Source organism: Acomys minous (assembly GCF_964271855.1).
Source record: "Acomys minous genome assembly, chromosome: 8".
Taxonomy (NCBI): Eukaryota; Metazoa; Chordata; class Mammalia; order Rodentia; family Muridae; genus Acomys; species Acomys minous.
This window is the reverse complement of record NC_140489.1, coordinates 40,165,855-40,237,943: the sequence shown is the minus strand read 5'-3', so window position 1 is coordinate 40,237,943 and position 72,089 is coordinate 40,165,855. Positions and strand designations below refer to the sequence as shown.

The window sequence follows — 72,089 nt, the reverse complement described above, 5'->3', positions numbered from 1 at the left end:
TACAAAGACTCCTGGTTGATTTCTCAGAGGTTGTAGTGTCATTGGTAACATTTTGGTGTATCATGTACTCTTTCCCACCATGTTAATTTCTACCAACCCGTGAAATCCAGGGCTTTTAAGCTAAAAATACAACACTTCCATTTTACTCTTTGGTGGCACAGGGGAGGTAATGTGTCATTCAGCACTAGAGTTTGAGGTCAGAGCTCTGCAACCCTCAGAAGGCCCATGTTGCCAGGCTAAGGGCGAGCAGGATTCATCGTCCAGCAGGGTCTGGGGTGGCTGAAATCCAGGGCCTTTTGTTTCAGGCAGAGCAAGAAGGTTGAAAGAGCATTGCAATCATCAAAAGCCAGCAGACATGGGACCAGCCCTCCATGGAAGCTTCTAGAAAACTAGAGTCAGGTGGAGGGAGGGTTTCTAGGGTTCCGAAATCTGTGGAAAAAGGACAGACAAGGTAATAATCACTTACTAGAGGGTCCCAGATTTCTGCCCTGAAGCAAATTCTGGATCAGAGCTCAGGCACGGGAAAAGCAAGTGGAATTCTTGGGGGAGGAGACAGGCCAGGAGAGACCAGGTGGTTGGAATTTCTCCTAGCAGAATGTAAGGGAGGCAGGGATTACACAAAAGCATCTCAAGGGCTTGACAGGAATATTCTGCTGAGCACTAGGCAATATGTGCAGGAGATCATAGGAAAGGTTCCACGAGACTGCATTAAAAACCAGTTCTAGATAGCCAGGTGGTGATGGCACATGCTTTTAGCCCCAGCACTTGGGAGGCAGAGGCAGGCAGATCTTTGTGAGTTTAAGGTCAGTCTGGTCTACAAAGTGAGTCCATGTTTGCTAAATGCCAAAGTCTAAATAGTCATAGATACCTTTCAATTATTTTTTTCCATTTAAAATATGTATTCAAGCCAGACAGCGGTGGTGCATGCACTTAGTCCCAGCACTTGGGAGGCAGAGGCAGGAGGATTTATGAGTTTGAGGCCAGCCTGGTCTACAGCGTAAGCCAGGGTTACATAGAGAAACCCTGTCTTGGAAAAAACAAAAATAAAAAAACAAAACAAAACAGAAAAGCCAAACCCAAAACAAAACAAAACAACTATTCATTGAAAAAACTAGTAGAAGGGCTGTGTGTGGTGTCACATTCTTGTAATTCCACTGCCAGGGAGGTAGAGACAGAAGGAACAAAAATTCAAGGCTAGCCTTGGTTTCATATAAAATTTGAAGGCCACCGTCTGGACTTTATAAGACTCTGTCTAAAAACAAGGATGAAAGAAAGAAAGACGTGGCTAGTCAAAGCTGTGTGTGGTGGCCCATACCTGTAATCCCAGCACACAGGAGGTGGGGCAGAGGCAGGCAGATCTCTGTGAGGCAGCTTGGTCTACAAAGTGAGTCCAGGACAGCCAAGGGTATACAGAGAAACCCTATCTAAAATAAATAAATAAATAAATAAATAAAGTGGCTAGTAGAGCTAATAACTAAACAGCTATATACACTTTGTTTCCTGAGACAATCATCATATTTTCAACACAATAGTCTAATCATGACTAAATCATGAGATTTTTAAAATGATATACAAATAAGTAGTAAGATTTAATAACATTATCAATGTTTAATGCTTCACTAAGGGTATTCTTATGTGCACTTGAGCTGATATTCCTGAAAATGCATGGTAGCAAAAACACATATGGGTGGTGAGGTTGATGGAGGAGCTGGGTGATTACCCTTGGCCCATCATGCATGAGACCTGAGGCCCGGTTTCTAAGCACACAAACCAAACCAAACCAAACCAAACCAAACCCTTGTTCAGAACAATCCTTTTCGCGCTTTATTTATTTTTTGAGGGTGGGGTGGGTTTACATAGCCTTGTTTGTTCCAGAACTCTCTATGTAGACCAGGCTGGCCTTGAACTCACAGAGATCCATCTGCCTTTGCCTCCTGAGTGCTGGGATCAAAGGTGTGTGCCACCATGCTTGGCAACTTGTTTTGTCAGTAAATTTGCTTTGCATTGGTTTTGTACTGCCATTTTGCAAATTCAATATCAAGAAAAGGAATAGTAATTCCTATTATTATTACAAAATATTTTGACCTCTTCAACTTCAGCAGAGGTTCATGGGCTTTCCCCAGAGAGCAAATGTTCCTCTTCTTCTGTCTGTCTGTCTGTCTGTCCGTCTGTCTGTCTGTCTGTCTGTTGTCTTCCTCTCTGCTTCTGTGATGTGAGCTGCTATGTCTTCCTGTACCTTCCTTGGATGGACTGAAGCCTTGGAAACTGTGAGCTCAGATAAACAATTGTCCCGCATAGCTGGGCTCAGTGGCATACACCTGTAATGTTAGCACTTGGGAGGCAGAGGAAGGCAGATCTCTGTGAGTTCGAGGCCAGCCTAGTTTACTAAGTGAGTCCAGGACAGCCAAGGCTGCACAGAGAAACCCTGTCTCGAACAACAACAACAAGAGCAACAGCAAAAACAAACAACAAAAAACCCACAAAACAAACAATGACCCCATTTACACTCTTTCTGTCAGGTGTTTTGTCTCAGCAAAGAAAGGTGTGCTTAATACTCTGCGGCCCTGCGGTCTCCTGGCAGCAGCATAGGGAGAAGCTACCATGCCAACACTTGAGGGAATGAGAGGAGGGAGGAGGTACAAATGACTAGAACTTAAGAACTGGAGGAAGGGACCCAAGGAGCTGGCAACCCTGAGACGCAGCTCTGGGGAGGGGTGGGTGCCAGCTGGCCGTCGCTGCTGCGCTTGCAGTGTGATGAGACTGGTATTCTAAGTGTCGGGGAAACTGCAAGATGAGTTCCACTGTTGCTGGGGGAATGAGCCATGGCTGCCAGGGCGAAGAAGAAGCCTGGCTGGGGTGAGCCGCAACCAGAGATACAAACAGGAAGGAATCAGTCCTTCCTCCCCATCTCCAGCCTTGCAGCTTTCCTGTCCTGTGTCACCTTTGCAGAGCCCAGCAGAGATAGCAAGGGAGCAGAGGCATGCACGGCCTGTGGAGCCTTTGCTTGAGCCTCCCAAAAACCATGGAACCAAGTGTCAATCACAGGAACATGTGCACTTATGTGCTCTTGTTTGCATCAATATAAAGAGCCTCTTCCCTCTTATTTAAAGGAGCGCATTGACATGCTTCCAGCCAATCAAAACCATACAAAAGGATGTTTCCTGAGATGATCTCTCATCCCGAAACCATCCAGCCTGCCTTCCAACCCTTATAGGTAAGCCACTCTGTTATTTTCTCACTTATCCTTCCTGTATTTTCCAGAATTAGACAGATACATGTGTTATTCTCTTTTATGACATGTACAGAAGTATGCTGTGCTAGTCAGCTTTCTTTTCCTGTAACAAATACGTCAGGCAAATAAATTTATAAAGAGAAAAGGTTTGTCATGGCCCACAGTGTTGCAAGGGTCAGTCTGTGGCTGGTTGGCCCTGCTGCTTCCGGTTTTAGGTGAGCAGCACATTATGGTGGGAAGACTGCTTACAAAGCGAAGTGTTCGCCTTATACTAGTCAGTAAGCTAAAAGACAAAGAGACCAACATCCTGTAAGACATGAGCATGTGTTCCCAGCTCCAAAGCTATGCAAGACTTCTTAGGAAGCCTCACCGCTCGAAAGTTCTGCTATTTGCACAATACCCAGCAGGAATGTTCTAGACCCAAACAATAGCTCATATCTATAATCATCTTAATTTTGAATTTAAAAATCCTTCTAGTTAATTAATTGTGCATGCATGTGCCATGGTGCATTTGTGGAGGTCAGAAGACGTTTGCTGGAGTCACTTCTTCCGCCATGTGGATCCCAGGAATTCGTGATGTGGTAGGAAGCTCAGAGGCTCCTCTCTATCTCCCTCTCCTTGCTTAGGCCATTTCCACATTTAACTAGAATCCGATCTCTTTGATAGAGAATCCCTTGGAAAATAACTCAATTCTATTCTAGGAATCAAAGGCCGGGATGTCCCAGCTTTAAAAAAAAAAAAAAATGACGTGTTTGTGCCAAAGCTCCTCCAGATAACCCTTTATCTTAGTTAGCTTCTGGTGGTGGCACACACCTTTACTCCCAGCACTTAGGAGGCGGAGGCAGGAGGATATCCGGGAGTTTTGAGGCCACCCTCGTCTACAGAGTGAGTGCTAGGGCAGCCAGAGCTATACAGAGAAACCTTGTCTTGAAAAACCAAACTAAACCAAAACTGTTTGCTTCAAGCTGCTTCCTCTGTTACACCCCTCTTGCAGCTCCCAAGATGCACCCTTAAAACACCCCATGGTGGGGCATGCCTTTAATCCCAGCACTCAGGAGGCAGAGGCAGGTGAATCTCTGTGAGTATGAGGCCAGCCTGGTCTCCAAATCAAGTCCAGGACTGCCAAGGGTTCTGTTACACAGAGAAACCCTGAGCCGGGCGTGGTGGTGTACATCTTTAATGCCAGCACTGGGGAGGCAGAGGCAGGAGGATTTATTGTGAGTTCAAGGCCAGCCTGGTCTACAAATCGAGTCCAGGACAGCCAAGGCTACACAGAGAAACCTGTATCAACAAAACAAAACAAAACGCAAAGAGACCCTGTCTCGGAAAACCAAAATCAAACCCCCTAACCCCGCCTCCAACACCTCCCCTCCCCCCCTGCAAAACCAACCAATCAAACAAACAAACCATGTTCTGGACACTCAGTGCCACACCTAGGTCCCCCACACTTGGGTGTGGCCCCAGCTGGCTAGAATGAAAACTTTCAGTGTCTGAATGGCCCTCTCCTGGGAGCTCCTCCTAACAGACCGAGCTCAGGCCCTCACCCTTGGCAGCAAGCATTTGTACACACCGAGCCATCTTGCTAGTACCTTGTTAAGAATTTTTCAATATATTCTGGAAATCAATTGATAAAGATCTTTTCCAGTCTTTAAAGAAAACATTATTTCAGCTAGATCCCATCAGTTTACCCAGCCAATCACTCTCTCTCTCTCTCTCTCTCTCTCTCCCTCTCCCTTTCTCCCTCCCCCCCCACCCCCAACCCCAACACAGCTCAGGCCAGCTTTATCTCACTACTACATAGCCAGCCTGGCTTCTAATTTGCAATCCTCCTGCCTCTTGAATGCTGGAATTACAGGCATGTATCATCATCATGGCCATCTGCAGATTTTTTTTTTCCAACTCCAAATAATGCTGCAAGAACAGCCTGGCACATGAATATTTTTAAATCATTGGAGGTGTGTCCTCATGCTACATTTTCAGACATGGGACCACCGGGCTGACGTGGATCTCCGAGGCTTTGTCAGACACTGGCAAATTTCCTATCAGGTTGGTACCACCTTTCCTTACACCAGTAACAGATAATGCTGGTCTCCAGTCCCACCAGCACGCTATACTTTCAAGACGTTGAACTTTCGCCAGTCGGATAAGTAAAACAATTCCTGTCTCACTGTGGTTTCGTGACACTGACATAGGACCGCCTGTGCCCAGGAGGCACGTGGGAGAGTTTTAATTTTCGTTATTTTTTTGTTTTTTTGTTTTTTCTTGTGAAGAGTGAGCTGAACGGTGACCCGTATGTTTAAGTGTCACTTTTTCACTTTTACATTTGTTTTTCGTTCTGGTTAAAGGCGTGCGCCATAACAGCCCGGCACTTTTACATTTGTTGTTGTTAGTTTTCTAGTCATGTCTTTGGCTTCCTGTGTCTCTAGAAAACTTTTGGCATTTACCACAAAAATTTTAAGATGATTTATAAGCCGGGTGTGATAGTATACAACTTTAGTTGGAGCACGCAAAAGCCTGATGTGGGAGGACTCTTTTTTTAAATAGTGAGTGCGTGGGCACTGGCGAGCGGGCTCAGGTTTGAGCACTGCAATTGCAGAGGACCAGAGTTTGGTTCCCAGCACCCATATGGGGCAGCTCGAGTTGCGTGCATGTGTTTATAATACACAAACTTGCACACACGTACACTTTTTTCTCTTTCATTTATTCTTTCTTTTCTTTCTTTCTTTCTTTTTTGTCATGTTTTGCATGTGTACAGGCCTATTCATGCAAGTGTGGAGGCCATTAGAAAACACCGGGTGACTTCCTCCATTTCTTTTGGCTTATCACTTTGAGACAGTCTCTCACAGAAGAGTGACCTGCAGGCGAGAGCCTGGGATCTGTTGTCTCTGCCCTTAATGCTAGGTCTACAGTCAGGCACTGCCACACCAGGCTTTTTGCTGGGTGCTAGAATTTGAACTCACATCCCCACGCTTGCAAAACAAAGCCCCTAACCCACTGAGCATTCTGCCAAGCCCCAATTTTGGTTGTAAATATTTCATCTTACTCTGACATGTGCCTTTTGACTTTGTTTATGGAGATTTGGCTCTGCAAAAGCTGAAGCAATTTTAAAGCAATTAAATGTATCAACATTTTATCTTAGTGCACCTTCATCTTAAGGCATAATTAAAACATTTTCCTCATGCCCAGTTTATAGAGGAATTTAGCTATATTTTCTTTTAATGCCTCACCTCTTTTAGTTCTCTGATCCATTTGGAACCTGTGGTATCTTTCCAAATGGGCTGTTTTTGTTATCTATTGCTGTATGACAAAAAAGCTCCAAAATCTAGTGGCTTGAAAGCCTATTCATTTCATTACTTCCTGCAGTCAGCTTAGGTTGAGCTCAGTAGGCTGTGGCTGGCTCATCTCGCTGGGGCTCTGATGCACAGCTACTGTATTTGGTGCTGGGCTGGGGCTGCTCAGAGCCTTAATGTAAATTTTAGGGTAGCAGGGGCTTTCTCTTTCCCCATCTGAGTGCATGACCTCTGCTCTGGGTGGCCTCTCTGTGTCTCTTTCTTTCTTTTCTTTTCTTTTTGGTTTTTAGAGATAGGGTCTCTCCGTGTTAGCCTTGGCTGTCCTGGATTTGCTTTGTAGACCAGGCTGGCCTCGAACTCACAGTGATCCACCTGCCTCTGCCTCCTGAGTGCTGGGATTAAAAGTGTGTGCCACCACGCCCGGCCTCTGTGTGTCTTTCTAGTGGGGCAGCTAGACAGCTCTCCTCCTCCCAATTCCTCCCTTTCACTGTTATCTTTCTGCTTTATTTTTATGTTTCATTGTGAAACATTTAACATACTGTAAAATGCACCTATTTAAAGTTTATGGTTCAGCTGGGGGTGGTGGAACTGCTGTTCCTTAATCCTAGCATACAGAAGCCAGAGGCAGGTAGATCTCTGCAACTCTACATAGTTCCTCCACAGAACTCTACAGAGTTCCGGTTCAGCCAGGGCTGCATAGTGACACCTAATCTCAATCAATCAGTCAATCTGTAGTTTACACTTCAGTGTTTTTATTTACACAATATAATCATCTTCATAATCTAATCTTAGAACATTTTTAACATTTCCTTTTATTTATTGACATTTATCTTCCCTCTCTGCTGGAACCCCTCAAACCTGCCCTCAGGCTTAGATTTCCATATAAATGGAGTCATACAACATAAAAACTTAAAAAAATACTTTTTATTTTATTTTATTGATTCCTTGTGAATTTCACATAATGTACCTCAATCCCACTCATCTCTCTGCTCCTTTGTATCTGCCACTGCAACCTCTCTCCCAAAAACAAAACAAAACATCTCATCGTGGAAGTTGTAATGTGTCACAGTTTGTCCCATACATCTTTACTTGCAAATGTTCATTGCAATGAGTCATTGGTCTGGTAAGAGGCCTCTGGCTTCTGCTACATGACTGATACTGGATCCTCACTGGAACTCTTCTTCGATATCCTGTTCTTGCCTTCTGTCATGGATCCGGCAGCTTTGGATCTGTAGGACTGGCACCTTCACAAGTTCACAGCAGCTCACAGATGGGTTAGGCGTTGAGGTGGGCCAACTCAAAGCCCTGGATCTGGGTGGTAGCTGATTTGCCTAGCCCACCAGCTCTCCCACACCTACAGCACCAGGGTGAGTTCTCCAGCACCGTCCCGGCTAGCTTAACCAAGGGACAGGGCCAGCTATTCAACTTTCATGGCCTTGGGCCAGCTTACACATACAACACCACCAGGGGCAGCTCTACTGTGCTGCCCAGGTGAGGTACAGGGCCTGCTCTCTCCCATGTACTACACTGGTGAGGGGTAAGGCCAGCTCTCTGAATACCATAGGCAGTGAGGGGCAGGGCCAGCTCTTGCATAGCCCTTGGGCATCAATCTGGTCCTGGGTAGCAGCCCAGACCAGGGACATCTGCATAGCCTTTGGTGGTACTATGAACCATGGGCATTGACACAAACCCCTGTTGCTCCAAGGTCACAGACCTAGACGTTAACCTCAGGAGCATCGTGGTTCAGAACTTCCCCACGGCCTCAGGTGGCAGGGCGGGCTACTCATACCAGGCTACCCTTCTCCACCCTCATGGCTGCAGGTCCAACTCTCTTCCTAGGGCTCAAATGATTGGCTTCTCTTTCTTTCCCATCCCCCCGCCATGTACTTGCACATCATAGTGGCGTCTGGAGAGTCTCTCAACATGTAGACTCTTTGGAATGACTTTGTTCTACGTGTTACATATGGCATCGGGATCTATCCAAGTTGTGATGTGTATTAGGTTTTCATTCCTTTTACATGCACACCACAATAACGCATCATGTGAGTAGTCCGTGGTTGCTTGTCAACTTATCTTCTGGGGGCATATTTAGCCTGTTTCCATCTTAGAGCTATTATTAATAATGTCTCTTTGAACTTCTTGTAGGAGTTTTCTTGTGAATATACAATTGTCTCTCTTGTTGTCTAGGGCTGTGGAGGAGGTGGTACCACGTTGACACAATCAATTTATAAAGAGTAAAGGTTTGTTTTGCCTCCAAGCCTGGAGGTTCCAGGCTCGTGCTATGGGACTGTGTGTGAGACAGCAGTCATGGTAGCAGCAGCAGCAGAGTGAAGAGAAAGAGAGGAGGAAGCAGCCAACTGTCTATGTCATCCTCTTCAAGGGAACACTCCTCACCCAAACACTTACCGAAGGCCCTTTCAAAGGTGCAACCACCTCCCTGTTGTGCTAACCACTGATCCAGCATTTAACACGTGGGCCTTTGGGGACCAGTTATCCAAATGATAGACAGTAACACCCACAGCTACTCAATTTGTTACACAAAATGGCATGTGTACACATATGTAATCTACACATATCCTCCTGTATATTCTAAATCACCTCCAGATTGGTTATTTATTTTTCTTTATGCTTTTAAAAACAGGGTGTCAGGGGACCAAGGGGATCCAAATGGGAAAGGAAGAAGTTAAATTATTCCTATTTGCAGATGATATGATGGTGTACATAAGTGACCCCCAAAATTCCACCAGAGAACTCCTTCAGCTAATAAACATGTTCAGCGAACTGGCTGGATACAAAATTAACTCAAAAAAATCAGTAGCTTTCCTATATACAAATGACAATCATACAGAGGAAGAAATTAGGAAATCTACACCCTTCACATTAGCCACAAGCAATATAAAACATCTAGGAGTAACTTTAACCAAGCAAGTGAAGGACTTGTTTGAAAAAAACTTTAAGTACCTGAAGAAAGAGATTGAAGATGACTTGAGAAGATGGAGGGATCTCCCTTGTTCATGGATTGGGAGAATTAACATAGTAAAAATGGCCATCTTACCAAAAGCAATTTACAGATTCCATACAATCCCTATCAAAATACCTACACAATTTTAAAAAGATATTGAAAGGTCAATTCTCAACTTTATATGGAAAGACAAAAAACCCAGAATAGCTAAAACAATCTTATACAATAAAAGATCCTCAGGAGGAATCTCCATACCTGATCTCAAGCTGTACTATAGAGCAATAGTAATTAAAACAGCATGGTACTGGTACAGCAATAGGCTGGTTGATCAGTGGAATCGAATTGAAGACCAGATATGAATCCACACACATATGGTCACCTGATTTTTGACAAAGAAGCCAAATCTATTCAATGGAAAAAGGATAGCATCTTCAACAAATGGTGCTGGTCTAACTGGATTTCTACGTGTAGAAAAACGCAATTAGACCCATATTTGTCACCATGCACAAAACTCAAGTCCAAGTGGCTTAAAGACCTCAACATAAAACCAGAGACACTAAATTGGTTAAAAGAAAAAGTGGGGAAGAGCCTGGAACATATTGGCACAGGAGACAACTTCCTGAACAGAACACCAAAAGCCAAAGCCTTAAGATAATAATTAATAAATGGGACCTCATGAGACTGAGAAGCTTCTGTAAGGCAGGAGACACTGTCAAAAGAATAAGGCGACAGCCTACAGACTGGGAAAAAATCTTCACCAACCCTGCATCTGACAAAGGTCTAATACCAAACTATATAAAGAACCCAAGAAATTAAACACCACCAAACCAAATAACCCAATTGAGAAATGGGGCTCAGAACTAAACAGAGACTTCGCAACAGAGGAATATCAAATGGCTGAGAAACACTTAAAGAAATGCTCAATGTCTTTAGTCATCAGAGAAATGCAAATCAAAACAACTCTGAGATTCCATCTTACACTCATCAGAATGGCTAAGATCAAAAACTCAAGTGACACCACATGCTGGCAAGGATGTGGAGAAAGGAACACTCCTCCATTGCTGGTGGGAATGCAAACTAGTACAACCACTTTGGAAATCTATCTGGTGCTATCTCAGAAAAATGGGAATAAGGCTTCCTCAAGACCCAGCTATTCCACTCCTTGGAATATACCCAGAAGATGCTCCAGCACACAACAGGGACATATGCTCTACCATGTTCATAGTGACCTTATTCATAATAGTCAGAACATGGAAACAGCCTAAATGTCCCTCAGTAGAAGAATGGATAAAGAAATTGTGGTACATTTACACTATGAATACTACTCAGCTATTAAAAAACAAGGAATTCCTGAAATTTTGTAGACAAATGGATTGAACTAGAAATGATCATAATGAGTGAGTTCACTCAGAAGCAGAAAGAGTCAAATGGTATATACTCACTTATATCTGGACACTAGCCCAAGGGGCATGTCCCATGAAAGTCTTCACTTATCAGGAAAGTAGGACAGAGGGGAGGACATCCTACTGGGACTCTAGGTGAGAGAAGTATGGGAAAATGGGGAAATAGAAGGACCCAGAGGTCCTAGAAACCTACAAGAAGAGCATTATGACGGGTGGTTCTGGATCCAGGGGTCCTGCTCAAAGTATGACACCAGTCAAGGAATATATGCGCAATAAACATCGAACCCTGACCCAGATCTAGCCAATGGACAGGACATTCTCTACAGTTGAGCAGAGAGTGGGGACTGACTTTCACACAAACCCTGGTGCCCCATATTTGACCATGTCCCCTGGAGGGGAGGCCTAGTGGCACTCAGAGGAAGGATAGCAGGCTACCAAGAAGAGACTTGATACTCTATGAGCATATATAGGGGGAGGAGGCCCCCCTCAGTCACAGTCATAGGGGAGGGGAGTAGGGGGAAAACAGGAGGGAGGGAGGAATGGGAGGATACAAGGGATAGGATAACTATTGAGATATAAAATGAATGAATTAATTAAAAAATCTGGAAAAAAACCTTAATGTGTGTATATATATATATATAGTGCCAGAAAAAAAAAAAAGAAAAAAAAGAAAAAAGAAAAAAACCGAGTGTCCCTATGCAGTCCTGGCTGGCCCGGAAATACACACATGCGTGCGCGCACACACACACACACCCACACATATATCAGGCTGGCCTTGAACTTGCAGTGATCCTCCTGACTTTGCAAGTGCTGGAATCCGCAGATATGTATACCACCACATTTGGCCATCTCTAGATTGTTTAGCATACATAGTATGATACAAATGCTAAGTAAATCACTGTTACATTGTATTGTGGGGATAATGAAAGTAAAGTTACTCAGCCAGGGGTGGTGGTGCAGGCCTTTAATCCTAGCACTCTCAGAGGGAGGGGCAGGAGCATCTCTGTGAGTTCGAGGCCAGCCTGATGTACAAAGCAAGTCCAGGGCAGCCAAGGCTACACAGAGAAACCTTGTCTTGAAAAACAAAAACAAACAAAACAAATTTCCGTGTGTGTGTGTGTGTGTGTGTGTGTGTGTGTGTGTGTGTGTGTGTGTATAATTTAAGACAGGCTGGCTTCAGCTTACTGTGTAGCTGAAGGGCTGGTCTTGAACTTCTGATCCTTCCGCCTCCACTTCTCAAGGTCAGGGACAGTAGACAGGAATGACATGTGTAATTGCTAATTCACACTCTTGTGTGAATGCAGGGTTAGTGCTGTTTGTGTGCTATGTAAAATTTCTCCACAGTGTAGTGGTTAGTGTATGTAGAAGGAATAAAGGACCGTGATGCCTGTGTAAGGCCTGTTAAAGTGGTGGCGGTACGAATAGCGGTGGAATTAGAAACAGTCTACAGTTAAATTAACAGATGGCGGAAGGCTAAATTCATTAGGTTAGTTGTCACCCATCGAGCTGTTAACGATGGTAAAGCAGATCCAGGCCCGGCTGTAAGTGACCGTGACCAGCCATGGCTTTTATTTTAAAGATATCATCCATGTGCAGTTGTCTGTAAGGCCCTGGACAAGGAAAGCTGGCTATGTTTAATATCTTCTTATCGGAAGTGACTGCTTAGCAGTGGAAATGCTGAGTCAGATTGTATTTTATGTACATGTGTGTATATTTTAAAGGAACTGCCAAATAGTTTTCCAAAGTGGTTACTCTTGGTCCTCAAAGGCTTTATGGTTTAAAGTGAAAGCATGCTATTTTCTCTGAAGACCCCCTGAATGATATTAAAGGGGCTCCCACTCCCCACTTTTTCTGAGCTTCTTTCTGAGATTGGGCTTCTCTGTGTGGCTCAGGCTGACCTCAAACTCACAATATTGTTTTGCCTCAGCCCACCACACCTATCTTAATGCTGCTGCTGCTGCTGCTCCCCCTCCTCCTCCCCCTCCTCCTCCCCCTCCTCCTCCCCCCTCCTCCTCCCCCCTCCTCCTCCCCCTCCTCCTCCCCCCTCCTCCTCCCCCCTCCTCCCTCCCCCTCCTCCTCCCCCTCCTCCTCCCCCTCCTCCTCCCCCCTCCTCCTCCCCCTCCTCCTCCCCCTCCTCCTCCCCCCCTCCTCCCCCTCCTCCTCCCCCTCCTCCTTCCCCTCCTCCTCCCCCCTCCTCCTCCTACCCCCTCCTCCTTCTACCTTCTCCTCTTCCCCCTCCTCCCCCATCCCCCTCTTCCTCTTAACCCCTCCTCTTCTTCTCCCCCCTCCCCTTCCTCCTCCCCCTCCTCCTCCTTTGTGGGGTGGAGCTTGAAGGTAGGTCAGTAGGCCAAGTGTTCTCCCAAGTTACATCTCCACACCATTTCCTTTTAAAATTCAGTTCCTACACTGCCAGTGTGGTGAAAGGGGTCTGGGTAGTAACCAGAGTACTGCCTCTCAAAAGTGTTGGATTCTTTCTTCTTCCTTCCTTCCTTTGCTCTCCTCTCCTCTTTCCTCCTCCTCCTCCTCTTCTCTCTCTCTCCTTCTTCTACTTTAGCTTCCCAAGATCTGGGATCATAAGCTTGCAGCACCACACTTTGCTTTTTGGATTTCTAAGTATCAGAATATTTCTTCTTCCTAGCGTCTTAGTTACAGCTCCTATTGCTGTGATAAAGCCCTGAGACCACAGTTTCATGTCCTAGTCCTTCATGGAGGGAAGTCAGGGCAGGAACCCGAGGCAGGAGCTGATGCAGATGCCATGGAGGGTGCTGCTTCCTGTCATGCTCCTCACAGCTTGCTTAGTTTTCTTTTTAAAAATTATATACAATGTTCTGCCTGCATGTACACCTGCAGGCCAGAAGAGGGCACCAGATCTCATTCTAGATGGTTGTGAGCCACCATGTGGTTGCTGGGAATTGAACTCAGGACCTTTGGAAGAGTAAGCGGTACTCTTAACCTCTGAGCCATTTCTCCAGCCCCTTAACTTGCTTTCTTATGGCACCCAGGGCCAACCAGACTGTGAGTCACACTAGAGACATAGCCTGGATCCTCCCACATCTGTCACCAAGCAAGAAAGTATACCTCAGGATTCCTCACAGGCTTATCTAGGGGAGCATTTTCTTAAGTGAGGTTTCCTTTTTCCAAAATGACTCTAGCTTGTGTCAAGTTGACATAAAACTAGCCAGCACACCTAGTGTCTTTCCTAATGAGCTCTTTCTGTTACTGTATTTTGTATCTGTTTGGCCTACAAAGCAAATAACTGACACAGAGAGACTAAAACGTACTTTAAAGCTCCCAGCACTTCGCCTGGCAAAGTCTGAACTGATTCTAATCTACTCATAAACTAAACAAACTACTCTAAACCTTATGACATACATATATTCCAAAAACTTGTCACTATGACCCCTGGGCCGGTCGGCATGGTCCTCCTCCCTCTGTCCCAAAAGCCTCTTCCCCTGCAACCATCAAACTTTTTCTCCTCCCCTCCAGGAAGTCCCGCCTTCCACCTTCCTGTCCTCCTGCCCAGTGGATAGGCTAAACAGTGCTTTATTGATGGTTGATACATTCACTTAGCATTCCTCTACAATTTCTTAACAGTACCTCTGAGTTTTTGGTCTTTTTTTTTTAATATGTAAACTATGGATAATAATAGTATGCACCTCAAAGAGATGTGAAGATGCAATGAGACAATGAATGTAAAGTGCTTTTCACAGTGTTTATGATATAGCAGGTCCCCAATAAATGTTGACTGTATATTACTACTTATAGCTTCAGCTTTCCCCTAAATCTAATATATGCCCCAGCCAACAATGTCTGAACCAACTAAATTTCTTTCTGTGTGGAGTAATGCACCTAGTAGTTAAGGGCTCAGACACTGGAATTAGGTAGACATGAATCAAAACACTGGGTTCATCGCTTACTAACTCTGTGCCTTTTCATATGCTTTAATTAACTTCTTGGAGGGTCGCTTTCATAATGTAGAATTTTTTTTTAAAAAGATTTACTTATTATGTGTACAGTGTTCTGCCTGCGTGTGTGCCTGCATGCCAGAAGAGGGCAGCAGATCTCAGTCTAGATGATTGTGAGCCACCATGTGGTTGCTGGGAATTGAACTCAGGACCTCTGGAAGAGCAACCAGGGCTCTTAACCTCTGAGCCATCTCCCCAGCCCTGAAAACAGGATTATTAACATCTACTTCAATCAATTAATGCATGAGTTCATAAGATAATTTATACACAGCACTTGACACATAGTACTGTGGGTTTATATTTGTAATATATGTGTAGATCACGTTCTACCGTGAGCTAGATCTCAAAGGGAAGAATATTGGCCAAAGAAGGATGTTCCACGAATTGGCAATAAATAGACTATCTGGTACTATAACACGACACCTGTGACTAAGTAGTTTATAAAGAATAAGAAATTTGTTTGGCCAGGTGTGGTGGCGCATGCCTTTAATTCCAGCACTTGGGAGGCAGTGGCAGGCAGATATTTGTGAGTTTGAGACCAGCCTGGTCTACAAAGTGAGTCCAGGACAGCCAAAGCTACACAGAGAGACCCTGTCTCAAAAAACAAAACAAAACAACAAAAAACAAAAACAAAAAAAACAAAAAAAAAAAAAAAGAAAGAAAGAAAAAGAAAAGAAAGAAATAAATTTGTTTGGCTCACAGTTCTGGATGTGGCAAGTCCAAGACTGGGAGGCTGCCTCTCTTGAGAACCTTGTGCTGTGCCCCAGTGGGAAGCAGGACGAGGGGGTGTGAGCAGGAGAGGCGAGCTTGAGGTGCTGGGATTACCCTACGGCCATTTGCTCTTGTCATAAGTAAGCCAGTCTCATGAGAACAGCTCTAGCCTCCCTTCACCTCGTGATTTCTTAAAGGTCTCACCACCTCTCAGCACAGTCACATCGGGGGACCACATTCCATATTCAAGCCTTAACGCTGGCGTATGTAAGAAACCCACTTGCCTAGCTCCTGCTCTTCTCTTGAAGGCAGTGTTAATATTGCTAATAGGGAAAGCAAGCAGTGTGCTGTGATCTAGGGAGCGCTGAACAGATTGATGGGAGACCAGGTCCTCTAGTGTTGATTGTTTCATGACTGGCTGCTTGGCTTTGGCCAAATCACACCATAAGAAGATCAGCAGTTTGCAAAGTTATAATCATATCTTGAAATGACTAGTTCCCTTTATACCATGATCTATATTTGTATACATACAGAGGTTCACACATATAGAAACACGATTCATAACATAACACTGTTCTTACTATTGAGTATTGAGTTAATTTTATATTAATAACATAACTACAAATATAATTAGTGAAAATAACACACATTGTCTTATGGTTTTCATAGGTCAGGAGTCTGAGTACATCTTAGCTGGGTGCTTGGCTGCAGTCAAGGTATCTGCTCAGCTGTGGTATCTTCCTAGGCTCAGAGCCTCCCTTTCTCTGCTTGTTGGCATGAGCTTCCCTCTTTCTTCTGGCTCATTTGAGTCAACAATGACTGCCCATCATAGCGAGGAACAGCCCACACTCAAGAGTGGGGCATGATTTAAATCATCGGAGACAACTTTATCATTCTATCTATTTTGTTAGGGCAGTGGGGTCGGTTGCAAGAGACTAAGGGAAACACTCCAAGATGTAACCTAATATGACAGATAAACTTACTAACAAGGTCCATCATCCAGGAGGGGTCTGGCTGCTAGGAAGGGTTCATAAGAAGCATGTGCGGGTCTAGACATGCTTTACCAAAGGACCACAGGTAGTGTGTACCCAAACCACGGTGCAGTTTGGAGCATCTACGTTGTAGCTGGCTGGACCAAGAGTGCTTGTCTTCTCTACAATGCTCCTACCTATACTGGTTAGTGTATAGGTCTGGTCTCGGTCTGCCTTCTCCCATGGCTCACTCAGCTTGCTTAGAGCTTTGGCAAGAGAGCGAGGATCATCGCGTGGCGTTAGGTGTCCTACACATTTTAGGCATGATACAGTTCACTTCAAAAATTGGCATCCCCTGATATTTTGCTGCTGAGTATTGTTTTTCTCACAGCTACAAGCCAATACAGAACAAGAACAGCTTAAGATAGAGAGAGGGCTTATTTTGGTGGGAAGTCACGCTGGAAGAGCAGCTCTCAGTGGCTGTGGCTGTGGCAGGGCACAGGCTACTTGCTCACACCTGAGTAGATCAGCAAGTGAAAGGAAACCACTAGCATTTGGCCCACTTTCTTTTCTTTCTCTTTTATTCTTTCATGATCCCAGGCTGTGGGATGGTGCTGCGTTCTAAGCCAAGCCTCTATGCAAGTACTCTCACAGAGCTATTCCAAAGATGTGTCTCCTAGGGGATTCTAAGTCCAATCAAGCTGACGATGAAGATGTGCTATCACAGCTGCCCACATAACTGGGCACAGCAACAGCTGGAACACTGGGCTGAGTGATTTTTTTTTCCCACTGCTGAGAATCTAAGCGTCCAACAGACCAGACTTTTGGACTCTCAGGGTCCCTCTATTTATACAGGCAACTGGACGATTGAACGGCTAGCTGTACCGGTTTGTTTTGTCACCATTGTGGCCAAATAGCTGAACAATTTAGAAGTGGGGACTTGTTCATTATGTGTGGCCTTTCTAGGCAGACATTTCACATGCCTGGCGTCTCTAATGTCCCAGGATTTCTACAACAGTATAGAATTCACTGTCATAACTTCAGTCATCACTCTCAGTGGTCCTTCCAAGGAATCTGACCTGCTACATGTTGCATGGCTTCCAAGACTTTCCTTTGAAAGTGATAGATGACTCCATGATTTTATAACTCTTGTGTTTTGCATGTGTACAAAATCAACATTTCATGGCAATGCTGGGAAGTCGGCTTCAGCAGTTGATTGGCACCCTTAGATCATAATTTCAGTGGCCTTTGAGTACCTGGATAGTTAATTTGATTTTTAAAAATCCTGAAGCCTACACAGAGAAACCCTGTCTTGGAAAAAAAAAAAATCCTAAAGCCGGATGTGGTTGTGCACGCCTTTAATCCTAGCACTCGGGAGGCAGAGGCAGGTGGATCACTGTGAGTTCAAGGCCAGCCTGGTCCACATAGTGAGTTCGAGACAGCCAAGGCTAACACAGAGAAACACTGTCTCAAAAAAACAAAAAACAAAACAAAACAACAACAACAAAATCCTGGTAAACACTTCTAAAGTAGCCATGCAAAATCAGGTTGACTCAGAGGTGTTCTCTTCTCAAGGAAAAGTCTTTCAAATCAGTTTATAATTTTCTACCCTGGAGTCTGCAGTGGGCAGAGAGTCGGGGTGAGCTTTCCTATTGCCAGCCCCCCCAAAGTGCTATGCTCCATTTTAGCAGCATAACTTTCTTTACCAACACATCCTCTTTGCATGCAACTCTCAGTTTGCCTCATTTGTGGTCAAACTGCACATTTTTCAAAGCTCTTCCTTCTGATCTGTTCTCACTATAAGTCTGACTAAAAGCAGCCAGTGATAATGATACCACAGCCGAATGCTGTGCTAATGTGCAATGTCCCCTGTCAAGTTAATTAGAATATTAATTTTAAATTTAGCCTCCCACAAAGCTTCAGGACACAAGTTCTCTGCAGGAGACTAACAGAAATAGCCCCTAGTCTACGCTTTTGTTTCCCTCCGAAGCCTCAGGGGCCTGGCTTTCACTACCTACAGTTTGCTGGTATCCTGGCCTTCTGAACACCCGTCAGAGTCCCCCACCCCACCCCTACAGGAAAACTTTGCTCCCACCAATCAGTTCCAAAGGTTTATTTAAGGTCAGGTATTAAAGTCACAGGAAGGGCACCACCTCTCTGGTACCGATTTTCTGTGTTCCTTTATTGCCTGCCGCCGCCAAATCTCTGGAGTTGGCGTGGGAGTGGTGGAGTAGAACAGTTCACACCAGGGCAGCAGAGACGCAAAGAAAAAGGAGGACGCAGGGCCACCAGATTGCTCCCCAAGCACGTATCCTCAGTGGCCGACTTCCTGGGCTCCTTGTCCTATATTTGTTTACCGTCAGTGGTGCAGTCATGTGAGGACCCAACCACGTGATTAGTCTGTCCATTACACCAGAGCCCTCAGGTTCCAGCGGACTCCAGAAACTTCCATAAAGACCCATCAGATGTGTGATCTACATCTCTCTTAGGCGTTTCTTTATCCAATCAAGTTGACAACCAAGAGTAACCATCTCAGTACCTTTCCCAGAGAATTTGAAGGTGTCGGCATACACTTGACAGAGCTGCTTTGGGTGTTGATGCTCACAGAGAACGCCTGCATCTCTAAGTTGGGGGCTGAGCCTCTTGTCATGCTGGGTAGTTTATCTGGACAACCCCCAAGAGGAGGGAACAATCAGGAAAAGCCTAGAAGCTACCAGTTTGTCAGTCTGTTTTGTCTGGCTCATCAGCTCAAAGACATATAAAGGAGTCAAGGAGAGGTGGGGTGGGGGGCGGGGGGAAACAGGGGACAGGTCCAGGCTCAATACAAGCACTGAGCGTATACCCTGTGCGCTGGCTACTTGTCCTTGGAGTCCCTTTCTGTTTTTGATGAGAATCAATGTGAACTTCTCCCATTATTCAGAATCTCCGTGGCTGAGGTCAAACACACTTGTCCTTTGTCTTGTAGGCTGTCAGCAGAAGGGCACTGCAATGGGTAGTATTGATTGTCAGTCTCACAGGATCTGGGATCATTTACCAGACAAACCTCTGGGCGTGTCTGCAGGGCCTTTCCTAGATTGGGTTAACTGAGATGGGGAGACCCAGCCTTAGTGTAGGTTGAGGTTCTAGACTAAGCACCAGCAGCCACGCCCCCTCTCTGCCCTTGCGCTACATATGCCATGTGACCGGTTGTCTCACGCTACTGCACCCTGACAGACTGTACCCTCAAACTACAAGCCAAAACAAACCAGAGGGGCTACGGGCAGAGTAAGAAGATGGCTTTTCAGAGTAGGTGATGGCAGGGCTGGGATGTAGCACAGTTAATAGAGGCCTTGCCTGGTTTCGCTCTGGGTTTATCCCCAGCACTGCATAAACCAGCTGTGGCGGTGCACACTTGTAATCTCACACCGGGGAGGTGGAGGATCAGGAGTTCGAGGTCAGCCTCTACTACAAAGAGAGTTCAAGGCCAGCCGGAGTTACAGGAGGCCCAGCCTCAAAAAATAAACACAAGGGAAGCATAACCAGTGAAGACTAGGTTTTCTCCTCTTGGGAATTCTCAAAGGCAAATCAGAAATAGACTCAACAATTCACCCTTATGTATAATTTGCTTTCTGTCTTTGCTGCAGGCTGGATGTTTATCACCGTCCCTCCCGCCCCACAAAAATAAATTTGTGGTAATTTAGTCTTTAGTGTGACACTTCAAGAGTTACCACTCTGGTTAGTGTTTAGGTGAAGAGCTCCACCCTTAAAAACAGGTTAGTGTCCTAAAATAGGCCTGAGGGGCTGAGTGCAGTATACATACACCTATAGTTCTAACGGGCTGAGGCCGGAGTGGGGGGGATGGAGGGTGGGGGTGGGGTGGGGGAGGGGACATGACGACATGACACACACACTGTTTGTCCCAGGAGTCCAAGGCCAACCTGGAGAATATGGCAAGACTGTGTGTAGGGACATCTCTTTGCTCGGGGAGCTCTTACCAAGGTCTCCCCCTCCTCCCAGATTCCCAACAACAAACCGAGGCATGATTCCACCCAAGTTCACTCGGCAGAACTAGTAAATTTATTGGGCTTCCTTAAACAGCATAGGTGAGGGGCTTCTTACGGGGTGTGGGTGCTCCTCCCCCAAAAGGACACACCTGGAAAGCCCTTAGCCCCATAGATGGCGTCCCCTTCTTTAGTCTTCCTCTATATACTCTCGACCTTCCCCAAGGCCACATACAACTAGGGCAGAGTCACCTCTAACAGCTGGTAGGATACCCAGGTGAGGGCTGGGTGTAGTGGCACAGGCCTTTAATCCCAGCACTCAGGGAGGCAGAGGCAGGCAGATTGTGAGTTCAAGGCCAGCCTGGTCTACAAAGAGATGCCAGGACAGCCAAGGCTATACAGAGAAACGCTGTCTCAAAAACCCAAAGGGGCAAAAAAGAGGGACAAGATGCCCAGGTGCGAGTGTTGTGACCCTCCCAGCCATCTATGACCCTCCCAGCCATCTATGAGGGACATAAATGATCAACAAGCCCAGCATGGTCCTTTGCAAGGTCGTGCAGGTGAACTGTCCAATGGCAGGTTCTTGGCTTGGAGGATAGTCACACACAGCACTTTGTCTTAAAAAACAAAACAAAACAAAACAAAAAACAAAAACAAAAAACAACAACAAAAAAAACCCCGCAGGTGAGGGAACTTAGCCTTCCTTGGAGCACACAGAGAAGAAACAAGTCCTTCTTGGGCTTGGAGTTCTCAGCTTTTAGAGTTTAGTCCTTACTGTAGACTAAGTAACAGGGTTCTTGTTAATCCCACAGCGAGTCACAGGCAGCAGACTGCCCCTGTAGAAGCGCCCCCTCCCCATCAGAATGTTGGCAACTGCAACTTCTCCCTAAATTCAGGCTTAAAGTGGCCAGACCCGCCACCACTGGGAGCCCGACTTCTCTACCCTCCGAATACTGTCTCTACCTGGGCTTGGGGTTAGACACACTCAGCAATATCTGTTGATCAATCATAAACATGGGCCCCATTTAAGAAGTCCCCACTTTTCAGGGCCTTGGGCAGAAGGGCGCTCACAGAGAACACTTACAAAATAGAGCCCTGGTTGACCTGAACGTTGGTTTAGGACGGGTGGCCGTGACCTCTCTGTGTGCCAGGACGTCCTTAGGCTGCTGTGAAATGGGAAGGGATGTGCCCTGGTCTCTGTCAGTTAACCTCCTGTGTGTACTCCGAGTCACGCCCGCGGACAGGGAAGGGGTCCTTGCAGGATTCGTCGGTGTGGTCTGGTTACCCCCAGGCGTTCCTGGAAAGACTCTTCACGTAGGGCCCAGAATTGAGCTTCAGAAGCTTGGCGAGCCCAGAACAGGGGAGCCAGCCATGAGTAGAGCAAAGGTCTCCTTGGGTCTCTGGGGAGGGGTTGGAGTGGCTTTGCAGGGGTGCCATCTAGCCCAGCTCCCGGTGTCCTCCGTGGGTTCCCCAGGACTTTTCACTCCTTGCCCAGCCTCTGGCTTCTGCTCTCTGTGTACTTGGAAGTGCTAGTTCGTGTTTATATGCATACTTTTTTTTTTTTTTTTTGAGACAGGGTTTCTCTGTGTAGCCTTGGCTAGTTTTTACTATTAACACACAGTAAGCTAATAGGAAAGTGAATCCACGGAAGAAAAACCATCTGATGCACGTCCAAAGTTGTGAGTGAACCGTGGTTAGGGATTATTTGGCCCACTCTCCCTCCTTTGGCGCGGCTCTGGAGAACCAAGCATGAGATAGTTGTTCCGCAATGGAATAATCCTTGGCAAGGGCCAGGGGAGCGGGACAGACACTAGGCACCAGTCAGCTTCAAGCAAGAGCCCATATTAGGCCAGGGGAGGCCCAAATGGTTCCTGCCGCTGAGAATCGAAGTCTCTGGGGCCAGGGTGGCGTGGTGGAATAGCTACAGCACAGCATCTTTTTTTAGATGCCTCCACATGACTTCACTATATAGTTTCCCCATAATTTATTTGATCGATCCACTGATTTTCCTAATGAAAGCAATGCAGATTTCTGCACACACTGTAACGGCCACAGATGTCAAGCCCACGGGACAGGGCCTGACTCACAGGCTCTGACAGAGACAAGGACACGTTCCTCCCACACACCTCACACCAGCCTCTTCTTCAAAAGGCAAGATGTCGTGGGGCACAGGGAGGCCACAGGCATTCTGAACCACAGCTCTATTTTGTAAGCGTTCTCTGTGGCAGTCTCTACCCCTGGCCCTGAAAGGTGGAGGCTTCCGGTCCATATGAGACATTTCAGGGGGCTGGAGAGATGGCTCAGAGGTTAAGAGCACCATCTGTTCTTCCGAAGGTCCCCGGTTCGATTCCCAGCAACCACATGGTGGCCCACAACCACCTGTAATGAGATCTGGTGCCTTCTTGTGGTGGGTAGGCACACGTGTGGGCAGAATACTGTATAAATAATAAATGAATCTTTGAAAAAAAAAAGAAAATAAAGAGAGACATTTCAGGAGATCCAGTATTGAGCCTCTTAAATGGACAGAAGTAATAAACACTGATGTAAAATATTTAGAGAGCATAAGGGTGTGGTTTTGAAAAAGAAAGTTCCTGTAGGTCAGTTGGTACAATGCTTGCCTGATGGGCATAAAGTCCCCGGTTCGATCCCCAGCACTGCATACACTGGGTGTAGAGATGCGTGCTCTGTAACCCCAGCATTCAGGATGTATAGGCAGAAGAATCAGGAGTTCAGGGTCATCCTTGGCCTGAGTGAGTTCAGTCAAGGCCAGCCTGGTCTATGTGAGACCCTATTTGTCAAAAAGAAAGAAAAAATAATAACAAAGGAAAAGAAGAGAGAGATAGATGAGGGGCGGGGATTGTTGTAGAATCTCATATTTCAGAAGTAGTTTCTGGTAACAGTTTGGTGTGTATTTTCAGACTTTTGCAAATTAAATTTATAAAAATTTTCTTTTTTCTTTTCTTTCTTTCTTTTTTTTAATTTTAGGGTTTTTTTCAGACAGGGTTTCTCTGTGTCCATGCTGTCCTGGACTCTCTTTGTAGACCAGGTTGGCTTCAAACTCATGGAGATCCGCCTGCCTCTGCCTCCAGAGTGCTGGGATTAAAGGCGTGCCCCACCATGCCCAGCTGAAAGTTATAAAATTTCATCACGTTGTAATGGACTCACCCCTGAGGACCAATCTCAAGGCACTCTGGGCCAAGGTGGCTGCCATGGTCCCAGCCCCATTCTTGCTCCCCTGCTCCAGCTGCTCCAATCTCCTTGCTCCCAGAACCCACTACTGCAGCCTACACGGAAGACAAGAATATTTTTCCTCTAGATATAGTCACTTGGAGGTCTTCCGTGTGTCACTCAGGTCTCTGTTCAACTGTCACTATTTCAGAAAAACTGTCCCTGTCTACTTCCCTAAAAGAGCATATCACATAATTCTGTTTCTTTATAGCAATTGCTATTGTCTGCTGCTTATCATCCTTCTAGAAAACTCTAGGAGGCAAAGACATTGCCTTGTTCTTGCATTCCCTTAGTATGTGCAATGGAAAATGGCAGATAGCTGAGGACATAGCTGAGCAGTACCAAATAACATGTAATAGGTGCTAAATAAATAAATGGGTAATTAAATAACAGTACTGTCAGGGACTGAAGAGATGGTTCAGAAGTTAAGAGCACTGGCTGTTCTTCCCAAGGACCTGGGCTCAATTTCCAGCACCCACATGGTGGCTCACAACTTTCTATAACTCCTGGGGATCCAAAACCCCCTCACACATACATAAGTAAAATTAAATAAATCATTAAAAATTAAAAATATTAATGTGAGCTGGAGAGATGGCTCAGTGGTTAAGAGCACTGACTGCTCTTCTAGAGGTCATGAGTTCAATTCCCAGCAACTACATGGTGGTTCATAACCATCTGTAATGTGATCTGATGCCCTCCTCTGGCCTGCAGGTGTACATGCAGGCAGAGCACTGTATACATAATAATAAATAAATAAATCTTAAAAAAGAGATTAATGTGAATTCTACAAATACTTCTGGAAGCTTGCTGGTAGAAACCCTCAGCATATTAATATGCAATAACCAGTATTTTTTACACTTCAATGTATTTTTTGAAACACATAATACACAATTCATTGCTCAAATAGGCATGCAATTAACTTTGGAATCAAAGAAAAGGAAAAAAACAGGCAAAAGAGGGTTCTATGTATTTATACAGATGAAACTTGATATTTATACAGATGTATTTATTCTATGTATTTATACAGATGAAACAGTATATCATGGACATATTTTCATACTATTGTATGAATCTGAGTATTTTTATGACTGCTTGATACTATTATGGTTTATTTGTTTTCTCTCTCTTTTTGGACCTCTTGTAGCCTAGTGTGGGCTTGAACTTATGGTCTCCCTGCCTTCACCTCCTTGGTGATGAGGTTGCAGGCAGGCACTGCCACACCTAGCACCCAGTTGTTTTGTGATAAACACCTGAATTATTTCTCATGTCTTGAAAGTGAAGACAAAAATCACATCTTTATTCATATTCCTTTGCGTGTTTTATGTTCTTTATAAGAAATTATTTTTTTTAAAGGCCCTAAAGGGATAAATATGTCCCCCTGATGTTGGGAAAGTAGGCTTAGATTAGAAGGGTGTAATGTCATTGAAGTCATCCAAATCAATGAAATGTAAAAGAGAAAACCGAGTATAACTCAGCGGCAGGAGCCATGAGTAATGTCTGCACCCAGAGGACAAGAGAAGAAGGGTAAGAAATGATCTGCTTACCCAGCAAGTCTGTGGTTTTGGAGACAGTCTCTCAGTATGTAGCCCAGGCTGGCCCGTCAACCGACCTTCCTTGCCCTCCATGCGCTGGGCTTACGACAAATTTTTTTTAGGTTAATATTTTATTAAAATTAGAAATGCAATAGCATACTATGAGGGAAGTAGATTGTGTATCTGACTTCCGGTGGATTGGGGTCTAACAGAGGAGAGATTAGGAAAAAGAGAAACAAAGTCAGGCAGGCAGAATAGGGTGGCCAATGCAAAGCAGCAGGGAAGAAAGGGGGGGGGCAGTTATTCACACTACAGCTTTTATAGAAAAAAAATCTAGAAAATGTTTATGTCGAGTCTGGAGTCTAGGGAGAATCAGCTGGGTAAGGGGTAGGAAGGATAGCACTTCTGAAGGTGCAGAGTAAGAGAGAGGGTGACACGTGGGGGACACTCAAAGAAAAGGGAAAGGTGACTGAGAGGGAGGAGGTCCTCTGGGCCATGTTAAAGAGGTTGTTTTTATTTTAAAGGCAAGTGTGGTGGTTTTAATAAGAACGACCCCAGGTAGGCTCATATGTTTGAATGCTTAGTCACTGAGGCGTGGAATTCTGATAGAATTAGAAGGATTAGAAGGTGTGGCCTTGTTGGAGGAAGTGTGTCACTGGGGGTGGGGCTTAAGGTTTTAAAAGCCCATGCTAGGGCCCAGTCTCTCTCTGCCTATGGGCCAAGATGTAGACCTCTCAGCTACTTCAGCATCATGCCAGCCTGCGTCCCATATGATAAAGGAGTAACCTCTGAATCTGTAAGCCAGCCCCCAGGTAAATACTTTTTTTAAAAATAAGAGTTGCCTCAGTCATGGTGTCTCTTCACAGCAACAGACTAGGGACTAAGAAAGACAGTAAAGCTGGGCGTGGTGGCTCATGCTTTTAATCCCAGCACTCGGGGAGGCAGAGGCAGAGGCAGGCAGATCCCTGTGAGTTCAAGGCCAGCTTGGTCTACAGAGTGAGTCCAGGACAGCCAAGGCTACACAGAGAAACCCTGTCTCAACCCCTCCCCCCTCAAAAAAGAAAGAAAGGAAGGAAGGAAGGAAGGAAGGAAGGAAGGCAGGCAGTGAAGCATTTTGGGTAAGGAGGTCGTCTGATCAGATAGTTTCATTAGAATTACTGAGTGTAGTATGGTCTGTCAGAGAGATGGGGTTCAAAAGTTAGGAAAACTAGCGGGGTGCTTTTAAGGAAGTAAGTGAGAAAACACTGGCCCCAATTACAGACACAGCACTGGGCGTGGAGAGCACCGGGTGGTCCAGAGATGGGTAGGAGGTCTGGACAGGACTGGGTTACGCAGTAGATTCAGCTGTGGGTATGTTGGTGGTGGTGATGAACGTGAGGATGAACATGGCTGAAGAACAGCTTCAGGTATGGACAAGGAAGAGAAATTGAAAGAAGGAAGAGGTGAGGGGAGGCAGGGCATGGCCAATTGACAGTGCTACCAGTGCTGTTGAACAAGTCAAGGGCAACAAAATGGTCCAGAAGATTCTTCCAACGAGGAAGCCATTAGTGACCTGTGTGAAGGTGATCTGACTGGCACATTGGAAGAAAAGCCACATTTCAAAGAGCTGAGTAGCCAGAGATGGTCTAAGGAGAGAGACGAACTCTTTCAGGAAGCTGGATTGTGAAGTAGGTGTAAAGAGAAGTGAAGACAAAATAGCACAGTGATGCGCACCTGTAATCTCTATACTGAGGAAGAACAACCAAAAACTCAAAGGCCAGCCTGAGCTATATAGCAAATTTAAGGCCAACCGGAGATATATAGTGAGGCCTAGTTCAAAAAGCCAAGTGCTGGGAAGTTGCTCAGTGCTTGTAGGCTTGCTTAGCATGGGCAAAACCCAGAGTCTGATCTTCAGCAACACACACACACACACACACACACACACACACACACACACACACTTTGTTTACAAAGGGAAAATATGACCATGCTATATGGGGCAGGGGTAGAAACTGACAGGTTGCTTTTTAAAATGTAGAGGGCACTAAAGGATGCAGAACAGCTAAAGACAGAAGGAGAACAAAGTTGGAGAATTCAACAACATGGGTTCAAACTTACCAGGAAGCCATAGAAACCATTAGAGTCAACTGGCATGTGGATAATTTTAGGATCAGAACCAAATATGAAGATGGAAAATAGACTCACACTCATTATCAAGTAAGTTTTTACAATGTTACCTATGCCCTACACTGGGAAAATGATGCCGGAACTCTACAGCATTTTCATATTTTACAAAGTGAGGTTTTGGGGCTGGAGAGATGTCTCAGCTGTTAAGAACCTTGATGTGCAACCATAACGACCAGAGTTCAGCTCTCAGAACCCGTGCAAACACCTATTTTAGAATCAAGGGATCTGACAGCATCATATCGGCTTCTGCAAATGCACAAGCATGCATGCCTGCACACATGTGTATAAACATCTCTGTGTGTGTGCTTATGCTCAGACACATGAATGTGTGTACACACATGTGGGCATGCACACAGGCTGACATACATATGTGTACACACAGGATGGCACACATATGTGTACACACAGGATGGCACCCACCCAATCAAAATGCATTTCTAAGAAACGAACCTTTATTCTTACCCCTCACCATTCACAAACATTGATTTGAGATTGACCATAGACTTAAATGTAAGAACTATGCTATAGAGCTTCTGGAAGAAAACAGGAGAGAGTATCTTTATCACCTCAGAGTTAGTCAAGACTTTTTTCATAAGTTACAGAAAACAACAACCATAAAAATTCAACAAATCGGATTTCATCAAAGTTAAAGGTTTGTGCACTTTAAGAAAATGAATAGGCAAGTCACAGCATGGGAAGAAGTGCTTGCAATACAAAGATGTAATCCGTAAAATAGAAAACAGCGAGTAAGAAGAAGAGCAGCAGTGTTTAAATCAGCAAACACATTTCACAAAAGAAAGCATGTGAAATGCATGGTAAGCATATGAGATAGGAGCCCGTATTATTTCAGCAGGGAAATGTAAATTAAAATGGTTATACATGAATCAAAATAGCTAAACTTAAGTTACAGATGACACCAAACGTTGATGAGGTTGTGAAGCAACTGGAACTCTCGCACATAATTTTGGAAGATAGTCTGGCAGCTTTTCATAGTCAGATGTGCACATACTGTGTGACCAGCAATTCAATGATAGGCATTGTCCAAGAGAAAAAAAAATATTAGCACAAAAAGACTTGTGGAAAAGTCTTGTGGCTCTGTGGTATAACTAGCTGATTCTTTACATTGATCAAGGTTTTCCAGAAAAACAGAACTATCGATATCTGTATGTTTCTGTCTACATCCTTGTTACATATCTAGATATATATGATGTTTTAAATAAGGAATTGGTTCACATGATTACAGCATCCGTTGGTGAGTCGGGGACTCTGGAGAGCAGAGTGTAGCTCCAATCTGAGTTACACTCAGAGAAGGCTACCATTCTGCCTTGAAGAGAGTCTGGCTGAGAGGGCAAATTCTTCCTCGGTCTTTTGTTCTGCTTAAACTTCCGATGGACTTGTTAGGATCCACCCACACTGGAGAGGGCAACTGCTGGGCTCACACTAAAAGTTCACACGTTAGTGTCATCTTAAATACCCCAAAGATCTGTTAAGCATAATGTTTAACAAACTATTTCATTACTTCCTGACCCAGGAGAAAGGACACATAAAGTCAGTTGTTACTGGTCCACCCTTTGTCAACTTGATGTATCTTAAATGATGCATGGTCACCAAATAAAGATAACAAGGTTGTAATTTTTACTAACACCATACAAATACCATTCATAAAAGCAAAAGACACTAACCTCCCTGCCCCAGAAGAGGAACTAAAGTCCTTGTGGGATGTTTACTTTCTCCATGATATCCTGTAACTGAAATATTGTGACATAAAATTAATGATGTGTAAATACTATGATATAAAGTCAATGTATTTTTTGCTACATGGTGAGGGACTATAACAGAGGAAAAGAAGGATGGATATAGTTTATAGGTAAATAGGGAGATAAGTTTACATCTATCTATCTATCTATCTATCTATCTATCTATCTATCTATCTATCATCTACCTATCTATGAGAATACACCCACTATAATTTACAGCCATCCTTTGTACAATTGGTCACATGGTTTTGTGCAGCTTCCTCAATATTCTGTATCCTTCTGTCCTTCAACAACCACATCAGTTTGTCCTGGTTCCTTTCCTGGTGAGTTACCCAGACTTGTATTCCTGGAGGTCTGAGTCATTCATAGTTATGACTTCATTGAATTATAGTTTTATATTGACTTGCATTACAGAGTATGCTAAAAGGATTGTGCACACTCACAGGTATGCTGACACACTGTCTTAGTGAGGTTTTTATGGCTTTGAAGAGACACCATGACCATGGCAACTCTTATAAAGGAAAACATTTAATAGGGGCTGGCTTACAGTTGCAGAGGTTAGTCCATTATTGTTATGGTGCAAGGCATGGTGGCCTCAGGCAGACATGGTGCTGGAGAAGGAGATGAGAGTTCTACATCCGGATTGGCAGGCAGCAGGAAGTGAGCTGAGACACACTTCCTCCAACAAGGGTATACTTTCTCCAGCAAAGCCACACCTCCTAATAGTGCACTCCCTATGGACTAACAGGGGGCTATTTTTATTATTCAAACCACCACACACACATTCTCTCTCTCTGTCTCTCTGTCTCTCTGTCTCTCTGTCTCTCTCTCTGTCTCTCTCTCTGTCTCTCTCTCTGTCTCTCTCTCTGTCTCTCTCTCTGTCTCTCTCTGTCTCTCTCTGTCTCTCTCTGTCTCTCTCTGTCTCTCTCTCTCTCTCTCTCTCTCTCTCGCTCTGTGTGTGTCTCTGTGTGTGTGTCCTTATTTCATTGTAGAGTAGGAATCTCATTTCCCTTTGGTAATCAACATTAACCACCTCAGCCATCCAAGACAGTATCTTTTCTTTGTCTTTCCTTCCTGAGCATGACAAACCCCCAAGTAGACAGGGACAGTCTTAACTTGCAGTGCAGTAGAGCCATTGGCATGTCTCTTGGTGGAAGTAGCTAAGACTACAAGGGAGTTAAGCATAATATTGTGGTATTAGGAAGCTAAAGTTTTGCTCATGGGTCATATTATTGCGTGGCACCACTCGTGCCTCTCCTCCATGGCTTCTGGAACCTTGACTCCTTCTTAAGGAGACACAGCACCATATGATGGAGGAATAGCAGAACCCTGATGCAGACCTATAAGGTATTGGCGTCTGGAAAAGGGGCAACCAGGGGCCTACCATCTCCATCAAGGGCATGGCTCTAATGATCTAAAATGTCCCAATAGGCCACAACTCCCCACCCCACCCCAGACAGGGTTTCTCTGTGTAGCTCTGGCATCCTGGAATTCTCTTTGTAGACCAGGCTGGCCTTGAACTTACAGAGCTCTGCCAGCCACTACATCTTATGTACTGGGGCTAAAGGCGTGTACCACCATGCCTGGCAGGCCTCAACTCTTAACATTTCCATCACTTACCAGCATCACCACCCTCCTCTCTTTTTCTTTGAGCATCCAGGCCCATAAAGTGAAGAGTGTGTTCCGCCCTGCACTCCCTGTCATAATGTGCTGTCTCACTGTAGGCCCAAAGGGATGGAGCCAGTTATATGGTATAGACTGTGACAAATAAATGGTTTGCCACTGAGCTATATACCCAGCCTCTGGATGGAAACCATGAACGTGAACAAACCTACTCCTTTTTTTTTTTTTTTGCAAGTTATGTTAGGTGTTTTGTTACAGTAATTGGGAAACCTTGCTTGTCACTGTCAGTAGCAGTGGAAGCAGCTAGTGGGATGGACTCTGGAAGATTCTGTTAGATGGAACCAGGCGGGACTGAATTACAGTGTCCCTTGTCAGGTTAGCCTCAATGGGTGGAAGTCTATATTGCTGAGCCCAGGCATGCATTCCACCCCTGACACCATGTTGTTTATGAGCCCATTGGGTGATGCTAGGAACGCCTCGGGATAGAGGCTCACTGGCACTCACAGTATTGCCTTTCATACTACTTTGACTTTGCTAAGGTCACACTTCAGTTATTATTCACACATATGTGAATATCTTTATGTCTTGTGTCCACAAGAGAGCTACATGTACAACCGCTGCCCAAGTTTCTTTGACACCAATTTTCCGGTTCTATTCTTCCCAAGTTCCTGGCCATTCTCCCAAACAATTGGTCACAGACTGTGAATCTGTATATAATCATACAGCTGGCCACTGAGCAATTAGGCAGACTTCCGTAAGTCCTGACCACCGGGAAGATTTTCCTTCACCAGTCCTTCCAGGATGCCCCAGAGGGGTACTGTTGGACCACATCTGTCCACTTTCAGCTGGCACCTGGATGCTGTGTGACCATCTGTGTGACTCAGGCCTGGAGAGAAGTCCTCTTTTGTCAAGGGATAAGAAGAAGAACTCAGGCCGGGCGGTGGTGGCGCACGCCTTTAATCCCAGCACTTGGGAGGCAGAGGCGGGTGGATCGCTGTGAGTTCGAGACCAACCTGGTCTGTGAAGTGAGGCCAGGACAGTCAAGGCTACACAGAGAAACCGTGTCTGAAGAAGAAGAAGAAGAAGAAGAAGAAGAAGAAGAAGAAGAAGAAGAAGAAGAAGAAGAAGAAGAAGAACTCTGTGAGGCCACAGGTACAAGCTGAGGGAACTCACGCCATTTGGGCCACTCCTTCTCTTTTCAAACCCATGGCCTTGTGTGTGCTAGGTGTGTGCTCCCCCGCTGCGCTGCATCCCGGTCCTCCCCCTCTTTGGTTTTTAGAGACAGTCTCATCTTACAGCTCACACTCAACTTCAGTGCATGATCCTCCTGCCTTTCAAGTGCCGTCACATTCTAGTGCTGGCTCACTTCGTGTGTCAGGACCTGTTCAGACCTGACATGTGTCGTCTTCATTTGACGACGGAGGCTTGAAGTCTGCACCCTGCTTATGGCTTGGTATGTCTGATAACAGTGTTAACGGTGGCCAGTTTAGGTTTCATGGTAACTTAGCCACCCTTGGACAATTAATCATCGAGTTTCTGCTGAGTCCTACCAGCAAACCAAGGTCTAGCTCTCACAGAGAGAGACGTTTACCTGTGGATGACAGCAGAGCCTTGCTTAAACCCTGAGCTTGTATTGTAGTTCACCCGTGGGATCCTCTGAAAGGCTCCAAATAGCTTGTCATGTGCTGCTGGCATTGCAGGCACCAATAGATTAGTTGGTCATACAACCAACTGGCAGAACAGTTTGTACAACATGGAACTATTTCAGATCGTTTTCTTATTCTGGCTTTACTGAAACCCAGCAAGTTTTCAGGTCACGTGGAACAGAGTTATACTTGCAGATGAGTGATGTATTGCCTCACAAATCCCAGGGGCCAACTGAGCACTGTGCCAATAGCTCAGGTGGAAAAGCTTATCTTTCTTCTTTGAAGAAATATCTTGACATACCTCACATCATTGGGCTTCTACAAATTTCATGGGATGAACTGCATTTGTAATGAATCTACTTCAATAATGAGACTACATCTGGCATGGGAGCTGCAATTGGAGGCACCTCCTGCTGCTTAGGCTTATAATAATCCATATCATTCTCCAAGAGTCACCTGTCTTCTGTACAAGCCATGTAGGTATATGGGATGGAAATGTGGTGGGAATTGCCACCTCTACAATTCCTCCCTCCCTCCCTCCCTTCCTCCTTCCCTCCCTCATTCCCTCTTTCCCTCCTTTCTTCCTCCCCACTTCTCTCCTTTACGCTCTCACTTTCATTTAAATATTTAAATTTATTATTATTGTTCATGTGTATATGAGGAATGTGCAGGGCGCACATACCACGATGCATATGCAAAGATCAGAGGACAACCTTGTGGCAGAGTCAGTCCTTTCCATTCCATCCACCTTTGTCCAGGTCTTAGGAAATAAACTCAGGTCTCCAGGCTTGCACATTTATCTGCTAAACTCACTCTCTCTCTCTCTCTCTCTCTCTCTCTCTCTCTCTCTCTCTCTCTCTCCTTTCCTCTCCTCTCCTTCTTCCTCTCTCTCTAATGTTACAAGTTGAACCCCACTACCTCATGCATGCTAGACAAGGGCTCCACTGCTGACGTGTACCTCCATTTTCTTCCTCAAAGTAAGTGGTTGTGGGCCATCTCTTTTAAGTCTTGATGTTGACAGATGTTAATCTCTGTAATCCTTCTAGGAGATCTCTGTTGCCTTCATCTTACCACGGAGGCTGTAACGGTGGCTTCTACTTTACCATCTTCAGCCTAATAGCCACCTTTCCTCTTGGCCTTTCTATTGTTGTTAAAATGAAATTTCTGAGGCTAAGGAAGTTACTTAGCTCACAGTTCTGAACCCAAAGGAATTCCTCCTGGTGGTTGGTACCACAATGCCAGGTATTCAAGTGACAATGTGAGAATGAATCACTGGACAGAAAACCAGAGAAGCTGGGGTGAACCAGGCTCCTGTGGTTTAGTTTCTATGATAATGCTCTTGTGAGAATTAGTTGGGGCCCATAAGAACTACCTTAATCTCTTCTAAGTGCAATGCTCCTGGCAAGAACTAGCCACTTTTTATTAGAGCCCACCCCTTAAAGATCTCTCTACCTCCCTCTGCCCCCACTGAGGACCAAGGCCCATTGTAAGATTTTATGATAATGGAAAATTTATTTAGACTGAGGCACTTGAAGATAGGGGGGCATTTGAGTAAGGAAGTGAGGGTTTGAATGAGAATGCCCCCCTCCCACTAGGCTCATATGCCTGGTCTGAAGTTGGTGGAACTGTCTGGGAAGGATTAGGAGGTGTGGCCCTGTTAGAGGAGGTACATCACTGGGGGTGAGGTTTTCACCTCCTGCTTGTAGATCAAGATGGGAGCTTTCATGTGTTCCTGTTGCCGTGCCTTTGCTCCATAAACCCAATTAAAACGTTATTTTATAAGTTGCCTTGGTCATGGTGTTTTGTCACCATTATAGAAAAGCAACTAAGACAGTCTTTAATCCAAGGAGACTCTTTCTTTCTAAGAAGAGAGAGTTCAGCAGCAGACCATTTAGCTGCCAAGTCTGTGGCCCTGGCTTTGATCTTTGATCTTTACAATACCCATACCTAGGCAGAAACAGAATGGGAAGGGGGGAGGGAGGGAGGGAAGGAGGGAATCACACACACACACACACACACACATACACACACACACACACACACACACACACACACACACACAGAGAGAGAGAGAGAGAGAGAGAGAGAGAGAGAGAGAGAGAGAGAGAGGGAGGGAGGGAGATCACTGAGTAAACTAGTGACCTAGTTCACCTTGAGGCTGTACCCATCAGCAACAGAACTCATCAGACACCAGTACTCCATCTTGGATTTCCTAGCCTTTGAATGATAAGCTAAATTGTAATACCGAGATCATCCAGATCGCCCAGATCGAGAGACCCCCGAAATGACCACCAGGACTCGATACCAATGCAACACACACAAGGTCCTGTATTATGGGCTCAGAGCTCGGGTCACAGTCCTTCCTGACACAGCAGGATAGGAGAGTGACACTGGAGCTTCAAGGGCAATGGGTTTATAAAGGGAAGCAGGGTGGGGGGGTGGGGGATGGGGGGGTGTTGGGTCACTTAGGCAGGTTGAGGGTGGGGAGGCTGGATCTTCAGGGAAGTTGTGTGTCACAGGAATGTCGACCTTTTGGCAGGTCGACTGAGTCTGGAGGGGAACTTTTTTTTTTTCTTTTCTCTTTTTTTAATTTTTTATCTTAGAGTAACATTGGGAGCTAATTGTATGTAATCACTCTGGTGGAGTTCCAGGAGACTGCTGGCAGGTGTCATTCCCAGAATGCAGGGAGAAGGGTCACCCAGAGGACAGATTCTCATACAGAACATGGCATTAATTTTGCCCTTACAAAATTAGTTTACTGCATGAGAGACAGAGGCAGGAGGATCTCTGCGAGTTCAAGGCCAACCTGGTCTACAAAATGAGTCCAGGATAGCCAAGGCTACACAGAGAAATCCTGTCTCAAAAAACAAACAAACAAACAAACAAAACAAAACAAAAACAAACAAACAAACAAAAACCCAAAAAACCAAACAAAACAAAAACCAACAACAAAACAAAATTAGTTTACTCAAAAGTGATATTTTTATCATTCCACAGATGGGTAACCTGATTCTACTAGTATATTTATTCCATGAATGCACTCCAGAACTAGGGAAATTGCTAGGTAATGGAATCTGGGGGGGGGGGTTCCACTGGACAGACTTTAAGATGGATCTGGGGGGAAAGATTTTGCATTGATTTACATTTTCAGTTCATAAACTGGTAAGTATGAGAGCCTTTCAGACTCTAAAATGTGGATATGTATGTCTGCAGAATTCAATATATAAGAAGAAGGAAATCAGACAGCCATGGAGAAAAAGTATTTCTGACCTTAGGAAAAAAAGACCTAATTGTGGTGATCTTGACCAATGGGAAAGGCCGCACGGGGAGGTAGGAAGGTCTTTGTGTTTGTGGTTGACTTTGGCTTCCCTTCAAGTCAAGGAGATCAGGTCACCATAGCTGACCTGAAGGGAAGCTAGGAGTGGGGAGGTACCCATATCAGTCCACTGAGACAGAAAGGAGAAGGCTTCTGGGAAGTTCTAGGAAGCTTCCATGTTTCAAATGGGCAGACACCAGAAGAGATCCTGTTACCAGACAGGTTCATAAACCTACCATTTCGGTATTTCAAAAGAAGCTAGGAAATAGAAACTGGTCAAAAGGAAAATGGATTTATTTACCGGGCTGGAAAGATTCACAGTTCCTCTTCCCCTTTGCTGTGGAGTGTTACAACTTCATAGAAAGGATTAAGCAAAAGCAGAGGAAATGAGGATATGCATATGTTAACTAGGTTGACAGATAACTGGCGTTAGTGATGAGAACTGTAGAAGAAATGTTTCAGGTAGCTAGGGCAGGGGACCTAGAAAACTATCTGTGCTGGCTCAAAGTCAGAATGCTCTTGGTTCTGTGACAGCTTTGTCCTCGCCAAAGGCCAGAAATGCCAGAAATGTTTAGGGGAAACTGGTTTGTGTCCTGTTTTTTGTTTTCCCCTCACTTTTCCTTTTATCTGAGCATCCCAATGATGCTGGAAGGTGCTGGAAGCTGGAAGCTGGATGCTGCCTGGAAGCTGCATGTGATCAGACACCTCATTGGCCCTTGAAGGTGTGGCCTCTGGGAGGGAGGTGCAGGATACACTATGGGGACCTGTGGTTTGGTCTGACTAACCCACCTCCTCTTACCTCAGTCCAGTAAAGCCTTATTAGTCCCTTAAATAAAGACTCTTCGTGGCAAGCCGCTGGGACCCCCATCCCCCATCCCGAGGAGTCCCCTCTTTCTTTTAATATCTCTTCTGTAATGAAGCCTCTTTCTAAAGGTCACGTTCTACTGTCTGTGAAATTCATTCTTTAAGTTTGTAGAACAGAGGACCTGGAAGCCACTGGCTCCTAGTGGCTTAGGTGGCTGTGGAGTGCCCAGCACCATAGCCCTCTCCGCTCCCCAGCTACACTCGCTGAGATGAATGCCCGTCACATTCAATCGCTCACCCCAGCCTGCTTGTCCCTGCCCTACCAGGGCTTAGCCTCTTCTTACCCCAGAAGGGATTCCTGGGGACATTTTTATTTTTTGGAGTCTGTTGTCTTAAAGTTCCTATTTTAAGTCATTTTCTTCCCCTGGACATTATTGTGTCTTATGGAGACATCCTTTTATGAGAGGAGGGTGGGGGGGGGGACATCTGCAAGACAAAAATCAAGACCCCAAGGTCAGCAGGAGGTGAAGATGTAGGGGTTAAAGAGTTTCCATTTCATGCTGTGAAAAGGCCCTGGAATAACTGCCAGGAGAGAGATTCACAGGGGAAAACCATATAGATACATTTACCAGAAAGGCGGGAAACCAAGGGAGAGTAATTATTCAGTGTTCCAATTAGGGTGAGAAGCTTATTGATGCTTCCCCATAAGGCATAGAGAAGTAGGGAACAGAGACCAAAGAATGGTTTGTAAATGGTTTTCTGGAAGCTGAGTGGGTCCAGGAGACAGAACAGCTTGTGGAGGAGCTAAAAGAAGGTAAGGGTGGAATTGTAGGGCGAACAAAGGTTATCTTATTATGCAAATAAAGTCCACTTTCAACCCCTAACCTGTCAGCTGCTCTCAGAACTGATGAAACATCTCTCTGGGTCTTGGTGACAATTTACAGTTTGTTTTTTTTTTTTCTTCTCAAGTGGATACTCTTTCCTGGTTATTTAATGAGATTCCTAGGGAGGGAGATTTAACAAAATTTTATTTCATTGGTTAAGTCAGGGTAAGGAACACTTCGGGGAAAGACGATCAAGGAGCTGGGAGGAAAGGTCAGAGAGCCCTTGGCTCCAAGACTGCCTTTTCAGGTCAGCGTTGTCAACGCAAGGCACTTCACAATATTGTTTTCTAAGCACCTCGAGTCATCGGTTTCGCACCTGCACCTACTGCTTCTGGACTTACCACGCGGGGGTAGCACAAGCCTGGATGTGTTCGAGCCTGAACTTTTGGATACTTGGAACTAAAGTATCCTAATCAACAGAATTCAAGGCTGGATTTCCAGAGCCAGCTGGTAGGAGCTTAGTGTTAACGATTTCAGAATTAAGGAGATACACCTGGAGTCACCGTACGCTGGGACAGCCAAGACAATGAGGTTATTCATCTTTCTTTGCACATCAGCAGTGACTCACAAACCCGAGGAACCAGCGGCTTTGAAAATTACTTCATGGTTATAATTTTTTTTTTTTGAGAGGGGGTCATATGCTATAGCCCAGGCTGTCCTGGCACTCACTATGAAACCCAGGCTGGCCTGGAAGTAACGATTATCCTGGCTCAGGCTTCCCAGAACTAGGATTATCCGCATGGTCTACCATGCTTGGCTTTGGGTCACCAATATTGAATTTCTGTATTTTTGTTTGAATCGCTTTGTTCTTCCAAAACTCAAAGTAGAGCTGACTCGGAGCCCCAGTCTTGTTGGTTTGTTTATACTTTATTTGTGTTGGGGGAGCACAGTCTCATGTTTCCTAGACTGGCCTCAAAGTTGCCATAGAGCCGAGAATGATATTGAACGTTGTTTGTCTCCTCCCCCCTCTACCTCCTAAGTGATGGTATGGTAAGCATCTACCACCATACTCAGTTCTAGGCTGGAGGGCAAACCCAGGACTTTGTGCATGCTAACCCTTTACCAGCGGAACTGTACCCCCAATTCATGCTACTGACCTTGTTTAATAGACAGTTTATTAATCTACCATTCTCCAGGCTCAGTCTTCCTGGAGAGACTGTGCCCAACTAGACAAAAGCTCAGGGCAGACCAGGAAGTCATCAGTCACGGGCCATAATAAAACTGCTCCTGATGCCTGGGCATGGTGGCACACGCCTTTAATCCCAGCACTCCAGAGGCAGAGGCAGGAGGATCTCTGTCAGTTTGAGGCCAGCCTGGTCTACAGAGTAAGTCCAGGACAGCCTGGACTACAAGAGAAACTTTGTCTCAAAAAATCAAACCAAACAAACAACAAAACAAAACAAAAACACACAAAACCCAAAAAAACCTGCTCCTGCTGGCTCAGATCCTTTCCAGGCTGACGCCATGGAAACCCAATGGCACACACTTCACTTCTTTTGAGGCCAGAGTTGGTGTCCAGCTCTGTCTGATGCTCTGGCCTCTGAGCCTCTTTTTCTTTTCTTCAAGGCCCCCTCTCTCTGCAGCCTGCCCACTTCTCCTTCTGTGTCTGCTTGTACCAAAGACAGGAAGCTCCTTTATCTTTACACAGCTTCTGCTTCCTGTCTTGAAAGAATTCCTGGGCGTGTGTGTGTGTGTGTGTGTGTGTGTGTGTGTGTGTGTGTGTGTGAGAGAGAGAGAGAGAGAGAGAGAGAGAGAGAGAGAGAGAGAGAGAGAGAGAGAGAGAGGACTAAAGGCAATGGAAAAATACAGAAAAAGAAAGAAAGCAAGAAAGTAATATGTTGTTTTATCTTAGGTACCTCGGAGGTAACTTAGGAGGACTCAGCCCCATGAGAGAGCTGGGTCTCTGCTGTGCCACAGCCAGCCAACCAATGGTCATGTAGCAAAGAGAGCGAAGGTGCCATTCCAAAGAACTTTACAGTGTGGCTGCTTAGGACACGGCTGGCTCTTTCCTGTCTTTAGTCCTAAGGTGTTGTTAAAAATATCTTTTATTTCTCGTAAGAGCTGTCTTGGTTGTCTCTTGTGGTCATGAGGTGGCTGTAAGTACTTCACTAGTCATGGGAAGGGTGAGGTGGGACCACATCTGGGAAAGGCCTTTGGCTGTCTGAGGGAGGAAGGCCCTGGCTGCCCCCCGGGGCCGGAGCAGCTCCTGTCCTCTCTCCCTCCGCTCTGTGGGTCGCCCTTCTTACAGCTGCAGCCTGTCCCTGCCATGACACAGGATCTTCTGGCCTTTCCTCTCAGGTAAATCAGCATGGCAGATGTCCACAGTTTGGATTTCCCACCCAGAACTGAAAGGAACTTTAAGATGGTTACAGCCTACTCCCAACCCGCAGGTATAGCCAGGCTCCGAGGGGACGAGGAAACTGGCTTCTGTCACACGCGTCAACATGGCCAGATGCACCTCTTACGCTCATCCTTCCTTTAGCACTGTGATCCCCTGGTCTTTCCCTTAATTCGTATCATTTGCTGGGTCCTCGGGGATGAGTTACCTGCGTTATCTTTACTGCTGCCTCTGAGGCCAGCATTCTGGACCCAGCCTGCTGACTCCTGCTCTTTCCAGGCTGCTGGGCTGTGAGATTATTAACCCAAGGACAATGAGTGCTTGTAGAACTCATGGGACTCAGATATTGGCCTGGGCTTTGTTCAAGTCCCCCATCCATCATCCGTAGAGCATTTCTAAAGGGGGTTGGGACTGTGGGTGTTTCAGAAGGCAGCCTTGGCTATTTCCCAGTTTATGTTCTCTCTCTCTCTCTCTCTCTCTCTCTCTCTCTCTCTCTCTCTCTCTCCCTCTCTCTCTCTCTCCCCACCCCCCCACGCCCTCTCTGTCCTAGGGACTCCGACATTACCCCTCTCTGTAGCTGCTAGAAGCATAAACCACTCCACCTTAAGTCAAATCACACAGCAAACAATTCCGAGGCCTTTTGTTTCCCATGGTTTTGAGTGGCTTTATTAATAACTAATGGCATTACTGTAAAGTTGTCTTAAAATCTTCAACTATGCTGAATGGTAGTGCAGAGATGTAATCCCAGCTCTCAGGGTGCCGAGGCAGGAGAATCCTTGGTTCAAGGCCAACCTGGGCTATATAACAAATCCCTGTCTCAAACAACAACAAAAATCCTCAACCACGTTCCAAGTCGCTACGCGTGTACAGCATTCTATAACTCAAATCATGAGCTCTATGTGTCTTTGGACACTGCCATCCCCCTTTCAGCGTGGAAGCTGAGTGGGCCATGGTAGATGACCTGCCACAGTCAGCCACTTTTAGAAGGAAGAGTCAGGACCCCAACAAAACAACACTCTGGATTGTAGCACAATGATTTTTGTTTGTTTTCCCACAGACTGATCACATGACGTGCAGGGTCGCTGTGATGCTGGGATGGGGTGGAGCCTAACTGGGGATCCGCCTATCTGGGGAGCCACCTGTCTTGGTAAAAGTCCAAGGAAATATTTGGAGCTTTGGAGGCAGACTGGGAAGGGGTCTGGTGGAAGGGTACCAAGGTTTCCACAGGAGTCTCCGTTTACCCTGGGCTCCTCACCTCCAATTCCCATTTCCCCCTCTATCCTAGCTATGGCTATGATTTGAGTGTGTTAGTCCTGGCACACCAGGAGACATAGTTCTGAAGGAACCAGCCCCCTTAAAGACCCCCATTAAGGCCAAAGCATGTACATTTCTAGACTAGAGATCGCTCTAAAGGTCTCAGTCTTACAGTTCCACGTGGTTACCATAGCAGCCTGAGGCATTCTCCTCCTTTTTAGGGACCTTTTATGGAATTCAAGTCAGGTAAAGCCGGATCCTTGGCTTCACCAGAGAAAAGAACTTTCAGGATTGAAACAATTTCAGGACGAGCGCATATGAATTAGACAGAGTTGGTCTTATTAATTAAACAATTAATTCAGTTTGTGTGTGCGCATGTGTGTGAGGTAAGTGCGTGTGACATATGCACGCATTCGAGTGCAGGTGCCTACGTGCATTCTGAGGCCAGAGGGGGAGCTTGGTTGTCCTCTGCGATCACTCCCGACCTTGTTCCTCCCACTGAACCGAAAGCTCCAGGTTTTTTGGCTAAGCTGGCAGCCAGCAAGCCCCAGAGATCTTCCTTGCTTCACTCTCCTCGGTGCTGGGGTTATAGACCCATGCCTAGCCTTTTCGTGGGTGCCGGATCCAATCTCCAGTCCTATGTGTGTGCAGCAAACACTCTTAACCACTGAACCACCTCTTCAGCCCCAGCTGTTGTTTAGTAAAAGACATTTTAAATGTAGCTCTTAATCAAGGGGTCTAATGGAAGGAGGTGCTCAGGGAGAAAAGAAGACGTACTGGAGTGTGGGTATGGACTTCGCGGGGGACAGCCGTGTTTACGCGTCCTAGTGATGGCCGGATATGGGATTTCAGAGGCTTTTGGAATGTCATTGTTGAGCGGGTTTCTAAAGGACCCCTCCCCCTTCCTCCGACTCTTTCCCACTTTTGATAATTGAGATTATAAAGTAGCTCTGGAGGTGCCAGATGGGATTACAGTCAGATGAAAGATAAAACCTGGAGTCACTAGGTTTGCAAAAGTGGGGTTGAGACATGTCCTTTAGCTGTGAATGGTTTCTGGTGAGATTCTTAGCAAATTGCAGGTTTACAGCTGGGGAGGGGGAAAGGCCTTAAGCAAATATTACCACATCGAAATCCTTGATTCTCAGCAGACAAGAGGCTTAACCAGACTCCAGGGTGAGGACTCCTTACCACTCCCCTCATGTTTTTCCTTGCCTTTCTATCCTGCTGGATTCCATGACTTGAGCTCTGAGCCTGAAGCAGGCCTCCTACACCAGGCAGCAGCGTTAAATGCCCCTGGAGCTGCAGGCGGTTGTCATCCACCCAACATGGATGCCAGGACCTAAGTTCTAGTCCTCTGCAAGAACAGAATGTACTCTTAACCATGCAAGACATCTCCTTAGCTCCTGGTTTTTAAGTTATTTAATATAATATTTTTGTTAATTTATTGAGAATTTCACACATACAATGTATGTTAGTCAAAGACTGAATTTTTTTAATTCTTAATTTTTTTTCACACAATCTATTTTGACCATATTCTTTCTCCTTCCCCAACTTCTTCCAGATCCTTCTATCTCCCCACCCAAACAACTTCATGTTCTCTCTCTTGCTCTCAAAACAACAACAACAACAACAACAACCACCATCACCACAACAACAGCAACAACAACCACCAACCCAAAACAAAACCCAGTGAAATAATAAAAACAACAACAAAACCAAAAATCAAAACAAATTACAAATTAACCAATGAAACAAAACAAAAAATGTACAAAAATCTTGGGGTCCATCAGTGTTGGCCAGGTACTCCTGGGCATGGAGCCTGCCCTGGAGTATGGTTGATAAACCTACCCAGTGACAGTCCATTGGAGAAAACGGATTTTCCCTTTCCCAGAAGACATCAGGTATAAATAGGGTTGGGATTTGTGTCTTCTTTCTCTTGGCAGTGCTGGCATGTTGTCTGGTTTGAACCAGTGAAGGTCTTGTGTGTGTTGTAATGGCCGCTGTGATCTGTCCTGTTGGGTCTGGAAGACATTGCTTCCTTGGAGTCATCTCTCCCCTCTGCCTGTTACCATCTTTCCACCTTCCCTTAGCCCTGAGGGGAGGGATTTGATAGAGACATCCCATCTGCGACTGAGTGCTCCAAGGTCTCTCAATGTCTGCACATTTTTCTGTTAGTTTCTCTGAAGGGTTGATCTATGCTTCTCTGTCAGTCTTTATCCTAAACCATCTACTTCCCAATCCAACTAGGACATTTATAACATTTACTCCCAACCACAGAGCCCTCACTCCATACAGGATTATAAATACACACCCTGACCTGTTCGAAACCCCCCCCCTCTCGTGTGTGTGTGTGTGTGTGTGTGTGTGTGTGTGTGTGTGTGTGTGTGATTTCTGAGACAGGGTTTCTCTGTGTAGCCTTGGCTGTCCTGAAACTCACTTTGTACACCAGGCTGGCCTTGAACTCAGAGATCCACCTGTCTCAGCCTCCCAAGAGCTGGGACTAAAGGTGTGCACCGCCAACACCACCCAGCTAGTTCCACGCTCTGCACACTGCTCTGGCACATGCTGGTTGTCAAGGTGTTGAGAGCGTTAACAGAAGTTGTCTTTGGGTGGGCGAACGGAAGCTGGGCGCTTCTTTTTATTTCCTTTCTTTACTGCCTATATTTTCTGATTTGTTTTGTCGTGAGCATGAGTTTTCATTTGAACCAAGAGAAGAATTCTTTTTGAATTTTAGAAAATCTAGTTATTACCATGTCTAAGGAAACTTTCCTTGAAGGGCTCTACTGAACTCTGAGCACTCCCTTTAAATGTCACACCCCTCAGCACCCCCTTCCCCCAGCTCTGTGCCATATTTAATTGGGTTTGAGGGTGCTCTGTCCTTGTTCTTAAGGGATTGAGCATTCCTGAGTAGGCAGTTGGCAGCATGGGTAAAGGCTACATCATCTTTTTAAGAAATAGCTCAAGTATTTCTATTTCTTTCTTTCTTTATTTTTTTTTGGGGGGGGGGCGGGTGGGCAAGGTTTCTCTGTGTAGCCCTGGCTGTCCTAGACTCACTTTGTAGACCAGGCTGGCCTCGAACTCACAATGGTCCGCCTGCCTCTGCCTCCCAAGTGCTGTGATTAAAGGCATGCGCCACCACGCCCAGCACGCTCAAGTGTTTCTTAGCCTACCTCAGATTTCTACCTACCCTTGAACTGAATCAAAGTATGTGAGAAATTGAGGGTGTTTGGTTAGAGCAGGGCTTGGTTGTACCCAGATGAATTCCCCCTTTTTTTCTAACTTTGAGCCCAAGTGGCACAGCATTGCCTAACCTGTCTTAGGCCCTCACTTGGATTGCCAACACCACAAGAAGATTCCTGACACTTAGGTAGCAGCACAGCACAGTCTTTGGGGAACCTAGACTCACTGGGTGTTTTCTGTAAGGACTTCCTGTATCATGGAACTTGGTGGTAAGGGTCCATGTTTTAGCTTATGCATAAAGTTAAGCCTGATCTTTCAAAATCTCCAGATACCCTTAAATTTTTTTGTCTTATTTATTTTGCTTATTTATCTATTTTTGAGAGAGAGTCTCACTATGTAGCCTTGGAACTCACTATGTGGACCAGGCTGTCCTTGACCTCACAGAGATCCACCTGCCTCTGCCTTCCAAGTGCTGGAATTAAAGGTTTATGATGCCGCTGCCTGGTATGTACTTTTTCCTCACTGGTTTTCTTTAAGCTCTGCATTTGAACCACTAATAAATACTATGATCTTGGGAATGTAGTCTAGGCAGTTTAAAAACACCAGAAAATTCCACATCTAAGCTCAAGGCTTGGATATTTGATGAAGATCCATTTCCTGGTTCCTAGGGAGCTTTTTTCCTTTCTCGCTATGTTCTCACAGGGTAGGAATAAGGGGGCTGTGTGGAGTCTCTTAGAAAGTCACTATCAAGATCTAGTTACCCCCTCCCCACCCGCCCCAGTCCCACCTTATTTTTCAGAGTTTGGCAGGTGACCTGGCTTCCGGGTCCCGTGGGCTGGTGCAGGTGCTGCCTCCGGATGAGAGCAGATGGACCTCAAGATCAAAGGTTCCGTTTCTCATGGCAAGGCAGGTGTGCTAGTGTAAGGGCAAAACTAATGCCATATTCTATATGCAATGTATATTCTGCAATGAATGATGGTCTGTATGAGAACCTGTCCCCTAGGTGACCCTTCTCCCTGCGTTCTGGGGGTGACACCTGCCAGCACTCCCCAGGAACTCCACCGGAGCGATTATGTACAATTAGCTCCCAATGTTCCTCTGAGGTTAAAAAAAAGACTTCCCCTCCAGACTCTGCCTCCACCCAACCTGCCTAAAGATGGACACTCTTGTGACCTACAGCCCCCGCTTCCCTTTATAAACCCATTGCCCTTGAAGCTCGGAGTCACTCTCCTATCCTGCTGTGTCAGAAAGGATTGTGATCTGAAGCTCTGAGCCGGTACCACAGGACCCTATGTATGCTGCATCGGTATCGAGTCCTGGTGGTCTTTTTTTTTGGGGGGGGGGGGAGGGAGGGCTCGTGACCTGGGTGATGTCGGTACTACACTGAGTGATCTTGGTATAACGCTAGGGCCAGGTGTGCAAAGAGTTTCCCTCAGAATGTTACAGTTTATCTCTTTTAGATTGAAACTGCTGCTATCAGACAACTGTGGAGACTCCACAATCCTGTGATGCCAAAATGTTACAGTTCTTCGTTAAGCCGCTGCGCTAAGCGTGGCAGTGGATGTGGGCGGACACCCGGCCAAAAGGCTTCAACAGCAGTCAGGACTGAGCTAGCTGTGACGCTGCAGTGGATTTCCGCAGCTACCAAGGCAGCTTCACCTTGGCTGCCTTGACCCCTAGTCAAGCCCCAGGTGTCCAGTGGTGATTATTCCCCAGAATAAATCAAGTCTCAGATGGTCATGGTGGAGGAATGGTGAGAGAGGGCAAGCCAGTCAACTTTTTTTTTTTTTTTTTTTTTGTGAATCAGGGATTTATAAACCTTGAGTAGCGAGTGGGAAAGGGTTTGAGGGTGAACATGTCTGACTTGCTAGGGCTAGAGTGCTTGGGATACTTGATTTACACACAGTGGTACAGTACCTCATTTACATGCAGTAGTACAGAGTCTTATTACAAGGAGAACACAGTGCTTAACTATCCTGTGGGTGGGGGAAGAACTTCCAGATACGATTAAAGGTCATTTTCTGAAGGCTAGACTCTCCTTAGCATAGGGTGGGGTATTTTCAGGAATTCTCAGGTGCTTGCTGAACAAGTTCTATCAGGAAAGGGTTGGGCCTGTAATCTTCCCTGAGGGCTATGTGATGCTCTTTAGCCCAGATCAGGCAAAGAGGGAACCCCTGCGGAGGAGGGGGGGGGTCTGTTGTAACAGACCAAGCTCAGCTGGCTGTTTGGATGTGCCAGAGCCCGATCTCTCAAGCAGTGCCCCACACCATACACAAATCTCTTGGGTGGGATTTCAGTGTATGAATTTTGGGAAGACATAGACACTTAGAACACGGCAGTCACCCCAGGAGCCAGGGTTTTTTCTTCCACACAGAGAAACCCTGTCTCGAAAAACAAACAAACAAACAAACAATCAATCAAACAAACAAAAATCACTGCTTAATAATTACCCTACTACATGGCATGCTATTACATGCTCATTTTTATATTTAGTGACATAACTTGCTTGCATTCAGCCACGGTGGGATCATTTACACCAGTGGAATCAGCAAACACCTGGAGTCAGCACCTCCCCCAAAGCCACCCTCACTTTCCAGATATCACTGACCTTAGTTAGAGTCATATCTGGTGTTTGGGACCCTGTGTTTCAGAGGACGGGTTCCACTGAGAGTCCTTGAGTTTTATGTTGGAGAAGAGGAGAAGGAGGAAGAGGAGGAGGAGGAAGAGGAGGAGGAGGAAGAGGAAGAGGGGGGAGGAAGAGGAGGAGGAGGAAGAGGAGGAAGTGCTATTGGGCAAGGTGAAGCAAAAACCAGACAGGACCTGCCTAACGCTCCAGTTCCTGAGTTAGGCCAGTCCTACTTGGGTTTGTATGTTTTAGTTTAATTTTATTTTTAAAAAAGATTTATTTACTTATTACATATACAGTGTTCTGCCTGCATGTACACCTGCAGGCCAGAAGAGGGCACCAGATCTCATTCTAGATGGTTGTGAGCCAGCATGTGGTTGCTGGGAATTGAACTCAGGAGCTCTGGAAGAGCAGGTGGTGCTCCTAACCGCTGAGCCATCTCTCCAAACGGGCTTATATGTTTTAAATGCAAACTTACACATACGATTTTTTGAATAAAGTTCTTCTAATAGTTAAAGAAATTGAAAGTGACCAATCTGAGCTACTCCTTCTATTTTACTGTTCAGGGAATGAAACTTTACCCAGTTCAGGTCCAGAGCACTGTGAGCGTCCCTGAGCCTCCTGAGCACGCTTCACTGCCTCACCTAAAGGAGGCCACAGGGGACAGTCTCCTGCAGAAAGCAGCCCGCAGCCTCTCTGGCTGAAGCTGCTGGAGACTTCTGCTCCTCACAGATCTCCATGCTTGTGAAAGCCACGGGCACTCTGCCTCTTGGCCCCTGCACACAGCAGACTCACCAACAAGTCTGGCAAATGCTGTCTCCCATTAACAAAAAGATTTTAGGACTACCAGGCTTCCTGGCTGACTTGAGGTCTGAAAATCTGACTTCCACAAGCAGATTTTAAAGTTTGTCCTCAATTTTTGTTTGTTAAGGTTTTAGAAAAACGAACACAACTAGATAAACCCATAGCGATTATGTTGTTTTGTATTACGCAGAGCCAGGAATAGGTATCAAGAGGGAAAGAGGATACGGCTTGGCTGTAGAGAGATGAGCGACATGATCTATACAAAGGAGAGTGTTTATCACTGATTGTATACAGGGGAGGGTTGTGGAGGGAATGTATACGGGGAGTGTGCGTATAGGAAGAGTGCACACAAGGAGGAGCATACACAAAGGAAGTATATACGGGGCATGTATACAAGGGGGTATGTGTACAGGGGAGAATTATATGGGGTGGGGAGTGTGTACACCAGGTAAGTGCGTGTGCAGTGGACAGTGTATACAATAGAGATTACATAGAGTGGAGAGTGCATATAGAGGAGTGTGTATGCAGTGGGGGCAAACACGGGGGAGAGGAGACAAAGTGGAAAACATTAGTGGAGTGGATAGACATTTAAAGTAATCATTTTTGGAGGCAAGAAACTGAGTTCCAGTTGTCCAGGTGTGTATGATAAAGTCTTGCCAATTGCTTCCTGCCAATAAAATTTGATTTCTTCTGTTATCAGTTAGTTTTACTAGTTTATGTAATCTCAGTTATACAGTGCTTAATGCATGCATGAGTGTCTTGCACAGCACATTTTTGTGCTAACACTGTGATGACAAATTTCAGAATAAGCCTTAAATTAGTTGTTTGAAACTGCAGTAACAAAATGCCACAGGCCAGATGGCTTAAACAACAAAAATGTATCTGTGTATAGTTGTAGAAGCCAGAAGTCCAAAATCTAGGTGTCAGTGGCAGAGTTTCTCCACGGCTTGCAGATGGCTGCCTTTACACGTAACACTCACATTGTACACTCCCTGTGTCTTCCAACATCCTCTTTTCATTTAGTGTGTGTGTGTGTGTGTGTGTGTGTGTGTGTGTGTGTGTGTGTGCCACAGCACATGTTTGGTAGTCAGAGGACAACTTGCAGAAGTTGGTTCTCTCCTTCTACCATGTGGGTTCTAGGGATCAAATCCAGGCCATCAGGCTTGGGGACAAGCACTTTTGCCCCAGAGACATTTTTGCTGGCCCTAATGTCTTCTACTTATGAGAACACTGCGCATTGGATTGGGGCTTGCTCTAACACCTTATTTTAACTTAATCAGTTCTCTAGGGACACTTTCACGTTCAGCTGCAGTCTGATGTGCTAGAGGTTAGGACTTCAGTATATTAACTTTAAAGAGATATAATTGGGCTCAGAACAAACCTTCAAGAGCTGTTTTACCTCTAGTGCACGAATGTGACCCCAGTCACAGAGTTGAACATAAAGATCCCTTTTCATTGACACTGAGAGTTTTCATCATCTACACACGTTGGCTGTTATGCCAGGGTTGGGGGCCTAAAGAAGTAAGTGTTTTTAAAAAACAAAGCAAAACAAAAACAACAACCCCCCCAAACATACCTCCCCCCAAAAGAAACCCCGATGTACATTGACTTAAAATTTTTTGACACGTCCATTTTTCTCCTCCAAATTGCACTTTTGTTTTGCTTTTATGGAAGGTGATTTTTCATAGGTGGGAAGTCCTCAAGCAATGCTCAATATTAGCAGATTAGTGACTAATACAGCTATGAGTGATTTGGAAGTAGATACCACAGTTGAGCAAGGCTGAAAGCTAGCTAACTTGATCACTGATCAAAGCAAGGAGAGCATTAAATGTCAAGTTGTCTATTGCATATCTACAGGAAGATGAAGGTGTTTCTCCTTGTCCCAAGTCATCCATTCCTCCATCCCTTCCCTGGTGTACCAGTGTTGGTTGGACATCTAAAGCAGGCTGGGAAGGTGACTACTATTGTCCTGTCCCTGCCTTTATCAGTTTACAGTTGAAGCTGGGCGTGGAGACACATGCCTTTAATCCCAGCAGAGGCAGGTGGATCTCTGTGAGTTCTAGGCCAAAGTGGTCTACAAAGTGAGTCTAGGACAGCTAATGCTACACAGAGAAACCCTGTCTCAGAAAAAGCAAAAACAAAAAAAACAAATACGGTTGAGATGTACCAGCTATTAGTGAAAGTGACTCACAGATACACAGGCTCTATCTTACAAATGGAGAAGATTCTAAAGGTCATGACCAACAATACTTCTCTTCTGGCCAAGACTAGTGGATTCATCCAATCATCAGAAGAGACTTAAAAGTCTGTGGCAGAAGACTAGTATGGGGGTCTGGAGGGAGAGATGGCTCAGCTGTTGAGAGCACTGGCTGCTCTTGCAGGGAACCTGGATTTGGTTCCTGGCACCCACATGGTGGCTCACAGCCACCCATAACTCTAGCTCCAGGAATATAACACCTTCTTTTAACATCCACAGGCACCAGGCTCATATGTGGTGCACATACATACCTGCAGGAAAAACACTCACACACATAAATAAATACATTTAAAATAGCATGACTTTTGTATGAAATGAAGTGAAACGCCCTGACAGATACACATTCAAAGATGAACTTTAGGTACTCCTTGGATGACCTGTGCAGACTAAAGTAAGAAAAACGATGGTGTGTGCTTTTCTTGTCCTTTGTCCTATGTGACTACAAGCCAGGAGACGATAAGACTCAAGGTGTGAACCCGGGTGTAGTGGTGCGGGCCTGGAACCTAAATACCAGACCTAGTATCTGAGGTGGTGGTGGTGGTGGTGGCGGGGGGATTGGGAGTTTGAGGTCAGACAGCCCTACATAGTGAGACCCTGACACAAGACACAAAGTAAAATAAAACAGTTTAAAATGTGGTTCTTTATAGTTTTAAACATTCTTTGTTGAAGTGAGTATTTTAAAGGGAAAGACAATTTAACCCAAACCACTACAATACTCAGAGTTATAGACGCTAAAGACAATGACATAGGGTAAACATTTGCATGACAAAATAGAGGAAACAAGTGGAAATAATTGGACCAAATCAGGACCCAAACCCAAACTCTATGTCTGGTATCTGAGGCATGCAGTGTTTGGAACTATGCAGGGCATGAACAGCCCTGTCCTTACAGCCTGGCTGTTTGTGGTTCAGGTGGCCTCTGTCTTGCCCTGACTCCTACGCTTTACCTGGGGCTTTTTCCTTGGCAGATGCTACATATCCTGGCGTCTCAAACTTCCTGGGTCTCTATTGCAGCCTACGCCTCATAGTTACAGATGTATGCATGTGTTTCCTGGCCTTGCAGGCTTTTCTTTGCAATCTGTAGATGCCTACATGACTCTTTAAGTCTTGCGTTTTGTTATTTCTGCATCACTTGGACAATGCCGTGCTCTGCCGTTAGCTCATGTGGTAGCTGGGCCCCGCAACCCACAGCTACCGTGCTTCTGAGTGCGAGGGTGGCTGGACCCAGGGAAGCATTTCTCTAGTTGGCCCTGTGTGAGCAGGATGTCCCCATGGATTTATTTTCTCAAGAGAAAGTCTTTGAAATGAGTTTTTAATTGTATCTGGGAGCCTGGGAGAGATGAGATCTGGCTAATTCTGAGATGCCTTAAAGGTATCCTTTCTATTGTTCTGATATAAAACACTTTATTTTTTCCTATAGGTACATGTGCTGCTTGTATGCAGAGGTGTGTGTGTGTGTGTGTGTGTGTGTGTGTGTGTTATAGATGACAGCCTTGAGTGTCATTTTCAGGAATACAATTCATTTCCTTTGAGACACAGTTACTCGTTGGCTTGGAGCTCACCATTTGGGCTTGTTACTGGCTTACCAGTGTTCCCCAGGGATCTTCTGTCTCCACACTGCTAATACTTGGAACACAAGCATACATCACCATACCTTTGGTTCTGAGGACCAAACTTACAAGCAAGCGCTTTGAGACATTCACCCAGCTCCATCTATTTAGATGGTCTAATCTCTTCAGAAACCATGCCCAGTTTTACACAAGCTTTTCTGACCAAATTACGAGTTTTCTGAGTGTTTCTACTCTGATTTGGTTCCTGACTCTCTGTAAACCTAGTTAAAAGGAGCTAGCAATAACAATGCCACATCCTGAATACTGGACTTGTTTTGGAATAATACCCCCAGATTAAATTAGTACATTATCTTCAAACTCAGCCTTTCTCAAAGTCTCAGGTCATGGCTAAATGCAGCCATGTTCTTTGTCAGCATATAGCACAGGTGACCTATAATATAACCCCCCAAACGAGTCCTCACTTTCCTCTGAAATCTCACCAACACGGTCTTCACTGTCTTGATTCCTACCAGCATTCAAGACCGCTGAAGGCCCACTAGAATCATCCATCACGCTCTGTTTACAGCACTCGCAGCATCCTCTCTCCCGCGTCTCCAGACTTTTTCAAGCTCTTCCCATAAGCTAGTTCCAAAGGCTTAAGAACATGGTCAAAGCCTGGTGTGGTGGCGCATGCCTTTAGACCCAGCACTCAAGAGGCAGAGGCAGGCAGATCTCTGTGAGTTCGAGGCCAGCCTGGTCTAAAGTGAGTTCAGGACAGCCAAGGCTACACAGAGAAACCCTGTCTCAAAAAAAAAAAAAACCAAAAAACAAAAACCCAACCAAACAAAACAAACAAACACATGGTCAGAACTATTAACAGCAATTCTGTGTCTCTGCTAACAATTTTCTTTTAGTTTTCGGTCACTGCTAGGAAGGATTTATTTTGGTTTGTGGCTTTATTGTTTTGGAGCCTGTGGTGAGGTAGAACATCACAGTGGGAGGAGCTTATGATAGGGACGACTTATCTTTTGGTGTATAGGAATCATAGAGACTGAAAAGGCCAGGGATGAAATGCCTCCAAGGATCCATCCACCAATGACCTGCTTCTTCCAGTTAGGCCCCGCCTCTTAGTTTCCAGCACTTACCAAAAATAGAGCACCACCTGGGATGGAGCCTTCAATATACCAGACTTTTAGAGAGACGCTTCATATCCCAACCCTAACAACACTCTAAATGGAAAAACACTTATTTTTGTTAAATTAGGTCTTTAAAAATTCATGAACGAAGAGCTAGGGATGTAGTTCAGTTTGTAGAGTGCTTGCTTGGCATGTCCAAAACTCTGAGTTTGGTTGCAGGCTCCGCCTAAACTGGGCATGGTGGTACCCACCTGTAATCTCAGCACGTGGAAGTTGGAGACAGGAGAATTAGAAGTTCAAGGTAATTGTTAGCTACATAGTAAGATCAAGGCCAATCTCAAAAAAAAAAGAACTTCATGGGTGGGTTAGAGGAACACAGCTTGGGCTATGCCTCAAAAACAAAACAAAACAAAACAAAAACAAAAACAAAAACAAAAAAACCCTAGCAGAATCCTGCAAAATCATCTAGAATCCAGACTCAGTAGGGGAAATGGAAGCCCTGCATCCTTGGTAAGACAACAAGAATCACAAATTCAAGGCCAGCCTGGGCTCGGTAACACGATTCTGTCTCACCCAAGGGGGAAAAAATTAACAACGACCAAAAGGATCTGTTAGTGTGGCTTCTACCTGTGTCACTACTGAGAAGCTACCGCCAGACTCTAGAACCTTACTTAAATCCAGGGTTGGGGGATTTAACTTCCTGGGACAGGTTGTGCCTGCTTGATCTGTGTGGGCAAAAGTGAGTGACTGTGCCCTGCTTACTGCCTCTCTGTATCAGGAAGCCAGCAACGGGCTCGGGGACTTTTATTAGCAATCGTGCAAAAAATCTAATGTGTACAGGCTTGCCCAGGAACAGCAGACATATGAAACCGCACACCTCCAGGGGGTGCGCTGATGTGCATCGTTCCCTGTGACGGCTGCCGTGCGCTACCCCATTGGTGGCACATGCTTGCCTGTCTTCCGTTCTGCCATAGGCTCCTTCCCTGAGGGAGGTGTGAAGCTTATGGTAGTCAAGTTTGGAAGAAGAAACTTTACAGGCATGGGCCAGCCCTCTTGCCCACAAAACAAAACACAAAAACCAAAAACTAAAAAAACCAGGCTTTTTGCATTGCATATTTGTTGTGCTCTTTAGAGTTGCCTGAAACTGGCTGAATAAACGGGCCCAATACTGGCGTCCAATATTAAAATGTTCATTTGCCTACATAGCTTACAACAGATATGTTAGAAATAAGGGGAATGTTTTGATCTCTATGTGTCAGTTTACTTTTTCTCTCTTCATCAAGGGATCTGGTCCAGGAACTAGGTCTGGAGAAACGGCTTAATGTCATGCTGTGCTGCTGGCCAACACCTGGCTCTCAGGACACCTCTTGTTTTGAAGTGCTGGCAGCTTTTAAAGCATTTCATATTTGTATCTCTGTGATCTTCACAGTAACAAGGCAGGGTATCAAGAGCTCAGTATATGGCTCTTACCATTTCCTGACTTCTTTGTGTTATGCCACACATAAGAAATTGGGAAATATGTACACAGAGACCCACAAATATACATGCATATAATAATTTAAGAAAGGTATGCGGCTGCCAGGATTCCTGCTGCTCTGAGGCCTGGCTTGTTGGGTTGTTCAGAGCCGTCCGTTCTCCACCAGTTGGGAAATTCCTATCTTTGGGGAGGGTGTGAACTAATTCAAGGCTACAAGGTTACTAAATGTGGCGGTTTGAATGACGATGGCCCCCATAGGCTCATAGGTTTCAACACTTTGTCCACAGCTGGTAGAACTGTTTGGGAAGGATTAAGAGGCGTGGCCTGACTGAGGAGGTGTGTCACTGGGTGTGGGCTTAAGGTTTCAAAAGCCCATGCCATTCCCAGGTAGCTCTCTCTCTGCCTTGCCTCAACTGGTAAGCTCTCAGCTGCTGCTCTCAGTATGTTTCCTGCTTACGGCCACCCGCTCTGCCATGATGGTCTTGGACTCTAGCCCCTGGGAACCATGAACCCCCAATTAAATGTTTCCTTTTTTAATAAGTTTCCTTCAACATAATGTTTTGCCATGGCAATAGGAAAGTAACTAAGACCCTAACTAGGTGTTTAAGTCCAGATCCTCTGAATTCCAACCCAAACAACTTCAAACATAGTCTGCAGTGGGAGAAGCCTTTATTTTCAGCACAAGTCCTCATTATAGCTTAGAAGGTCAGAGAGGGTTCAAGCCTGGTTCCTTATTCCCAGCTGTGTACACTGGATCATTTTCTACCCAGACATACAGTCTGCCTCCTGACATGCCTTCTCCGGTCTGAACCAGAGCAGATTGCCCTGGTTACATTCTAGACAGCTGAGATAGTAACCCCTTTTTGCCTTGCACCCTATCATGGGTCTGGCAATGCTTGTTAGGCAATCCAAATGCAGTTTTGCTTCTCAGTTCATGAGAGGATCTCCTCTTTTGTGAGCAGAGCAATTGGTCCTCCGCTGACTAATAGTGTTGCTAAGCAGGGGACGTATGAAAAAAAATTGATAGAAAGAGGCTTTAAGCTTTCTTGTTGTTGTTTTGTTTCTGGGAATTGAATATAGAACCTTGTACACACTAGGTGTGCTGGTTGATTAGTCAGGGGTTTTTGTTTATTTGTTTGTCAATTTGACACAAGCTAGGGTCATCTGGGAAGAGGAAATCTCAGCTGGGAAAATGCCTCCATCTGATCGTCCTGAAGGCAAGTCTGAAAGCATTTCCTGGACTAAATGATGTAGGAGGGCCCAGGCCCCTGTGAGTGGTGCTGCCTGTGGGAAGGCCATCTTGAAGGAAGAAAGCAAACAGAGCAGATCAGTAAGGAGCACTCTTCCCTGGCTTCTGCTTGAGTTCCTGTCTTCCTGTCTCCAGGTTCCTGCTTGAGTTCTTGTCTCCAGGTTCATTACTTGAGTTCCTGTCCTGACTTTGTTCAAGTTGGCTTTTGTCAGTGTTTTGTTACAAGAATAGGGAGCAAACTAGGATACCGCACAAAGGGCTCTACCAAGGAGTAAACCCTCAACTGTTCCTTAACCCTTTAAATTCAAAGTACCTATGTGTATTTAGGCACCATTTTATTTATGGTAGCGTCATGCCATTTTCCAAGAAAAGACATGTATTAGTTGAAGTTCTTACTTTGTCTTTTTTGCCTTAATTGGGCCCACAGTTCATTTGTTTCTTAAGTATCTATTGTGTCCCCACTGTGTATGTCAGGCGTATTTAGGTGCAATGGATAGTTTAGTAGATAACACAGTCTATATTCATGGAGTTTTATTCAGTTGAAATTATCTGCTCCGCCCCAAACAGCTTCTATGTGTAGCCTTGGCTGTTCTGGACTTGCCTTGTAGACCAGGCTGGCCTGGAACTCACAGAGATCCACCTACCTCTGCCTCCTGAGTGCTGGGATTACAGGTGTGCACCACCACACCTGGCTTGGAATTGTCTTTAAGCCTCAGGGGGTTTGTTTGGTTTTGGTCTGGCAGGGCTGAGGTTGGAACTCACAGCTTCACAATGCTAAGCAAGCCTTCTGCTGAACCACAGATTCATCTGGTTTAAACTGGAACGAGAGCTTAAGGACACAGAGCGCCACCCTACTACTCTCATGCTTGAACCATTCCTCTCTGCTTGTCTTCCCCTCACCAACCAGCTCAACAGCTATAAGTGTGTGTGTGTGTGTGTGTGTGTGTGTGTGTGTGTGTGTGTGACGTGCCCTCATGGAGCCTCTCCGGAGTGTACCACTCTGATTTTCATAGGAACAAGAACTCTTGTTTTTCATTCATGTATCATTGGTTTTCATAGTAATTAAATTGTATCATTACAATTACAAGCGTAATGGCAGACGTGGCCTGTGAACAAATAGCACTGACCTCTGGTGAGCACTCAGCTCAATTTGTAAAACAGAAGCGCCCCGAGAGGACCTCTCTTAGTTGAGCATTGGGCATGCAGGGCATAAATGCATTTTACAGAGGCAGAGGAGCAGTTGCTAGCCTAGTGATGGGTTAGGTCCAGGGCAGGTTCAAAGGCTTCTGCCTTCTTTGTCCATTTCAGTTCGGCTGCAGAGTGGGCTTTGATGGACTTGTGCCACTCTCACTGAAGGGCTCAAACATTCAAACTCTTCCCTCCTCCTTCCCCTCCCTCCCCTCCCCTCCCTTTCACATCTCTTTTCTTCCTCTGCCTCTTCTTTTCAAGGTCTCACTGTATAGGTCAGGACAGCCTCAAACTGTGTATCTTTGGTCAGCCTTGGATTCACAGTCCTGCCTCTGGCTTCTGAGTGCTGGGATCAGTAAGCACACACCACAGCCCAGTTCAAGCAGTTATTTCAGAGCTTTATTAAGGTGAGGAAAACAGGGGCTATACTTTTTTTTTTATAAAAACCATACATCTTTTTATTGTTAAGTCAAAGAAGTATCAAAATTAAGGCAAAACTTATAGGGCAAAACTTAACAAAGCTACTAAGGAGCATCAAAGGAAGTGAAAATGGAGCTAGGCGCAGGGCGGTTATGAATTAATGGGCATGGGAAGGAATAGGAGGGGAGAGCGGTGAGATTGCGCTGACGTCACTAGGGGAGGACCTGGTCTTACTTTGATCACTCACAAGCGCCCAGGTAAATGAAGAATGCGGTAAGATTTCTAAACTCCACTACGTGCTTAAGAGTCATCCTCGCCATTGGTGCTGTCTCTGTCATCCTCTCCTTCCTCAGCTTCTTTCTCATCATCCTTGATCAACTCCAGCTGGTCCATCCCCCCACCCCCATCCTCATTATCGTCATCATCCAGCAGGGCCGCCCACCTCAGCAGAGTCATCTGCCCCTGCCTCAGACGCCATCTTCACATTAGTCTCCTCCTTCTTCACAGAGGCGCTGCTCTGCTCTTCTTCAGACTTTTCGTTCTTTATCTCTACTGCTTGTTTACTTTGTTCTTTTTCAATTTTTTCCCCCAGGCTTTCCAGCAGAGAATCCACTTTTTGTTTTATCTGAGTCAGCTCCTTCTTAATAGCCTGAAGGTCATCACCTTTCAACTTTCCAGACTTGGAAGAAGATCCTCGTTGCCCACTCTTTGAATTGAATCTACGTTTGTCCCTTTGTGAGGTGTTTCCTGACACATGCTGGAGTTTAGAAGGCACCACAGCTCAAGCAATAGGAGGAGGAGGAGGAGGAGGAGGAAGAGGAGGAGGAGGAGGAACACGTGCTGGGTAACTGTACATCCTGTCATAATAATCCCGTTGAAAGTCATAGTCCAAGTCAAACGAGAACTGTACATGTCCACTGCAGATTGTTTCACTCCTGCTTTTCCTCAGTTCACTTCTGGCTCTGAAGCCAGGTTAATATCTAAAACCTGGCCAGCAATCATCCTGCCGTCCTCTCTGGCTACAGCAGCCCAGGCATCTTCTTCATTAACATACTGGATGAAGGCAAAGCCCTTATGCGCAGAGCAACCCACAATTTTGCCATACTTTGAAAAGATGGCCTCCACATCAGACTTCTTGACCACAAGAGTATTGAGATTCCCAATGAATACATGAGAATTCGTGGATCGAGGATCTGTCTTGTTGGTAACATTGCTAGCCATCTCCTTGGATGATAAGGTATCTCACAAAGCTGAAAACAAGAAGAAGGAGAGAGAGAGAGAGAGAGAGAGAGAGAGAGAGAGAGAGAGAGAGAGAGAGAGAGAGACAGGAAACTGCCTCCCATACTGCGGGTCAACACTGAGATGCTGAAGGCACAGCAAGCTGGGAAGCACTCAACCGTCCATCTCTGTCTCTTCACCGGCTATGCTTTTTTTTAAAGCCAAGTTTTATTTTGCTTTTATAAAATCTATGAAGCACAGCTCTGTCTGGCCTTTCATGTGCTGCCCTGTTTCTCTGCAGTCTTCCCTAGCTTACCTCCCTGGTTAGGCCCCACCCTTCTTCCAGTAGCAGTGCAGCCTTAGGATAGCAGAGTCCCCACCCAGCCCCTTTCTGTGCCTCTCAAAACCCATGCCTCAGAGTCCAGCTGAGAAGTGTCACAGATCAGACACAAACCCAGGTCTATGGACAGGGTGGGTAAAGGAAAATCAAGGGAACCTTGGCCTCATCTCCTATCAAAAGGCATATGGAAGTCATCACACACACACACACACACACACACACACACACACACACACACACGAGAGAGAGAGAGAGAGAGAGAGAGAGAGAGAGAAAGACAGAGAGAGAGACACAGAGAGAGACAGAGAGAGAGACAGAGAGAGAGAGACAGAGAGAAAGAGAGAGAAAGAGAGAGAGAGAGTGAGAGTGCTCTAGTCCTCTACTTTTTAATAAAATTTCACATACCCTTATTATAATGAATTGGCTGTATTTTTCTGTCTTGAATTTCACAACTGTCACCTCTGCCCCCACTAGCTGAAAATTTCCCTTCCAGAACAATCCAGGACCAGTGGCCCTGGACTCAAAGAGCATGTGATCTCTGAGCTTCTCCCTGGAATGAAGCACTCCATCGGTCCTCTGCAATTAAGCAGAGTCACTTGTGTAATGGGGAAGAAGAGTATGGTCCATCCCCACGGTGCCACCTCTAAAGAGAAAGACAAACAAACAGGCAACTGCAACAAATAACAGACTGTCCTAGGTCCCATAGTGCTTCTGAAGTGACAATGAAGGTGACAGAGATCATTTAATCCCAGCAGCTACAGGCAATGAGGTTAAGACGCCAGGGCACAACGACCTGCAAAGGACGGGGCTTCCTGCTACAAAGCTGGGCAGAAGCCTCTCCTATTTAGTCATCTACTGCCACCAAGACACCAGCTGTTTTCAAAGTGTGGTTGCCAAGCCCCCAGGGTTCTGGTCCTATTTTGAGTGTGCCTAAAGTCAAAAGTGCTTTCATAATGATATGATGATGATCTATTTTTCACTGTTTGGTGTCCTCACTGATGGAGGACAGAGCCAAAGTACTGGTGAGTAGAACTCCCGCCATCTTCCCACTCACTGAGGTAAGAACACCCAACTGTGTCAGTTCCCACGCTGCGCACTTGCAACAAACAATGCTACTACTCTCACCTAAGAATGTCCTTGATGAAGGAAAGGTATCAGTTGTATTAAATATTGGTACTTCTCAAAATAATCTGTATGATAAAATGTGAATTATGCATGAGATGTTTTTTATGTATTCCAAAGTATGATTGTTACCATAGAAAAGCACAGGAAAACACTGAGGCAATTATTTCAATTGTGAGTTGAACGGACCACTTTATCATAGAACATCTTTTTTTTTTCTTTTTTTTTAAAGAATGAGTGACAAAGAGTGCTTTTTTTCCCCCCTAGACTGGGCATTTGGCAGGCACTTTCTCAAAAATGAACAAAGGGAGTCTGTCACTTCAAGGAAAATAACCTACAGTATTTGTTGCCAATGATGAAATTTGAGCTTCTATGTGCAAATTGGAATTTTAAAACACTCATTCCCAGCACTGTGGTCCTTGGTAGCTTCCCAGTGCTGAAGGACCTTCCTGATGAGGTCAGCGATATCAATGAGAAGGCTATTTCTCCTGACGTGGCTTAATGAAATGTGTCAACTTTTGGAATACTAGTATAACTCAAGAAACCAACACTTTTCTATGACCAGTGCATTGTGTGCAGGATAATGAACACATGAAAGGTTCCTTCTAAGCACTTAATAATACTGGCTCTGTCGAGCCCCTAGGCTTGTCCCTGGCTCCCCCCACTAAGTAAATAAAGCAGCATTCTAAGTGTAAAGCAGGTGGATGGACAGATTACAGAAAGTTCATTGGCACAGAGTCAGAGTCCACATTGGACTGAGCATATAAAAATACCTTGAGGTAGTGGGTGGGAGGTCAGCAAGATGGCACAGCAGGAAAAAGCAGTTGCCACCATGTCTGGTAAGCCTGAGTTTGAGCCCCAAGACCCATATAGTAGAGGGAGAAAACTTGCTCCTTCAAATTCTTTTCTGATTGCCACACAATAAATAAAATGTAATTTTAAAAAATTGAATAAGGGCTGGAGAGATGACTCAGCAGTCAGGAGAGATGACTCAGCAGTCAAGTGCACTTGTTCTTGCAAAGGACAGGATTGGGTTCCCAGCACCCACATGGCAGCTCACAACTATCTGTAACCCCAGTTCCAGGGGACTTGGTGCTTTCTTCTGACCTCTGAGCACACCAGGAATGCACCTACGTTCATGCAGGCAAAACACTCATTAACATGAGAAAAACAAATCTTAAAAAAATACATTTAAGTTTTTGTGTATTAATTATTTTTAAAAAGGCTTGTGTAATCTTAACTTTTCTAGTTGTATATTAATGTCTTAATTTTGTAAAAATTACAAAAATTGGGCCAGAGAGCTACAAAGGCAAAGGAACTTTTCGTTTATTTGTTTGTTTTTTGGTTTTTCAAAACAGGGTTTCTCTGTGTAGTCTCGACTGTCCTAGACTCACTTTGTAGACCAGGCTGGCCTGGAACTCACAGTGATCTGCCTGCCTCTACCTCCCTTAGTGCTGGGATTAAAGGTATGTGCCACCACTCCCAGCTTGGTTTCTTGTTTGTTTGATTTTTGGTTGGAACGTTTCACCAAGCCTCCATGACCTGAGTTCGATCCCTGGCACCTAGGCAAAGATACAAAGTGAAAACTGGCTTGCTCATCAACTCCCCTAAAGCACAACCAACAGTGGTAAACTGCACCCCATACGCTGGGTTCCTTTTCCTGCCCCACAGTTCTGCTTTTCTGGAGGCCCACTGCCACCAAGGACCCCAGAGGCAACTTTAGCACCCAAAACCTCAGGGGCCACTCAGGCCACAAAAACCCCAGTGAAGACACCTTATTGGATCTGAAGACTTTCTGGTCACCAGAACCCCAAGCTACTCAGGCCAGATGACAAAGAGGGAACATAAATCAAGGAGAAAACATCCAAATAAAAGAAAGAAAGAAACAAACAAATAAACAAACACCCATCCAAAAAATATAACTCAGAAATCAGCACCTGAACCTATAATAGCTACCACACCCAGATGGGCAAAGGCCAGCATAAGAACACAGTCAACAGCAGCCAGGGAAATATGGCACCACCAGAGCCCAGATACCCTAACACAGCAGAAGCACAAGAAAATGACTTTAAGTTCAATCTTATGAAGATATAGAGGCCTTTAAAAAGGAAATGAATAAATCCCTTAAAGAAATACGGGAAAATACAATCAAACAAGTAAAGGAAATGAATAAAGGTGTTCAAGAGCTGAAAATGGGAATAGCATCAGTAAAGAAAACACAAACTGAGGGAATCCTGGAGATGGAAAACCTAGGGAAGAGAACAGAAACCACAGATGCCAGCATCATCAACAGAGTACAAGAGATGGAAGAGAGAATCTCTGGTGTTAGATGATACAAGAGAAGAAATTGATACAAACATTTAAAAAATGTTAAATCTAAAAAGTTCCTGACACAAACATCCAGGAAACCTAGGGGACTATGAGAAGACCAAACCTAAGAGTAATATGAATAGAAGAAGAAAATTCACAGCTTAAAGTTTCAGAAAATATTTTTTAAATGGTAGAATATTTTCCCAATGTAAAGAAAGAGATGCCTATAATTATACAAGAAAGCTACAGAACAGCAAATAGATTGGACCAGAAAAGAAAATCCTCCTGCAACATAATAATCAAAACACTAAATGTAGAGAACATAGAAGAATATTAAAAGCTGCAAGGGAAAAAGGCCAAGTCACATATAAAGTCAGACCTATCAGAATTACACCTGATCTTTCAACAGAGACTGTAAAAGCCAGAAGGGCCTGGGCAGATGTCTTGAGGTCTCTAAGAGACCACAGATGCCAGCCTAGACTACTATACCCAGCAAAACTTTTAATCACCATATATGGAGAAAACAAGATATTTCATGATGAGACCAAATTTAAACAGTATCTATTAACAAATATAGCACAAAGACGATATTAGAATAAAAACTCCAAAACAAGGTTGACTACATCCAAGAAAACATAGGCTATAAATAATTTTATACCAGAAAAACTAAAAAGAAAGGAAGCACACACACACACACACACACACACACACACACACACACACACACACACACACAACCACCACCACCAAAATAAAAATAACAGAAATTAACAATCACTGGTCATTAATATCTCACAACACCAATGGACTCAATTCCATATTAAAAAGACACAGGCTAGGAGGGTTCAGTGGAGCACACCTGTAATCCCAGCACTTGGTGGTTGGAGGAGGCAGGGGCAGGTGCATCTCTGTGAGTTTGAGGCCAGCCTAGTCTACAATGCAAGTCCAGGACAGCCAAGGCTACACAGAGAAACCTTATCTCAAAAAGACAAAAAACAAACAAAACAAAAAGACACAAGGTAACAAAATGAATTTGAAAACACTATCTACCATTTTGCTGCATACAAGAAACATATCTCAGCATCAAGGATTGACATTACCTCATTATCTTAGAGTAAAGCAAATGGACCCAAGAAACAAGCTGGAGTAGACATTCTAATATTTAATAAAATAGACTTCTAACCAAAATCAGTCAAAAGAGATGGGGAAGGACACTTCATATTCATCAAAGAAAAAAAAAAAAAACACCAAGATTATGTCTCAGTTCTGAATATCTATGTCACAAAATGTAAGGGCACTCACATTCATAAAAGAAACATTACTAAAGCTTAAAATCACACATTCAACCTTGCACATTAATAGTAGGAGACTTCAACACTCCTCTCTCAACAATGGAGAAATCATCCAGACAGAGACTAAACAGAGAAATAATGAAACTAATGGGCATTATGAATCAAATGGACCTAATAGATATCTATAGAACATTTTACCCAAACCCAAAATAATATACTTTCTTCTCAGCATGTCATAGAAACGTCTCTAAAAATGATCATATAGTCTCAACAGATATAAGAAAATTGAAATAACCACCCGTATCTTATAAGATCATCATGGATTAAAGCTGGACTTAAACAACAACAGAAACAACAGAAAGCCTACAAACTCATGGGAACAGAACAATTCTTTACTCAATGACTCAAGGAAGAAAAAAAGAAAAAAGAAATTAAAGTCTTTCTAGAATTCAATGAAAATGAATGTACAACATACTCAAACTTATGGGACACAATGAAAGCAGTGGTCAGAGGACTGTTCAGAGCAACTAAGCACCTTTATAAATCAGTGAGATCTCATTGTAGAGACGTAGCAGCACACTTGACAACTCTAGGACCAAAAGAAGCAAGCACACGCAACAGGAGTAGATGACAGGAAACAATCAAACTCAGGGCTGAAATCAATAAGTTAGAAACAAAGAGAACAATACAAAGTTGGTTCCTTGACATAATCAACCAGATAGAGAAACCCTTAGCCAAACTAATTAAAAGACAGAGACAAAAAATCCAAATTAACAAAATCAAAAATGAAAAGGAAGACATAACAGCAGACACTGAGGAAATCCAAAGTATCGTTAGGTCTTACTTCAAAAATCTATACTTTACAAAATTGGAAAAATCTAAATAAAATGGATGGTTTTCTTGATAGATACCACTTTTCAAAGTTAAATCAAGATCAAGTAAGCTATCTTAATTGACTTATAACTCATAAGGAAATAGAAGCACTCATTAAATGTCTCCCAATCAAAAAAGCCCAGGACCAGAGGGTTTTAGCAGGATTCTACCAGATTTTAGAAGAGTTAATTCCAATCAATATTCCTCAAGTAGAAACAGAAGAAACATTCTCAATTCATTTTATTATGTCACCGTCACCCTGGTACCTAAACCACATAAAGACTCAATAAAGAAAGAATTTCAGGAGTGTGATACTGCAAGCCTTTAATCCCAGCACTCAGGAGGCAGAGGCAGGCAGATCTCTGTGAGTTCAAGGCCAGCCTGGTCTACAAAGAGAGTGCAGAACAGCCAGGACTCTGTATAATAAAGAAACCCTGCTTCAAAACAAAGCAAAAACAAAAAGAAAGCAAGAAAAAAAAAGAACTTCAGACCAATTTCACTTATGAACATTGATGCAAAAATACTCATAAAATAGTTGAAACCTATGCCAGGCATGGTGGTGCATACCTTTAATCCCAGCATGCAAAAGGCAGAGGCAGGCAGATCTATATGAGTTCGAGGCCAGCTTGGTTTACAATGTGAGTTCAGGACAGCCAAGGCTACACAGAGAAACCCTGTCTTGGAAAACCAAATCTAAGAACACATCAAAAACATCATCCACCATGATCAGATGGAATTCATCCCAAGATGCAGGCTTGGCTCAACATGCAAAACTCCATGAATGTAATCCACCATGTAAATGAACTGAAAGAAATAAAAAACACATTATCATCTCATTAGATGCTGAAAAAGCCTTTGACAAAATCCAACACCCCTTCATGATAAAAGTCTTGGAGAGATCAGGGATACAAGGTGCATACCTAAACACAATAAAGTCAGTATACACTAAGCCAATAGCCAACATCAAATTAAATGGAGAGAAACTTAAATAAATCCCACTAAAATCAGGGACAAGACAAGCCTATCCACTCTTTCCATACTTACTCAATATAGTACTTGAAGTTTTAGCTAGAACAATAAGACAACTAACGCAGATCAGGAGGGTACAAACTGGAAAGAAAGAAGTCAAAGTATTGCTATTTGCAAATGATATGACAGTATATATAAACAACCCAAATATTCTACCAGGAACTCCTACAACTGATAAACACCTTCAGCAAAATGGATGGATGCAACATTAACAACAACAACAACAAAAAGCAATAGTCCTCCTATATATAAATGATAAATGAGCTCAGAAAGAAATTAGGAAAGCAGCACCAACACAACACAAAAATAATATAAAGTATCTTGGTGTTACTCTAACCACACAAGTGAAAGATCTGTATGACAAGAACTTCAAATCTTGGAAGAAAGAAATTGAAGAAGATATCAGAAGACAGAAAGATCTCCCATGCTCATGGATCAGTAGGACTAACATAGTAAAAATGGCCATGTTATCAAAATCATCCACAGATACAACCAATTTCCATTAAAATTCCAACACAATTCTTCATATGGGAAAACAAAAAACAAACACAAAAAACAAAACAAAACAAAACAAAAACCAACCCAGGATAGCTAAAACAATCCTGTACAATAAAAGAACTTTTGGAGTATCACCATCCCTCATTTCAAGCTTTTTACAGAGCAACAGTAATTAAAACCACGTGGTACTAGCTTAAAAATAGGATGATGAATGGAACTGAAGCAAAGACCCAGAATTAAACCCACACACCAACAGACACCTGATTTTTTTTTTCTTTTTGAGACAAGGTCTCTGTGTAGCCTTGGCAGACACCTGATATTTGACAGAGAATCCAAAAGTACACAGTTGAAAAAAGAAAGCATCTTCAACACATGTTTCTGGTCTAACTGCATTTCTGCATACAAAAGAATGCAAATAGATCCATATTTATCACCCCACACAAAACTCAGGTCCAAGTGGATCAGAGACCTCAACCTAGAACTGGACACACTAAATCTGATAGGAGAGAAAGTGGGGAAGAGCCTTGAATACGTTGGTACAGAAGACAACTTCCTGAACAGAACACCAACAGCTCGGGCATTAAGATCAACAATTAATAAATGGGACCTCGTGAAACTGAAAAGCTTCTGTAAAGCAAAGGACAATGCCAACAGGACAGAATGGCAGCCTACAGACTGGGAAAAGATCTTAGCCAATCCTGTATTGGACAGCTATCTAAGGTAAATAGAGAATTCAAGAAAACAAACCAAATAACCCAATTAAAAATAGGGTACAGACAATACCCCATAAATAGAGAATTCTCGACAGAGGAATGTCCAATGACTGAGAAACACTTAAAGAAATGTTCAGCATCATTAGTTATCAGGGAAATGAAAATTAAATCTCTCTGAGATTCCATCTTACACCCTTTAGAGTAGCTAAGACCAAAAACTCAACAGACAACTCATGCTGGTGAGGATGTGGAGAAAGGGGAAAATGCCTCCACTGCTGGTGGGAGTGCAAACTTGTACAACCCCTTTGGAAATCAATCTGGCACTTTCTCAGAAAATTGGCAATAGTTCTGCCTCAAGACCCAGCTATACCATTCCTGGTCATATATCCAAAAGATGCTCCACCATACATAAGGATACTTGCTTAACTATGTCCATTGTAGCTTTATCCATAAAAGCTGGAAACTGGAAACAGTCTAGATATCCCTCAGTTGACGAATGGATAAAGAAACTGTGGTACATTTACACAATGGAATACTACTCAGCTTTTAAAAACAATGATATCATGAAAAGTTATAGACAATAAAATGGCTATTATTAATAGCCTATAATTTTTGGCAGTTATTATTCAACTGATTTCATATCAATAAAGACATAGACCCCTGATAGATTTTTTAAAAAGTTTTATTTATTTATGTATTTATTTGAATACAGTGTTCTGCCTACACACCAGAAGAGGGCACCAGGGCTCATTATAGATGGCTGTGAGCCACCATGTGGTTGCTGGGAATTGAACTCAAGACCTTTGGAAGAGCAGGTAGTGCTCTTAACCTCTGAGCCACCTCTCCAGCCCCCACCTGATTGATTTTTAATAAGGCTTATTTCATCTGGGGCTGGGTAGACATTAACCCCCTAAAGTATCTCGTTACCTCCCTGTTCCACATTTATGCCATTTGCTCTAATCATTCCTATCTGGGCTACTTCCAATCCAAAATAATGTAAATACTTGCACATGCTTTCCATTTGGGCTGTTTCTCTCCAGCCATGCCAATCCTCAGAGTTTCCTCCCAGCCATGTGGTTCTTCTTTAGGCTAACTCCTTTATGCTATAGTTGCAGACAGGTTAGAGTAAAGAAGGTGGTCTGCTTTCTTTTCTTCTCTTCTACCTCTCTCTCCCCTTCCCTTGATCCTTCTCTCCTCCAAACCCTTGAACTTACTTTGCCTGCCTCACTTTCGCCCTGCCCAGGTGTAGGCATTTATTTAGCTAATCAGGGAATAATTTGGAGGCAAGATTACACAGTATCATTCTGGGTACATGATTGTCTGTGTGTAAAAGACAGCAAGCCGACCTCAGGGAGCAAAATCATTAACAACCAAACACAAAGCAGCAGACCATGCTGTTACAATGACATTTGAAGGCAAATGGATGGAACTAGAAAAGATCATCCCGAGTGAGGTAACCCAGACCCAGAAAGACAAGCATGGTATATACTCACTTATAAGTGGATATTAGCCATAAAGTACAGGATAACCATGCTACAATCCACAGACCCAAAGAAGCTACGTAACAAGGAGAGCCCAAGGGAGGATGCTTGAATCTCACCGAGAAGGGGAAATAGAATATACATCAGGAGGGAGGGGACTAGGTGGCTGAGGGGGTCAGGAGGGGAATAGCAGGCATCAAGTTGGGGGAGGTCAGAGGGAGAGAACACTGGGAGAGAGAACTGGAATCAGTTGCAGGGGGGTGGGGGCATCTCTAGGATGAGCTAGAAACCTAGGACAATGGAAACTCCCAGGAATCTATGAGGGTGACTCTAGCTAAAACTCCTAGCAATGGGGGACTGTGGAACCTGACCCGGCCATCTCCTGTAACCAGGCAAGACATCCAATGGAGGGACTGGGACGCCAACCTAGCCACAAAACCTTCAACCCACAATTTGTCCGTCTACAAGATATGCAGAGGTAAAAATGGAGTAGAAATTGAGGGATTGGCCAAGCGATATCTGGCCCAGCTTGAGACTCATGCCATGAGAGAGCGCCGCCCCCCACCCCCGCCCCCGACACTATTAATGGCACTCTGCTATAATTGCAGACAGGAGCCTACAACTGTCATCTGAGAGGCTTCACCCAGCAAGTGATGGAAACAGATGCGGAGAGTCACAGTCACAGGCAAAGATGTGGAGGAGCAGGAGGAAGGATTGAAGGAGCCAGAGAGGTCAAGGACACTACAAGGAAAGCCTACAGGATCAACAAACCTGAGCCCATAGGGGCCCACAGAGACTGAACCGACAACCAGAGAGCATGCGTGGGACAGACCTAGGTCCTCTGCACATGTGTAAACAGTTGTGCAGCTTGATTTCATGTGGACTCCTAACGGCAGGGGCAAGGGCTGTCTCTGACTCCGTTGCCTGCCTTTGGATCCCTTTCCCCTTACTGGGCTGCCTTGTCCAATCTCAGTAGGAGAAGATGCACCTAGGTCTACTGCAACTTGATGTGCCAAGGCAGGTTGATATCCGTAGAAGGCCTCCCATTTCTGAGGGGGGAGAGGCGTGAGAGGGAGGAACTGGGAGAAGGGGAGGGAAGAGAAGCTGCAGTAGGGATGGAAAGTAAATAACAAACAAACAAACAAATAAATAAAAGAAGCCTGGCCTCCCAAGTTCTTATCTAAGTTCCACAACAATGCTTGGCACACCTGCAGCATTCCTTACCAAAAATCAAGTTAGAGAACCATCCTCTGGTGTGAAATGAAAAGAAAAGTAGCATTACTTCCCCCCCCCACCCAAGTACTGTATTTTAGAAGGGGTGTGTGTGTGTGTGTGTGTGTGTGTGTGTGTGTGTGTGTGTGTTTGTTACTGAGACGAGAACCCAAGGTCCCTCTTCTCACTTCACTATGGAACATTTCCCCAGCTATTTTAAAAATGTTTATATATAAAGTTTAAATATATGCTATATATATATCTGTGTGTTGTGTTGGGAGGTATGCACACGTGAACATCAAAGAACAGTTTTGTGGAGTTAATTCTTTGTTTTCAGGGAAGCATTTTTACCAGCCAATTAATGGCTAAGCTACCTCACAGGCTTCTCCCACCATCCATCCATCCATCCATCTTGAGATAGGGTCTTGCTAATTTCCTCAGATGGTCTCCAATTGTTTCTATAAGGCAGTATGGCCTCACCCCTATTCTGTCTCTGCTTCCAAGTCCCCTGAGCAGCTAGGGACACAAGCCTGTGAGATCCTGCCTAGCTTAGAAGATGTGACTTCTATAAGAATAGAAATACTTATGTTGCTATATAATAGCTTCATTTTGGTTGTATTACAGTTAGTAAACACATTAACATCTCTACCGGGAGATATAATTTTCCTGCATTTCAAGAATATAAAGGGGCTCTCAGAAGGAAACAGTTGACTCCTTGGAAAATAGACGGGAGGGAAGAATGTCTACTTTGCCAAGTAATCCAAGGCCGTCACTGTTTTGTTTTTAGCCCTACCCTGCACCCTGTGTCAGAAAACTCCAGAAGATCTTTGGCACCTTAAAATCAAAGGACTTAAAACAAAGAAGTCCCAAGTAATGAAAAGAAGAGGTCTTCAGGGAGCCATGCTGCAGTGGCCTCCAGCCCTGCAGGCAGCCTGTCAGCCTCATACCCAGGCACCCAGTGCCACTCAGCCCCAGACCCATCCTGGAAAGAGACTTAAGAAAACCAGAGCTGCCCTCTGCCCTCAGCTCTGAGCTCTGGGCCTCAGGCCCCTGCAGAGAAGGAAAGGTACTGTAAATCTCTCACACTTGCCCAAAGCTGCCAGAAGGCTCCTTTCAGTTAGTAAACAGGGATGGCCTGGCCATCTTTCTCTTCTTTAATAACCTGTGGGGCATCTATTGATTGCACATGCTGGTGTCTCATAAATTGGGCCAGGGCCTGTCCTCCGGTTGCTCCGGAGCGGCATGGATGGCGAAACTGCCTCACTAATACCAGTACTTCATGTGTATGGAGCACAGTGCCCTGTGCCACATAACCATAAAGAACATGTGTCATCAGGCGCTGAGAAGGCGCGGGAACAACTCCGGGGGCAGCTGTGGCGTCTAGGCATGAGCTCTGGGGACACCGCAGCATCTGGGCAGGCCGCAGACTTTAATTAGGCAGTTTCTTCCACTTCAATCAAGATTGACAGGAAAGGGGATTGCAGGCCTCAGTTTCCAAATGGGAGGAAACCACAGGTCCATGTGGGTAGATGGGAACAGTATTTTTTTTTTCTAGCCCCCTCAGCAGGGATGGGAGCCAGTAGAAAGGAATGTACCTCTCTTAGCCTGAGTTGTGGGTGGAAGCCCAAGTTAGAAATCAAAGGGTGTATTCAAAACTCTTGCCTCAGGGGCTGCAGAGAATTTCTCATCCCAGTGCCAACCTTAACAATCTGGGTCTCAGATGCACACTTGTAACCCTGGCAACAAGCTGGGTAGAGACAGGAGTATCTTAGAGGAGGAAGAGGGTGAGGTTGATAGAGGAAGGCACTGGGCATCCTTTCCTGGCCCCAAGAGCACCCCCACCCCCACGCATGTTGGAATACCACACTCTCACACACAAACACATACACACACCAATAAATCAACCAATTAATCTTAAAACAAAACAAAACAAAAAAACCCTGCTTCACAGCCACTGGGAAGTGTAGCTAAAACCATGGAGCTCTAGGCAGCACCTGGATTCTTTTTTTTTTTTTTTTTTTTTTGGGCGAGGGGTTGGTTTTGGTTTTGTTTCTTGTTTTTCTTTTAGGTCTTTTTTTTTTCTTTCTTTCTTTCTTTTTGTTTTTTGAGACAGGGTTTCTTTGTTACACGGAGCCCTGGCTGTTCTGGATTCTCTTTGTAGACCAGGTTGGCCTCGAATTTAGAGATCTACCTGTCTCTGCCTCCAGAGTGCTGGGATTAAACGTATGCATCACTACCCAGCTAGTATCTGGAGTCTTACGGATGCTCAGTAACAGACACAGCTATATGAGATGAAGAATCCAGCAATGAAGTGTCTACTGAAAAGATACATAGAAAATGCACAGATCCATGCGCAGCACAACATCCCCCCCTCACACATGTCAGGTGGGACATACATATTCCATCGTGGATTGCTGGCCGGTGCCCTGAAGTCAATTATTCCTTCTGTCATGGTGGTCGTGGAAAAAGGACTTCCAGGGATGACCACCTACTCCACTAAAGCTGACCTCCCAGCTCTTGCAGTTAGGCATGACTATGAGACTAAATCTTGGCTAAAGAAGTATAAACAAAGAAAAAAAAAAGAGAGAGAGACTTCTGTGCTTCACAGACAGGCCCAGAGGCGTGGCTCCTAGGCTACTACAATTCTTGTTAAGGTGGCAGTGGAGATTAACTACCAAGGGGCACCCTCTGGGGCAAAACTGCGCCACATAGAGAACAAAGCTCTCAAGAATTGAAACATATACAGGGGGAGATAATTTTATGCTGGGGATTTGTTTCTAAGTGAGTTCAAGGCTAGTCTGCATATACCAATAATCCACCTCAAACAACTCTGCCCAAAAGATGAGAAAATTGGAGAAATTTCAGTATTAGTTGTATATTAGATATTAAGGCATGACTGTTAGTTTTTATGCATACTAACAATATAGTTTGTGTTCAAAGTGTTCTTATCTTTTAGACTCTAAAACATGGTTTTCCAATCTTGGCCACGTAACTTTTGTCGGGGTGGACATGGTTTGCTATGTAGCCCAGGTTAGCCTGGCACTCAAGATTCC

At 44.7% G+C, this 72,089-nt stretch overlaps 1 pseudogene across 1 annotated transcript; it reads right to left on the bottom strand.

Annotated features, from left to right (window-relative positions):
• Positions 1 to 57,156: 57,156 nt before the first annotated feature.
• Positions 57,157 to 58,252, bottom strand: LOC311602912 (heterogeneous nuclear ribonucleoprotein C-like; annotated as a pseudogene). Its single transcript has one exon. The product of its transcript is annotated as a heterogeneous nuclear ribonucleoprotein C-like (transcript).
• Between the last annotated feature and the right edge of the window lie 13,837 nt (positions 58,253 to 72,089).